The 72,089-nt window shown below is 45.3% G+C and overlaps 1 protein-coding gene across 1 annotated transcript; it reads right to left on the reverse strand.

Annotated features, from left to right (window-relative positions):
• Positions 1-32,673: 32,673 nt before the first annotated feature.
• LOC123405410 (transcription regulator FGM4-like) lies at positions 32,674-51,278 on the reverse strand. The gene is made up of 4 exons (XM_045099101.1): positions 51,261-51,278; positions 34,630-34,770; positions 34,388-34,526; positions 32,674-32,684 (listed from the first exon to the last, which is right to left on the reverse strand). Exons 1-4 carry the CDS (start codon positions 51,276-51,278, stop codon positions 32,674-32,676), a joined length of 309 nt encoding a protein of 102 aa, XP_044955036.1.
• Positions 51,279-72,089: the final 20,811 nt, after the last annotated feature.

Consider the following 72,089-nt stretch of genomic DNA (forward strand, 5'->3'; position numbering starts at 1 on the left):
CCCCTGAGGAACACACTGATGAGGAAATTTAGATTAACGACAGTCCTCAACCTCTTATTCCTCAGACAGAAACTGCTTGTGCCACAAAGCCAGCTGAGGAAAAACAGGCTGAAAATCCTCATGCTGACGAAATTGTACATTATGAGAAGACTCCTCAAGATGAGGAACAGGCTGACCCAACTCCTCCAACTGAGAAAGATGCAGAAATTCCTCAGGCTGAAGCTCAGCCAGAGCAAGCATCATCTGCTCAGCATGAAGTACAAGCTGATGAAATTCCTCACCCTGAGGAAAATGCTGAAGAAAATGTACCCGCCCAAGACAATGAATTCATTGTGCTCAACCCAGAGACTGCTATTGTTGTCTCCTCCCCTATTCCTCAGCAGAATCTTCAGCCAGTTCAACGTCAGCCATTCTCCAAGCGTCCAGAGTTTCAGAAAGAAAATTTCTTTGAAGAACGCATGTACTTCATCAGAGAGAATCCTTATGACAAGCCTCAAATGAGGCATCTGAAGTTTTGGACAAGGACTCAGATGAACTACTATTCCTTTGTGCTCTGTGGACGCAACAAGATATTCCAGCACATGCATATTCCTCATGTTGAGCTTGAAGCAATACCTTGCCTGGAGCCAGTCCTCAGTGTACTCCACGATGCAGGTTTGCTCCCCGTGTGCTCAGACATATCAGACTGGAACAGCGAGCTTATTCTTCAGTTCTATGCCACTCTTCACATATTTGGCAATCCTGAAGACATCAACACTTGGGTGTTTGACTGGATGTCCCAAAACACTCACTACAAGCCTCCTGCTTCTGAACTCCTCAGAGAACTGCCCGTACCAATTCCTTCAGATGGGGCAGTGAAGCTTTATGGTGGGCGTGAGCTCCCAAATGGAATTATGGAAGTCCTCATGAAGCCTTTGGCTGCAGGCAAACCCTCAAGAACAACCTTCCTCGTCCACGAGCTCAAGTACACACCCCGGTCTGTCTACAGAATCCTCTGAAGTGTGCTCGCGCCAATCAAAGGCCATGACGATGAAGAAGATGTTTTAGGCCTCATGAAGAATATCCTCTTCAACATCATTCACGGTATTCCTATCAATATCCATGATTTCTTCTTGAGGACTTTGGCTGACAATGCCATGTGCCCCTATGATCACAAGATATATGCCCCGTGGATTATGAGATTCATCAGGACAAGGACAGGCATCAACTTCCATGCTGATTTCCAAAACCACATGGGTTATATGCCTCCTATCCGGGTCAACAAGAAGACTTTCGAGACCATTGAAGGAAAAGGAAAATCTGTGATTGAAGAAGGCAGCAGACCCCTTGATGGCCAGTTCAAAGAGCCAGAAGCATATTCTTCATGGGACGATACTGAGACTCGTCCAGCAAGCCCAGTTCCTCCTCGCGTGCTGAACACCAGAGAGCTCCTCCTCAGTCTTCACCAGAAGGTGGATCGCAACCACAAATGGGTCAAACGCCAGTTTGGTGCCATTGTGAAAACCCTCACTGAAACATAGAACTCTGTGAAGATTAACCATCACTATCTGCATGAGGTTTTCGATCGCACCTGGGCTATACTTGCACACCTGAAGACTCAGACTGAGCTTGAAGAAATGGACTTTGAGCGAGACTTTGACTGGTCGTGGCCTCCCAAGAGGAAGTTCAGGCCCATTCCAGTGCCAGACCTTGAAGACAGCTCCTTTTCTTCATTCGCACTGCTGAATCTGATGAGGAACAACTCGACCCAGCAACCGGCCCAAGGAAGAAGACTACTCCCAAGAAGCCTCACGGGTCTTCCTCAACCGCCAAGAAATGAAGTCTTCACGGGCGTTAGTCCTCAGTTTGTCCCGTTTTGTCACTTGATGACAAAGGGGGAGAAACTCGAGAGTTAGTCTTCAAGTGGAATATTTTTGGGGCTTATGAACTATATTTAAGCTACAAACTATTGGCACTTCTGAAGTTTTTATGTAATGAGTTGTAACTTAAGCCCGATGGTACTCTCACGCTTTTGAACGTTTTCCTTGACATGCTTATTCCTCAAGTTTTAATGCACGCATGCTGGAATTCGTCAGATACCATTTGCCATCATGCTCTGAATCTTAAGTTACAAGATGGAGTCTCTCTGAATCTTGTTTTCAAATTCCTCAAATGAGTATTTACACTTCATATTTTTGATCCCTTTTGAAGACTTAACCTAATTGTCATCAACCACCAAAAAGGGGGAGATTGTAAGTGCATCTAGTGCCCCTTAGTGATTTTGGTGGTTTGAAGACTTATAGGTTAAGTATCTAATGTGTTTATTAGTGTACACGGGATCTATAAGTCATTGAGGATTTTGAGATATTTGAAGAATATCGACCCCTAAAAATGTATGTCTTCAGTTGAAGAAATTGGTCTGAAGCTGAAGAAATGAATCGCGAGGAATCTGCGATAAATTGATATTCCTCATGAAGATACTGATATTGAGAAGTCCGGTGGTTCCTGAAGAAAATCATTCTGAAGAATTTGAAGCGTGAAGATTTATACTTTCTGTTTTACTTTCTTCGCATTTGAGTAATAGGAACACCGTACTGTTAAAGGGGGTCGAAGTTACACTATGGAATGAATTTCCTCATGATGCTCAACCCAAGCCTAATCCTACCAAAAGCCTCAAGTGAGGAATATGAGTGACATGAGGACTCTCACAGTTGAGGGTCCCGACCGTTTCGATAACCATGCCAAGTCACTGGTCCTATCCACTCCAACGGTCATATTATTTAAGGGCATTAGTGTCAAATCATGTCGCGATGCTCCCAGGCTATAAATAGCCACCCCACACAACCACTAGCTGGTTGGCTACTCCGTTAGAAACTGACACTTGTCATAAGAGGAACCCAAATTCCTCAGAGTCTTCGAGAGTAATTCATCAGTGAGGAAATACACCACCCACCGAAACCACAAACCAAACCTAGTGATTGAGCATCACTGAAGAAGTTGTTCCTGTGTGGGACTGAAGCCTTTTACCTTTGAGGACTGTGCATCCTCCAGACGGTTAGGCGTCATGGTCTAGAATGTTCCAGCAGTTAATTGTGGATCCACGAGTGACCAAGTTTGTGAGGGTTTGGAAGTCTGCCCTGAAGACTTACCACGAGTGTTGGGCGAGGACTGTGTGTCCTTAGCTCAAGGAGAATACGGTAGGGACTGTGTGTCCCGGGACTGGGTGTCCTTTGGTTTCAATACCAAGCCGCTCCAAACCAGATGTACAACTGCCACAACAGTTGGAACTGGGTCATGAACGACTGTCTTCACTCAGAAACGGGTTCTAATTTCTCAACTCTTTACTTTCCCTGTATTATGTGTTGATGACTTTCACTGTGACTGTTTGAAGAATTTGCTGAAGACTTTCTCTGAATTTCCTCAACCCCAAATTCTTCACAATAGTTAATCATCATCTGTATTCTGCTTGCCTGCTTACTGTGCAATCTGTTTTCACATTCTTCACTCTGAAATACTGCTGTGTGAACGTCTGCACGTCTGATCCTTTATTGTTTCCGCTGTAAGTTGGTCATTAGTGAGGAATTTCCTCAAAAGGAATTTCCTCAGTGATGAAATTCTAAAAATCTCCTATTCACCCCCCTCTAGTCGATATAACGCACTTTCAAGAACACAGCCCGGGAGCGTCCTCAAACGGTCTCAGGAGATCAACAGTGCAGGCTGATCCCAAACACTTAAAAAGTACAAACTCTAATGAGACTCTGTTGCTACATGAGTTACTCGACCAGATCCAATCTATGGCCATGACCGGTGACCAATCTCCGATCTATGATCAAGTCGGGCTTAGGCCCGACGACACGGAAATTCATGTCCCACCCGTTACACATTTGGTCGCTACGATCAAGTGCTCAGCTAAAGGCCCCTAGCCTGAGCTAACGGAGTTAAGGATGGTCTACCTGCCGGTTACTAAACATCCGGACTCCCCGGATAATCGAGAACCCGATCTCGTTCCGAGGTAAACCAGGGGCTAGGGGCCGACCAGGCACGCAACACATAATCAGTGTGGTAGGATCTTGTCACAACCACGGACTCTGGTCCTGCCGTACCAAACCCCGCTAAAGCATGGGATGCGGTCGCCAAAGTCTCGAACTCGCACCTCATGGGAACACAAATTTTTATTCCGCCCACCACCCATCTCGAGCATACCTTGGGAAAAGGTGAAGGGTTCGGTCCACCACACCCACGCAAAGTCAAACAATGGCCACGGGAATCAATACACCAATTTTGGGCTAGATTCCTCCTCAACAATGATAGGGCAGAAGGCCCCAACGAGCAAGAGATGATCAACACCTTCTGGCATAGTTGCCATGACGAGGGCATCCTTAACGCCCTCGCCCGTTGCTGAGTTCAAACCTTCATCGAGATGTCAAACCTAGTGCTCAAATATTGCGCCATGGAAAGCACCTGGCAAATGCAGCAAATGTGCACGAATCTCGGACACATCGAGAAAACGCGAGGAACCCGAAGAAGGTGGGCTCCCCCATTCACGGGGCAGAATACATCCGGGCCCGTAGAGAAAATGAACAAAACGCGGCCCAGATCGGTCATCAACGCACTACTAGATGAGCCTTGCCACATACACTCGGCCCCGCCTAACACAAGCTCCACCCACAGCCTCCGAGCATGTTGGGTCGTGAGGCAAGTCGCGAAAAGTGGAGAGGCCATCCTAAAGGCCCCACTTATGGAGGAACAGTCAGGGATCGCCGATGGGGAACAATGCGGAGATCCCAACGATCTAAGAAACATTTTCCTCAAAAACTCAAAGAAGGAGAGCTCTTCGAGGACTCCATCAAATCCACCATGTAACAACGGCAAACCCATGGTCGGACACACCAATTACCTTTGACAAGGATGACCAACCGATCACCAGTACAGGCCGAGCACCTACCACCCTAGTCCTAAACCCCATAGTCGATGGCTTTTGACTGAATAAGGTGCTAATGGACGGTGGTAGTGGTCTAAACCTCATTTACAAGGACACACTCGAAAAAATGCAGTTCGACAGATCTCGAGTCAAACTTAGCAACACCACCTTCTGGGGTATCCTCCCCGGGAAAGAAGCACGCTGTACCGGACGAGTAACACTTGACGTGGTATTCGCACACCCGATAACTAACGACTCGAAGAACTTTTTTCCCATATCGTGCCCTTTCACAGTGGTTACCATGCTCTATTGGGACGCGAAGCCTTCACAAAGATTCCATGCCATACCACATTACGGGTACATGAAGCTCAAAATACCAGGGGCGAACGCTGTGATCACAGTCATCGGTGACTCCAACATAGCTGTAACCACTAAGACGCGACACTTTCCTTATTTGGGGGTGATGCCTAAAAAAGGGGAAAGGTCGCATCTAAGCGTATCGCAAGCAGGATAACATTGCCATTACATAAATAGAGAGATGAGTATAAGATTCGGCTTACACTCACCACATGCTAGATTACAATCCACAAAAGCATTCATTATTCATACCGTCTACGGACAAGATAAACGGCAAAATCATGCTATTCCGCCTTGCTAGTCCCACGATCACGACCAAGCATCTCTAATCCTTGGGATACGTCACATACAGTCTGCCACTGTCTTTGTCGAACTCCCACCTCAGCTGGGTATCCTCAGGGACGTCTGCATCTGGAGTACCTGTACCTGTGGGTGGTGGTAGTAAACTGTGAGGCACGAGGACTCAACAATCTCTTGACATTACTAGAATCCTAAAATTTGCCGTCTGCCATGTCTTTGCCGTCCGCTGACACATGGCAAAGATCCTCTTTGCCGTTAGCTGGCACAAAGCTGACGGCAAACAGAAGCCTGATGGCAAAGGTGATGTTTGCCGTCAGCCTTGCCTTTGCCATCTGCCAGCGGACGGCAAAGACACCAAAGGTGGACAACAAAGGAGACACGGACGACAAAGTGGGCGCCACCCTAAAGGCCGAAGCCCACCCCACCCACCCACCCTTTGCCGTCTGCCTCCCAGCCTTTGCAGACGGAAAAGGCAGCGCCACCCTAACGGTAGTCAGCCCCCACCCCCACTCCTCTAACGACACTCGCCCCTTTCTCTCTCTCAAGCCCCGCCTCTCTCCCTCGCGTGCCCCATGCCCACTCCAGCGCCGTCACCACCACCACCTGAGCCGCTCCGGCCCACCACCACCGCCCATTGCCAGAGCTCCCCGCACCCCTCCTCCCTGCGCCCTGCCCACCCCAGCGCCGCCGCCACCACCATCGGAGCCGCTTTGGCCCACCACCACCGCCCACAGTCAAAGCTCGCCCAACCCTCCTCCCCGCGCCCCTGCTCCCCGTTCCGCCGGAGCTGCCCTCCCCTAATCCCAGCGCCGCCAGAGCTCGCCCTCCACCACCACCGGCCCGGTCCCCCACCGCCCTGGCCGTCCACCGCCCCGGCTGCCCACTAACCTCCTCTCCGGTTCAAGCTAATAGGTGAGTTTGTTTTTGTTATTTGATTATATTTAGTTATTTGATTTAGTGGTAGTTTAGTTAATTGATTTAGTTAAATTGTAGATTTAGTCCTAGTTTTGGTTAATTAGTGCTAGGTTATTTCTTATTTGTTAATTTAGAGGTAGATTCTGTTTTGTTAATTAGTGGTAGATTCTTTTTTAGTTAATGATTGGTAGATTCTATTTTTGTTATTCTTTTGCTGTTTAGTGCTATCTGGGTTTAGCGATAGGTTTAGTGCTAGGTTTATTTACATATTTATAATTGAATTAAGTAGAAAAAAGATGAATAATAAAAGAAGAATAAGTAGATAAGGGAAGAAGAATAATAATAAGAAGAAGAGGAGGAGGAGGAGGAGGATAAAAAGAAGAAGAAGAAGAAAAAGAAAAAGAGGAGAGAGGAGAAGAATAAAGAAGACGAAAAAGGGAAAGAAGGAAGAAGAAGAAGAAGAAGAAGAAGAAGAAGAAGAAGAAGAGGAAAATGGAAAAGAAGGAAGAAGAAGAAGAAGAAGAAAAGGAAGGAAGTAAGGAAGAAGAAGAAGAAGAGGAAGAAGAGGAAAAAAAGAAGATGATGAAGAACAAAATGACACCGTGACACCCCGACACCCCGACACGATGCCCCGAAACTCTGACATGATGCCCCGACACGATATCCTGATGACAACCTGGAAGCAAAACTCCGCGCATCTGTTAATACGCCACCCCAAACACCACTGACCCCGAACCCCCGACCTCCCACACCTCTTCGGCCTCTTGTTGACCGAAAGTACCCCCGACGCCACTGACCCTGGACCCCCGACGACACTGACCCCAACCACCGACACCACTAACCCCCGACCCCTGATGCCACCAACACCCGACAACATCGACCCTCGACGGCACTGACTCCAGACGCCACTAACCCCCGACCCCGACACCTCTTCTACCTCCTGTTGAACAAGAAGGTGCTTTTCGGCCTTCCACAGGCCGACGGGGTCATAGTTTTGTAAATTATGAGTTAGGTCACTTATTTTCTGATTATGTTATAAAAACATCATACTTGTGTTGATCGAGTGAATTTCAATGTGCAGTTGTTTGACGACCTCCTCGTGCGTTGGACGAGCTCCGCCCTGCGTTTGTTGGTGAGAACAAATGACTTCTCCTCCTACCCCCTTAATTTTCTCTGTCCCGGTCTTCGTGCCGATGAAACTTGCTAGCTATAGGTTTCTTCAATCATCAGTATGCATGACCAATATGCGTCTCCCGTTCGAAAGGGCGGCATCTATAAATATGCATGTCTTTGCATATTTATAACTGCCATCTTTTCGAATTGTCCAATGTTATCCACGGACCACCCGAGTATGTGTTGATTGGGTTCGTTTTCCCGTATGCTTTGCTCCGGATCCGATGCGGAATTTTGTCAGTGCCTCCCTGTTGTTCTCCGAGTACACATCCTCTCTGCTTATTGCTGAGACACGTATCAGGAGAACAACAGGGAGGTGCTGCCAAAATTCTGCGTCAGATCTAGAGCAGAGCTTGGGAAAACAAACCCAATCTACACATACTCAGGTGCGAGTAGGACCTATCTTTACCTATGAGCGTGTAGGTTGCATGGACGTAATAAAACTGACAAACTTGATTAGCGGATGAATATAAGTGATGAATTATATATATATTTCTTGTGTGCCCATACGTAGCTAGGCAAGATGAGTGATCGTGCTTGGATGTGCACTAGTCACCCTAGTCAGAAAGACATGACCAATGAATGGTTAACAAAAACTAGGGGGTTTGTGAGAGCCGCATTTGCAAATGGCCAGCAAAGACATGGTGCCCGTGTCCCAACTGCGACAACTGGAAAAACCAGACCAAGTTTGACATGGGTAAACACCTGCAGAAGTGGGGTTTTACGCCTAATTATGCGGTGTGGACTTTTCATGGTGAGTCTGACCAATGTGCCAGAACTGAGGTGATTCGTCGTCGCACCGACGAGCATGGTACCGGGATCGAAGACAGGGTGCAAGACTTCGATGATGCTCGGGATTCAGACGATGGGATGGAGGAATCTGCAAAGGCCTTCTATGAAATGTTGGAGTCTTCAAAACGTCCTCTCCATGAGCACACTGAGCTTTGTTAGCTGGATGCCGTCACACAAGTAATGGATCTGAAGGCTCAATTCAACCTAGGCAGAGAATGCTACGACGCGATGATGATGATATTTGGACGCTTTCTACCCAAAGGTCATGTACTGCCTGCAAACCTGTACCAGTCAGAGAAAATCCTCCGTGTACTTAAGATGCCCTATGAGAAGATACATGCGTGTGAGAATGGATGTGCCTTATTTAGGCTTGAGTATGCGGCCTTGAACTACTGCCCCATTTGCAGTTCTTCCAGGTATATTGTGGTAGACAACGATATGGGTGAGAAGATTCAAACCAAAATCCCCATTAATGTTCTTCGGTATCTGCCAATCGTACCAAGACTTCAACGTCTTTTCATGGTCAAAGAGACGGCCAGACAGATGACATGGCACAAATTGGGCAAAAGAACCAAACTAGATGTGGACGGGAACAAGATGTTGGTACACACTTCAGATGCTTTTGCGTGTAAGCACTTCGATGCATTACATAAGGATATATCGGCAGATCCAAAGCATCCTCTATTTGCCATCAGCATGGATGGGTTCAATGTGTATGGTATGACAGCAACACAATATAGTTGTTGGTCTGTATTTGTCATTCCACTCGATCTCCCCCAGAGAGATTATGAAAAGAAAGAACATTTTCCTGACATTGATAATTCCAGGGCCCAACTATCCGAGGAAGAATATGAATGTGTACATGCAGCCGCTTAAGGATGATTTGCAATAAGCCTGGGATAATGGGATCAAGACATATGACGCTGCTACCCAAAAAAACTTCAAAATTCATGTGTGGTACATGTACTCGACGCATGACTATCCCGCGTATGCGCTATTCGTTGGCTGGTGTGTGCATGGAAGGTTCCCGTGCACCACATGCAAGGCAGCTCTTCAGTTTCGTTGCCTGCAGGAACGTCACAAGTTTTCTTGCTTCGACATGCATAGACAGTTCCTGGATCCTGAGCATAAGTTCAGGAAAGACAAGAAGAATTTCATCAAAGGTATAGTTGTCAAAAACACTGCACCAGCTGTGTTGACAGGCCAACATACACTTGATCAGTTAAACGCTCTCGAGCCTGATCCTTTGCGTCGAGGGTATTTCAAAGGGTATAATACAGAATACGCTTGGACTCACAAGTCATGCTTATGGGATCTGCCTTACTTCAAAGACCTCATTTGCCCACACAACATCGACGTGATGCACATTGAAAAGAATATTGTGGAGGCCATTTTTGGTACATTGTTCGGCATAGAGGGGAAGTCAAAGGATAATCCTAAGGATAAAATTGACCAGGAGGCTCTATGTGATAGACCATTACAAGACTTGCGACAACGGAAAGGAAAGCAAAGCCTAGCGAAGCCAAAGGCATGGTTCAATCTTGAAAGGCCAGCTATGAAGGAAATGCTATTGTGGGTGAAAATGTGATTGCTGTTCCCGGATGGGTATGCTGCAAATCTAAAGAGGGGAGCGAGTCTTGAGAAATTGAAAATATTTTGTCTCAAGACTGATGATTGACACATATGAATTGAGTGGGTAATGCCGGTGATGTTGCTTGGCTTTATCCCTGAGGATGAATGGCTAGTACTAGCTAAGCTGAGCTATTTCTACCGTTCTCTTTGTGCGAAAGAACTATCGCCTGGCGTGCTAGATGAAATGTAAGAGTTGGCGGCGGACTGGATCTGCAAATTAGAAATGATCTTTCCACCGGGCTTCTTTAATCCAATGCAACATTTGATTTTGCATCACCCGACCAAGGCAAGATTGGGGGGGCGTTCAAAATTGATGGTGCTTCTCAACTAAGAGGATGCAGAAGACGCTTCGAGCTAAATGGAAAAATAAACATAGAATTAAAGGATTGATGGCCGAGGCATTCATTACTGAGGAGGCGGCAAACTTCGTGACATCACAGTAAGTTGTCAGTAAATAATCTTCAACAACCTTACAGAAGTGCGTCCATACATTGAGTAAGTTGTCAGTAAATAATTGTTTCGCAACTTCTAATTCCTTTGAACTGCTCTTATTCCCAGATATTTGATATAGTCGATACGTCGCCGAATTCTCAGATGGAGCGGTCATCGAAAAGGATACCGTCCAAGAGTATGAGCTTCTGGCAAAGCATGGAGGCGACTATCCCGGTTTCTTCTCTTGGTTCTCTAACACCTTGTTTTCAAATCTCCTCACTAATTTGACTTTTCTCAAAAATTAGGATGAATTAAATTTTTTGTGAATGATTGTGATGCTTGAAGTGACTGTTGTTTGCTTGCTTGCTTGCATGCGTGTGGTTGATTCTCAATAGTTCTTGTTAGTCTCCAGACTCACCTCCTTAGCCCAAAAACCATGCCTAATGATCATGCCATGCGTGTAGGACCAGAAACTATTTTTACCAAATATTATTTTCACCAAAAAGCATTCCTTTTAATTAAGCTTTCAAAACCCGTGAGATGGATTTGTACTACAAGTCCGCAAATTAGGGAATCTATTTTGCACCTATTATTTTATTTAAAACCCATTATCAAAATGGCTTCCCAAAACCACAATATTACTATTTTAGAAGTTATTTTACTATTTTATTTAAATGCCTTTTCATGAGGCTAGAAATGGTCTCGTATGAAAGAAAGTTATTTTTATTGCTTTCAAAATATTTGAGAAAATTTAGGGAAACTCAGTGGACATACATATTTCATATATATATATATATGTATGTATATATCTATATCTATATATATATATTTCATATATATGAGTTTCAACACATGGTCATGTTCAAAATATTGGGAAAACCTCTTCAAAACCCTTCGTGCCTATTTCAAGCTTTTCGAATATTACTATAAGAAATATTCTCCATTAATTTCAGTAAAACCCTTCTTGCCAAGTTTCATCTCAATCCAAGTTGATTTGATTCCGCTAATTATTCTAAAACCCTATCTGTCCAGATCCAAATTTGAGCAACTCTACATTGCCAAGTGTCCCCAATTGTGCTCAAATTTGGTGGACATGTTCTGATACTCCAATAATGCATCCACACCAAGTGGTGCATCAAGGGCAATAGAATAACTTGTCCCGAGACCCTCAAAACCCTCTTTGTTGATTTCTGACTTTGGGAAACTTTACATTATAAAGTTTCTCCAATTGACCCCAAACTTTTTGGGCATGCTTTAATGCTCAAATAATGCCCCCACAATGAATGTTGGATTTGTGGGAATTGATTTGAATAGCTTTGTAAGAAGAAGGCCACTTCTACCCATTTCATGGGTTTTCCAAGTCTACATTGGAAACCTTGTCCACCAAATCCCAAATTTGGTGTCCAAGCTTATTTTCATCTATTAATTGATCATGTTAAGTTTCATATACATTGAAGTCCATCTGGTTTCCTAGACACTCATCGAACACCTTGTGTGCACTCACTTTAATGGCTACTTTGGAGAGAGGCTCCATGTAACTACTTCTCATTTTTACCATTGAATCACCATTTTTACCTCTCTTGTCCCACTTCTGCTTAATCCAAAGCCCCCACATCTTTCCAGAGGGTCCCTATCATCCCAAGGCATCATTTAAAATCAAGTTATGGCGTGCTCATGTGGGGAAAATAAGTAGCACATCTGCAAGTTCATTTCTAGCTGAAATATAGCTTTGTACATCAAGTACTAGCTACCCACCTCTGCCCGATCTCAAACTTGGCATTGTTGTAGTCCTTCCATGTTTAAGACTGGTAGACAAGGTTTCACCTCAATTCCCTTTCTGTGAAAACCACTTTTGCCAACCCCTAGTTTCCTATTGCAAATTATTCACAGTCAAAATCCCACCTAGGCAGCTCCAATTTGGTCCAAACTCCACCAGTGCATCATGGCACACATGCCTTGCATGTTTACACCTTGGCCTGGCCAAGGGGTGGCCCGGGACACCAAGTGGGGTGGTGACCACCTCCCTGCGTGCAGAAACGATGCTCTGCACCTTGTTTTCTTTCTCCAGGACGTTTCCGGCCGTTGCATCGTGTCTCAGAGCACCAGGGCATCTCCCTTGACTGGTCAAAGATCTTACCCGATGCTCTCTAGCCTCCAAGGTGCCCGCGGACATGTGTCTTCGCCCATGCCAGCAAGCTCCGAGGTGCTCTCGAGCTCTCTCTCTCTCCCTCCCCCTCTCTTATCTCCTCTCCCCGAGCTTCTCTTGCTTCTCTCTCACTTGTGCATCTCCAGGGCCTCCCCTTTCAAACCGTTTTCTCCTCCCAAGCCTCCTCTTCCTCCTACCCGCCTCCAATGACCGAAGCTCCATTGCCAGCCTGCGATCGAGCTTGTGCCCCTCCGGGCCCTTCCTCCTCCCTGGTCAGCGCGGAGCTCCCCTCAACCTCTTCCCTCTCTCCCTCAACTTCTTTCCGGAGCCCCCCATGGCGTCGTATGATCGAGGCCAAGCCAGACTTATATCCCTCCGCAGCCGCATCGCTAGAGAACTCCGGACCTCTCCCTTGCGCCCCAAGCCATGGAACTGGAGCGTTGCGACCCCCTAGGCCAGTAGGGCATCGGTCGTCACCAGGAGCAGCCGTGGCAGCCGGGGCGACGCAAGCTCCGGCCGGATCGGGCCCTGCCTCTCCCCTGCCCGAGTGGGAGGAAGGAGACGTGCATGACAAGGGTGCCCCTCCTGTAAGCCACTCCCGAGCCGGGCCCACGCGGTTAAGTGGAGGCGTAGTCCTCCACGTGCGCCTCCCCGCGCTGGAAGCGTAAAGGGCGCCATGTGCCTTCGATGTGGCCGCTTCGCTGGCCAGCTAGCGCAGCTAGGCCGGCCCACCGTCTATCTAGCGCCCGAGTGCAATATAACCCTCTCTGGTAGCCTTCTGTTTCCTTTTTCTTTTTTCTATGTAACTTCAAAAATGCCTTATAAATTCATTTGAACTCCAATTCTAATGATTCAAATTTCTACAAGTTCATAAATTCAAGCTCTATCCACATATGTGCATGACACATTTTTCCAGAGAAACTTTCTGTGGTATTATTATTCAAATGCAGATTTGAATATATTTAGCCCACCTTTCAAAAATCCTATAGGGTTCAAATCAACTCCAAATGGAGTGATTCCAATTTCCAGAACCTTCCAACATCATACCCTATTTTTAGAGCCTCAGTCAACATTTTTGTATGGCATATTTCTGTTGCAATGAATAAATAGCTCGCTTTTGCTATTTATCCCATATTAGAAAATCCATAGAATATTCATACCAACTTCAAATCTAGTGAAACAACTTCCTAAATATTTCTAAAATTATGCTCTACTAAATAGTTATCTTGATACTTTCTGTAGACTTCCTTTTAGATGACCTATTCCTCCTTTTGTCCATTCAAAATTCTCTAATGATCCAAATATCCTATGGCAAGCTTCAGGTATTTTTCTTATGACGTGAGAGGTCCAACAAAAATATAACTCCTATTTATGGAGCACTTTTATTTTTGCTTGTTGTGTGGCTTACTGTGTTGTTTCCGACGTTAGTTGACGGAGTAGAAGGAGTACTATGAGTTGGACCGGAAGACCTCGAAGACCCCGAGGCTTGTGAGCAAAGGAAAGCAACCCTTTGACCATGTTTGAGCATATGTATATTGCATGCTAAGTAGAACAAATATTTTCGTTGCATGTGATCATAGGTATCGGTAAATCATTGAAGTGATGTTACCAATGGCTCCTTCGGAGCACTTGCATTTTGAGCATGATCCTACCACCTATGAGTGTCACGCTAATATCATGTTGAAAAGTAGAGCTAGGTATAATGGTAGCATGAGCATGATGACGGTAAAAATCAAAGGTTTAGAAAAACTCCATCGGGTGCCACTAATGCCCGAGGGTGATGATGAGGTAGGTGGTCACTTTTGGAGAAGTTGTGCACCAGGTGTATTTTGGTGTGAGTGGTTTAGGAAATGGGATTAGATTTATGATGTGTCGACCGTCCCAACCTTACATGTGCGACCACGTGACCCCTTTATGGGACGGGGCTTTGTTGATTGCTCTGGTTGGTGCTATCAAAGAACCACATTACTAGTGGTGGGAGTGATGTGTGGTCACTCTCGTGACGGGTTCGTGCCAGGTACGGCGACTATGCCATTTTTATGTGTTCCGGGCACACCGTTGGTCCCCGCATGGATGATACTGTCCAGAGTCGGTGCTCGTAAGATGTACAACATGTGGGCTGGGTACCAATCGAGTGACCTCTTAGTCTAGTATCGTCAAGGGAAAGGCATTGATCAGGTACTTACCTCGGGTATGTTATATACCGCGAGTCGTGGATGACACGAAAGTTTCCCGGATCTCGTGGGTACAACATACAACCTCTGCAGAGTGTCAAACTATTTGAATAGCCATGTCCACGGTCAAGGACAGTTTGGTGGTGCTTCTTAAACTACGTCCACTCGTTTCCGCATAAACCAAGTGTGTGTGTGTGTAATGGTGTTATCTGAGTAAGAGTTGATATGACCAAGTTTGGTGATTTGGCATATCGGGTAAACCCGGAGTGTTCAGCCCTTGACAGATATGTTGATATCTGTAACCTGTTCTTCTAAATACCATTTAGCTTATGTTGCACATCCATCTATGACCATGTTTATTTGCAAACAAGTTGCTATCCTCCAATACTATATATCACTCGTTACCATACCAACTGCATTATCCATATCATGGGCTGTTTGCGAGTACATACAAAGTACTCAGTGACTTGCCACTGGTTATTTTATTGACCAGGTATGAGTGATCAGGATATGGTGAAGAGCACCATGGTGACGTTCCTGCGAACTAGGACGCTTCCCAGTCAGAATGCCTGTAGGTTAAGGCTGATGGCATGGGTTCATGCTTTCGACCAATATTTCCGCTATTGGTCAAGTTTGATGTGTTGGCCATCAAGGCCCATATATGTAAGACTTGACCGCAATGGTCATTTATTGTATCAAACGGTATGTATGGATGTAAAACTCTTAATGTGCAGTATATGTGTGATCAATGAGCATTGATCTCTGGGATCACTGAGGACGTTCATTCGGCGATCTCGACTCGTAAGTCGGGGTCCCCAGAGGTTCAAACAAAGGGTAATTAATTACTATTAATGGGCCATTTGATTTCTTGGTCTAATTTGCGGCTAATGCATCCATTCTTCCATAATAAACTTGTAGGATGATCCAGAGTATATGGACGCCGAGTTGAGACAAGTCGTTAATGGTTTTGACTATAAGGACCGTTCAATTGACAAATACAACATCAACGGGTATCACTTTTGTACCTTTGGCAAAGAGCTATCTATGCCCGACCAAAAGACTACAAATTGCTTTGTCGCTGTTATCGGTGAAGGAGGTACCGAGTATCATGGAAGAGTTGAAGCAATTTATGAACTTCTATTCTATGGTGAAAACTCACCGACCGTCGTAGTCTTCAAATGTCATTGGTTTGAGCCGAGGGAGACTAGAAGGACTCATGAACATATAGGACTAGTCAAAATCAAGAAATACACACACTTACATGTTACTGATGTCTATATTACGGTTCAACAGGCGACACAAGTTTTCTATCTACCGTGGGCTTGCCAAACTGATTCAAATCTGAAATGTTGGGATGTCGTTTATGAAGTGCTGCCACGTTTTAGACCACCTAGCCTCAATTAAGAGGATTATGAACCTCACATTAACCCAGAAACATATGAAGGAGAATTCTTCCAAGAAACACGTATGTCCAAGAAACATTTCAAGAACCGCTCTACTTCACGCTAGAAAATTGAAGTAGACAACGACAGTGAATCCGTCTTAACCCCTGAGCCCGAACAAGAAGAGCCGGAAGAAGAAGAGGTTACTGCTGCGGATGACCTGTCACTTCTTGACCGATTACATAATGGTGGCCTTCCACATGTTCTTCCTGATAGTGATGATGCTGCTGCATTTATTGATGATAGTTATGATCATGATGCATTTATTGACCCCGAAGCATATATAGACGAGCACGATTGTTATTAGTTCATGTCAGGTATTCAACTATTACTATATATACATATATAATTTTTTAGTTCATGTTAGGTATTCAATTTTTATTAGTCATGTTGGTATTTATGATGATGATACACTTAAATTAGATACATTTTATTACTCATGTTCGTATTTATGTTGTACTAATTTCATTCACTCTTTGCGATGGAAAGTGTTGAAAGATGGTGGAAAGGGTCGAAAGCACTCCGCGGCTCCTTCTTCGTCGGCGGGTGGTGGGATGGGTACTTCCATTCCTACTTGGCCTCTTCGGAGAGCGTTGCTCTCTACTCTGCATGGAGTGGTCGCTTCTTCAACTCTCGCAGCCCCCGTGAGAGGAGGTCGACCCCCTGCGAAGCCAAGAGCTACTAAAGGTACACGTGGCCGCAGGAGAGGTAGGGTGGCTGCCACACCTTCCTCGCTGCCACCCCAAGCTGATTCACCTGAGCACAGGACTGTTAGGGTGGATTCGTCTGAGGTGGAGGCTACACGGTCTCCGGTTCACGAGCCTCATGCGATGAGCCTTCGACCCACGAGACTCATGTCCCAGAGGCTTCGTTCCAGGAGACTCCGGAGCAAAGCAGGGATGAGGGTACGTCCGAAGAGACCTAGTGGGATACCTGGCCTGATCTGGGTCATCCTGAGCCAAGTGGCCATGCTGATAGCGATGAGGAGCTGGGTGTGGGGGCCACCGTCTACTAGCATCGTAGTACGGGGCTCCCGCTCGTGCTAGTGACCCGCGAGCACAGGTGGTCGATTAAGACAAATGGGGATAAGTAAGTTAATTTACTTTTATTTAACCTTTTGTCTTCACATTTTCTCAAATATCTAATGTTTTGGCTTTAATTTTTCATACTGCAGGGGTTTGATTGTTGCCAAGGGTGTCCGCAAGCCCAACAACGTCCTTGTTGTGCTTTGCCGGCAAAACTTCCTGGGGTTTGTTATGTTGCCCGGTCGGGGTTGAGAGGTAGGAATGACCTAGGAGCACTAATTGGGTGCCCCGGCCCCGTCGGAGGTGGAGATCGACGTTGTTTTGTGCCACACGAGGGCCGATATGGTGATCAGACAGTTCTGGGTAATTTCTCCTTTACTCAATTAGAAATCAACAATAGCTAGTTATTGTACTAATTAGTGTTGTCTCGTTTGCAGACCTTCTACAGGAGTGAGGAGGGATACGAGGAGTACACGACAAAGTTTATCGAAACCGAATGCCGCGGCCTACTTCAAAACTTTCTGCACGAGGCTCGGGTGCAGGCTGTTCGAGACTACTAAGCCTCGCGGCGTATTAGGAAGGAAAAGACGAAGTGCCGCGATTCTAAGATCGAGAAGGAGCATTACATGAAGGTAATTACATATTGTTAAGTCCTTGTAGTTAGTTTCCTTGATTTGATTCTTATGCGTAGCGCTCAAATTTCTCTTTATTAACTTAGGTGCCCCCGAGATGGTGTGTGGATAAGATGGATTGTTGGGAGGATTTGGTTGATCAGTGGTGCTCCGAAAAGTGGGAGGCTAGCCACAACAACACCAAAGAGAGGCGTGGCAAAATGGTTGGTGTGACACACCATCAAGGGAGCGTCAACTTAATCCAATTTGGTGAGAAGTGGGTATGTAGTTTGTTCCATGACTCATGCAATTCATTCTTAATGCTAGCTTGAGCCCTTTACTAATACATTTTTCCTCTCTCTCTCTTTTAGGTGCGTCACAATAAGACGGAGGTGCCATAGATGTACGACCTCTATGCGATGGCCCATACTGCCTCATACAAGAAGGTCAAGGCATTCTCTGAGTCTGACCTCGAGCATCCTGAAAACTTCACCAACATGGCCTCCCACCACAAGCTCGTGAAGTACAGAGATCACGGGGAGGCGAGGAAAGGGGAGGACTTTAACCCGAGCTAGGGGCTATTGATCCATAGCTGGTGATGATAGCTGGCAATGGGAGGTCCCATGGCTCGATCACCATTGGAGATGGCCTTATACGTTGTCCTAGCACTCTCTGGCAGATAAAGGTATGCCATACGAGATCCTGTCCTGGGATAACACCTCGTCCACAGCCAGTTGAGCTTGCCATCGAGGTTAGTTTAATGGACTCAACTATCTTTCCGCATTACATTGTGTGTGCAAACCAATATGATTACGGTGCTAACAATGAGTTGTATTGCAGGCTGCTCTTCTGAAAGAGAGAGAGGCAATGCAGGCGCTTTTGGTGGAGAAGGATAAGGAGATGAAGGAGCTGGAGGAGAGGACGACTGCATTGGTGGAGGCGGAGAGTGCACAGAATGAAGCGTCTAACAGGGCCATGTATGAGCTCTTCGTGGTAAGTTTCTTCTTCATATTTGTCAAACTTGCATTTTAATATTCGTTTCATTAATAACTAAAAAGTTTGACTTGTTGAAACCAAATGTACAGTCTATGTGCGAGAAGACCAACCACGTCCCTCCGGCGATGCCAATCATTAACATGGGGGGGACAGTGAGTTTCATTTCAATTCAATGATCTTTTGAGTGTCATCATGCTAACGACACATTGCAAACGATGTTTGGTGCGGAATATCTCCCGAAACGCATCGCACGACCCTTCTATAGTGGAGCCTTCTCCAGATGAAACAAGCCAGAGCCACTGTGCTTCACCGCCGTGCTGACGAGAATGGTATGTTTTTTCCAGTGTTTTGCTTAACAACCGTATAATGATGTTTACTTACCTTACCTTAGCTCCAAAATGACATATTTTACCCAAGTTAGCTCTAGAATGACCTATACTTAGCTTAGTTTCCTCCTAAATGACATAATTAGCTTAGTTAGCTCCAAAATGGCATAATAAGCAAAGTTAGCTCCTAAATGACCTATTTTAACCTAAGTAGCTCCAAAATGACATATAGTTAGCTTAGTTTCCTCCTAGATGACGTAGTAATCTAAATTAGCTCCAAAATGGCCTATTTAATAAAAAATGACGTATACTTAGCTAAGTTCTCTCCTAAATGACATAATAGGCTTACTTACCTACAAAATGACCTATTGTACCTAACTTAGCTATTAAATGCCCTATATTTAGCTTAGTTAGCTCACAAATGGCTAAATAGGCCTAGTTAATTCCTAAATGACCTATTTTTACCTAAGTAGCCCTAAAATGACATATAGTTAGCTTAGGTTCCTCCTTGATGTAGTAAGCTGAATTAGCTCCAAAATGGTCCTGTTTAATAAAAAATGACCAATACTTAGCTAAGTTGTCTCCTACATGACATAATATGCTTACGTAGCTCCAAGATGACCTGTTTTACCTAACTTAGTTATTAAATGGCCTATAGTTAGCTTAGTTAGCTCCCAAAAGGCTTAATAAGCATGGTTAGCTCCTAAATGACCTATTTTGTTTTACCTAAGTAGCTCTAATAGGACATATAGTTACCTTAGTTTCCTCCTAGATGACGTAGTAAACTAAATTAGCTCTGAAATGGCCCATTTAATAAAAAATTACCTATACTTAGCTAAGTTGTCTCCTAAATGACATAATAAGCTAACCTAGCTCTAACATGACCTATTTTACCTAACTTAGATATTAAATGGTCTATACTTAGCTTAGTGAGCTCCAAAATGGCTTAATAAGCATATTTAGCTCCTAAATGACCTTTTTTACCTAAGTATCTCCAAAATGACATATACTTAGCTTAGTTTCCTCCTAGATGACGTAGTAAGCTTAATTAGCTCTGAAATGGCCTATTTAGTAAAAAATGACCTATACCTAGCTAAGTTCTCTCCTAAATGATATAATATGCTTACGTAGCTCCATGATGACCTATTTTACCTAACTTAGCTATTAAATGGCCTGTAGTTAGCTCAGTTAGCTCCAAAATGGTTTAATAAGCATAGTTAGCTCCTAAATGACCTACTTTTATCTAAGTAGCTCCAAAATGACATATACTTAGCTTAGTTTCCTCCTATATGACGTAGTAAGCTTAATTAGCTCCGAAATGACCTATACTTCTCTTCTTCATCTAGTCTTCTTCTTCTAACTTTCTTATTTCACATTTTGGAGATTACATTCACTTCACAGAAGCTTGGATTGATGGAGTGCTTGGGTTACTTGTATTTTTTTGGATAATATGTATGGGTGAAAGTTATGTAATATATGGATATGAAACTTTGTATGTATGGATGAAACTAGTGTAATATATAGTTTGGTACGGATGAAACTTGCATAATATGTATGTATGTATGGATGAAACTTATTTTAATATGGTTATCAGTATGGCAACAACATTATTTGTGTCAAATATATATATATATATATATATATATCCCTCATTCCTATGAAAATTGTTGGATATAATAAAAAATAAAATAAAAAGGGGCATTTTGGAGCCTTTTCCGTCCGCCCACTGATGGCAAAGCTGCCCTAGCAGACGAAAAAGGTGCCCCGGCAGACAACAAAGGGCCCCCAGGCCTGGGCTGCAGCAGACTGGATGCCCCCTTTGCCGTCACCATGTGTGTGGGCGGACGGCAAAGGCTCCCAGGGAAGACGACAAAGGGGGCGAAGGGTAGACGACAAAGGGGCGGTGGGCCCAGTAGACGAAAAAGGATGCCGTTAACACTTAACGACTCTGTCTCGCGAATCCGCCATCCATGGTCTTTCCTGTCCCCCCCCATGAATTTTTTTCTTTCCTATCCGCAGGCCCAATACAGACGGCAAAGAACCCCTTTACCGGATTTTTCTTTGCTATCTAGTTTGTCGTCTGCAGACGGACGACAACGGCCTTCGCCGTGCGGGGTGCTCCCCTTTCTCGTCTGCCATGGCAGACGACAAAGTCTCTGATTCCTGTAGTGTGACCTTGGTATCGATCTAACTAAGTTAATGGGTGAGGTAGGGTTAAGTGTTTGAGTTTGTAGCATCCTAAGCATATATGGTGGCTAAGTTACGAAGAACATAAATAAGTTATGGTGGTCTACGTAAGACGTTCGAGATCTAAGAATGATCACTAAGTGATCCTGAACACCTACTTACATCATTCATAGACCTTCCGTGTTCTCGATCAGAGAAGGAGCTCTGAAAGAAACAGTCACGGTTACACACATAGTTGGCAGGTTTTATTTAAGTTACTTTAAGTTGTCTAGAACCAGATGTTAACAAAATATCCATATTTTCCACATAACCGCGGGTACGACTTTTCAAAAGATTAAACCCTACAGGTGTTCTCTAACTAGTCCATCACAAATTACCACGGGCCGCAAACTAATCCTCGACCATGAAACTCGCGATCTCGTTGAATTCCTTAGAGGAAGACCTCAACTCTGAGAAGACCCAAAGTCTCACCGTAATCCCAATGCGCAAGATATATCGCTCAGGTAAGACAAGTCCAGCAAGACCACCCGATGTGTCGACGAACCCGATAGGAGCCGCATATCTCGTTCTTAGGGCTCGACCGTCTATTCATAGTGGACGATAACCAAATGACTCGAGTTGCCCCGAGGTGGTACCGCCGACTTCTAGGTGGGTCGACCAACACTCATGAGGAGCACTGGCCCGGGGGGTTGATTAACTTCCTCGGGGTAGCTATACCCTATGATTTTTATTAAGTTATTAGCAAATTAAAACCAAAGTTGGGTCTTGCGAGACAAGCCTTAACACTAAACAATTTATCAAGGGGGTCCCCATAACAACCCCGGATGTGTTAGGAGCACTCAATTATGGAACAAAACACCGGTAGCCGAAACTAAGGCGGCAACAGCGGAACAAATCACCCGACAAAAGGCTAGGACTTCTGCTGTTTACGAAGTACATAGGTGCATTAATTAAATAGAAATTAAATAGGATGATATCAAATGCCCACGTTATCACATGGACCAACTGGCACCTACAACTAGCAATGCTAAAAAATTAGTAGTTGTGCAAGCCTAACTTAGCCAAACAATATTTGCTAGGAGGGGAGGTGTTTGAGGTTTCATGGCAATGTTTGATGGCCTATATATCATGTGGTAGGTAGCGGAGATGTAACGGTAGAAACGAATCACTAGCATAACAAAGATAAACACGGTGTCAAGTTCACGATCATCTTGCCTATGGTTTCTTAAGAGTGGAACTGTTCCTGGTCTTCCTGCACGAACTTACCGGACTCTTCGAACTCGTTTCCGGCACCAGTAGCTACCCAAAAGAAACAAACATATAATAAACACCAGCAACAAAAGATGCAACAGACAATATGATGCATGTATGCACACCTCCAAACATGCAAAGAAAACAATCCTACTCGGATAAACAAGTGCCACCTTACCACAAAGGGACTTTTCTACAGAAATGCTCAAAACTGAATTCCAGTACCACCATTGGATTCCTTGGGATTTTCTACCCCAAATCCATATCTCATACTACCATCTTTGCATGGAGAAAAACACCACAAACAGCAAAATAAATATTGCACAAAATCAAACTACACTATAGTCAAGAACATGAGCTGTTCTTGAGCCTGCCCAATTTGGCATATGCCAGAATAGGCAAATTCCATTTTAGGAATTATTCCAAAGATGGAATTTATCATCTCAACAGAAATAAATAAAGGAAAATAAAAATATCACTAAACCTAAACAGCCAGGGGCCCACTAGTCATAGATACGAGGGTCCCTAGTGCATGACATGTGGGCCCTTGGCCCACTGTCAGTGGCACACACACCACAAACCACAAAAAAAAGGGCATGGTGGGGTTCGAACCCACCACGTGTGCCTTCACGCACACACACACCACCACTGGGCTACACACGCACAACTGCACTAACAAAGGTCTAAATCCCTAACTAGTCTCTACTCTTCTAACCACAGGAGGCAGAAATGAAACAAAAAACGGGGGAGGAGCCAGGGCTCGAACCCACAACCACGTGCACTACCACGGCTCAACTGCCACTGCACTACGAAGCCACTACTGATCTAACTAAGGCAACAACCAAGGTGAATACAAGCTGAAACTAGGGAATTAAAAACGGGAGGCACGAGGATTCAAACCTAGGACCTCAAGGCACGAGCATAGCTCTGCTGCCACTATGCTCCTACGGTGCGTCAGTTCTAAGATGGGATCCACTGCACGAGAGCTAGCGAAAAGACTCACCTCCTCTGTGTGACGCCCTCGATTTGATTGTACGCTAATCATACACGCAAATGCGTACGACCAGGCTCAAGGACTCACGTGAAGATATCACAACACAACTCTAGACACAAATAAAACATACAAGCTTCATACTACAAGCCAGGGGCCTCAAGGTCTAGAACACAGAAGCTCGATAAACACACGAGTCAGCAAAAACAACAAATATCTGAGTACATACATGAACATGGGGTGCCTTAGAGAAGGCTAGCACAAAAGATACAACGATCGAACGAGGCGAGGCCTCCTGTGTGGAAGCCTCCTAACTACTCCTGGTCTTCAACGTCCGCCACATAGTAGTAGGCACTGTCGGGGTACCAGTCTTCATCGGCGGATACTCCATCTCCTGGGCTCCATCATCTGGTTGCAGCAACAGATCACGGAAAAAGGGGGAGCAAAGCAACGGTGAGTACTCATCCAAAGTACTCGCAAGACTGACATCAGAACTATGCTAAGTATGCATCGGTATCAAAGGAAGGGGTTTATATGAGGACTGACTGCAGCAATGCGAGAAGAGAAAGAGAAGGCCTAATCCTCTCGAAGACTAGCATCTTTAGGGGGGTCTTGCAGTAATAGACGAGAGTAGAACATGTAACACAAATAATAGTCATATTGTTGTAGCAATATTGATTAAAGACACGCCCAGAGATCCTTCCTCGACTCCGTGCGAGGAAGCAATCCCGGAGCAAACATTCTTGTTAAGTAAGAGTTGTAGTTGTATAAGATCGGGGCACAACTCCAAGTCGTCATGTAGCCGTGGACACGGTTATTCAAATAGATAATTTTCATCCCTGCAGGGGTGCACCAAGTTTCCCGTCACGCTCGATAAACTCTGGCCGGACACACTTTCCTGGGTCATGCCGGGCCTCAAAACATCGACACACCACAGCCCCATCTAGACTCAACACAGAGGCCAGCGCATTGGTCTAAATCCTAAGCACGCAGGGGTCATGGGCCCTTCACCCTTTGCACTCCTGCAAGACGCGAGGACGACCAAGGTCAGTCCTAGCACCCCTTATTACAAGCGCGATGCCTATCTGGACTACTCGGGCGCGCGCTGCTCCAATGGGGACGTCTGAAGAGGTCCGACTGATAGACGACGCCGAGTACCCATAACTTCTCCCGCGTTGCTGGTTAGTGCGAAAAGGTCTCCGACCAACCCAGATCAAATACCCAAATACATTATCATTTTAATTAACAAAACGACACATCCACGCGGGAATCCACCCGCCAAACATTATTCATCAATGTTCCCAGTAACATGGTCAATTAAGTGTGTGGTTATAGTATCAGGGGGATCCGATGTATCACCCTCTTTGGATTCTGAACGATGTAATCGTCAAGTAGGACTTAGAGGAATCACCCTCGAGGGTCTCACACTTGAGGGGTTGCACGACAGAGTCATCGTCGGGAGTGGTGAAGGAGGAATCACCCTCAATAGCCACGATCGACTAGCTGCACTACAGATATATCATCATGAGGTCTTCGCGAGGTGTCATCCTGAGTACCCGATAGTAGCTCTGCAGCGTCGTACAACTAAGGGGCTGTAAGTGTTGTGTCGGGTCTTGGCTCGTCGATCAGGGATCAAGACTTGATGATAAAGCGGGGCAACTGGACTAAGGGTCGGAGGGGATGACTGAGCCACCTATACTAAGCAGTTTTAAAGTGCGTAAAAATAGCAGTTCATCAAAATTAGGCTATGTATCAGATATAGGAACTAACTACAACATTAGCAAAATTCTAATGCAAACATGAGAGAGAAAGAAATGGGCGATATAGGAATGATCAAGGGGTTTGCTTGCCTTGTTGCTTTGTGGCAAAGGGCTGGTTGTCACGAGGGTAGTCGTACCCGGCAGCAACGTCAGTCTCGCGGTCTACCGGTAAATAGAGGGTGGAAGAAACAATAAATATAACACCAATGCAAACACTAAGCATGACATGGCAATATGCAGGTCTAGGCATGAGGTAACGCAGTGTTATCCGTCATAGACGGGTCGGGAAAATATAAGATGATATTTCCCAGGTTTCTGGCTACTACCGTTTAGATGAAAACGGTGGAAAAGTTTCACGTTTGTTATGCTAGGGGCGCGAGACACACGAATGGACAGTGTATGTGGGTTTGTCTCGATTTAAAGATGAACTCTCATTTTCAAAATAATTTCATTTGACTTACGGCTTATTTTATATTAATTTTTAAATTTACATTAGTTATTACGAATTAAGAGATTTAATTATATTAGATAACTAAATATGACATCATTGTGATGTCATCATGACATCTGCAGTCATTAGGGTTTGACTGGTCAACTATGGCGAGTGGGTCTCATCTGTCATAGACACATTTTAAATTTTAGATTAACTAATAATTAATTAGTTTAATTAGTGGGAAGGACCCACGTGTCATACTATCTAAAACAAATAATTAAACAAATTAATCTATTAATCTTAATCATCATATTAACTAATTAATTCACTAATTAATTAAACTATTAATTAATTATTATTATTATTTATTTACTTATTTTAATTTTCTGTTTTAGGGGCGTGGCCCTGCATGTCATTGGGACAACGAGCACCACATTCACTAAACGCACACACATCTTTACACACCATTTTATACATACCAACATACATATATAAACTCGTACATACATATCATTGCACATACATACACACATATATATCCATACACACACACATATATATACCCCTGCATACATACATACATACATCCCTTTTTCTTTTTTACATACATACGCACAAGGGGGGGGGGTTATCCCCCTGTCTAACATGGACATGGCCGGAGTGCACGCGAGCACAGGGTCGGCGGCTCGCCGGAATGCAGGTAAAGAGGAAGGGGAGGGAGGAGCTCACCAAGCCCTGTAGTTTCTCAAAGTGGGCTCGAGGGGGCTCGGTGGGGCGAATCGTCGATGGCGAACGGCGGGGTAGATCTGATGGGGAGGCACATGAGGAGGCCCGGGGCGACGGAGGCCAGAGGTGAGGGAGGAGGGCCAGCCGATGGTGGCGTTGGAGGAGGCCGGGGCGAGGAGGAGCCGACGCTGGTGGAGGAGGCGACCGGTGTGGTGGTGGTGGCCGATGAGGTGGAGGTGCGCGGGGATGAGGTGGAGGAGGCGGGGCCGGCCTGTGTGAGGGCGGTCGGAGGAGGGCCGGCCGAAGGTGGGGTCGGAGGTGGCTGGCAGGGTCGGCCTGAGGCAAGGGAGGAGGGGCTTGGCCGGCGGAGGAGGAGGAGTGCAGGTGGGCTGGCGACGGGGTGCCGTTGGGCGAGGCGGGGGAGGCGTCGGTCGATGGGGGAGGCTCGGTCGGGGGGTTGGGTTTGGTGGGGGCTTCGACCTCCCGAGCGAAGGGAGAGGGAGAGCTGGTGAGGGGAGGGGCGAACGAGGGAGAGGGTGGGGGTTCTTCCTTGGGTTGGGCTCATGGGGAAACGAGCGAGGGGCTCGTGGGGTGGGAACGGGGAGCGCTCGATGGGAGTGGGGGAACGAGGGGGGCTGCGGTGTCGGATCCCCTCGTGGGGTACAGGTGGCGGCTGGGATGGGGAGGGAGTGAGGCTGGGGTGAGCTGGTTAGGTTTAGGTGGGGGGTTTTATACCCCCCAAGGTTAGTGGGTTGGTTGGGCTACCCGGCTGGGCCGTTTTTTAAAATTTTTAGTTTCTATTTTGAATTTACTTTATTTTAGTGAACTTAAATACCTTCAAAAATAATTATTCCTAAATGGCAATTTCCTATGTAATATTTGACACACACCGGACATTTTTATTTTGACACTAAAAAACTTTTATCGTTTGATTTTATTTTAAATTAGATTTTGAACGGGGTTTGAACCAACGTTTGTTTAACAACAGTAATCACGGTGATGTGGCATCATTAGCATAGGGTTAGTATAGCTTAATTACGGAGATCACTGTAGCAAAAGCTGAGGATGTCACAACTCTCCCCTACTAACAAGAATTCTCGTCCCGAGAATTAAGAGGTAGAAGGAAAGAGCTCGGGGTATTCCTCACGAAGATCATCCTCGCGTCCCCAAGTGGCTTCATCTTTAGAATGATTTGACCACTACACTTTAAGGAATTTGGTGACTTTGCGACGAGTCTAACGTTCAGCCTGATCGAGAATGCAGACCGGATGCTCTTTATAAGAGAGGTCATGTTGCAGCTCAAGCATATCATGATCCACTGCTCGAATGGGATCCTTGAAGCTGCGTTGGAGCTAAGACACATGGAAGACATCGTGAACCTGAGAAAGGTTCATCGGCAGTTCCAATTGATAAGATACTTCTCCACGCCTTTCGAGAATAGTGAAAGGACCAATATAGCGAGGAGCGAACTTGCCCTTGATCCCAAAACGGTGTGCACCTGTGATAGGTGTGACACGTAGATAAGCCTTTTTGCCAGGTTGATAGACCATATCTTGATGATGACAGTCATACTGACTCTTCTAACGAGACTGAGCAGCCTTCAGATTGTCATGAATAATGCGGACTTTATCTTTAGCAGGTTGGATAATATCTGGACCGAAGGGTGATCGTACCATTGGATGGTGGCTCTGGAATTTCATACGAAGCCAAATGTAAAGGATAATTTGGAGTCAAGGATGTCCGGGAGAGTCAGGCTTCGATCCTGTGGAACTTTGTGTTGTGGGTGCACCATCTGATCCAAGAGTGTGGAAATTTGGGTTATGGGTCCACCATGCGGGTCAAGAGTAGGCAGAGCGGTGACATCTTATATGGTCTTGGTAGCAAGACATGTCAGAGGATAGCGTGTCAGCTATGTTGGCAACAACGTCGGTACCAAGGGAGGGGAACGAATAGAACCATTTTCCTGCTCGTTGGAACGAGGCGGACCAATAGGGAAAGTTCTCGTCCACCGGTAGCTACCGGAATGTTATCCACAATAGTAACAGGGTTTTACTGACAGAGTTGTATACCGAGGTTTTTACCTAAGCAGGAAATTAACACTGCTTAGATAAGTTCAGATTCAAGAAAAGTCAAACTGACCAATGGGAAGGAAAAGATGATTTTCATGTCAAACTGACCAATGGAAAGGAAAAATGTGTTCACACACACAAGTATTAGAGTATACCATTCCCAAGGAAAATAGAGTATGGTATACATGATAGGTCATCTAGTACATAACCATTTTGATAAAAGGGCAAGGAGAATCATGATGCTTACCCATACAACACTGTTTGGATAGTTGATCAAGAACATTTAAGCACTGCACTTCCAATGTTCCTGTTGAAATTTCAAGTACCACATTCGTGCTTCAGGGTAGCATCGACATGGTCATTAGGTAAATGTCAGAGATTGGGTATACAAAAAGGATCCATGAGGTACAACTTATGAAATAAGTCATATATTTTCAACATGGAAGAATGGCGAATCTTACATATGGAAGAATTTATAACAATAGGTCCTTCGGCCCAGTGTGCCAGACAAGCATCACCGTAGCAGGTTACATTAAGACCAAAGTTATAATTATTCGGAAATGTCCCAACCATCATATCTGCCCGAGATTCAGATCTGATTGGTGTCAGGATACCTCATGCTCGGAATGCATGAGAAGAAAAGGGGGCGATAAAATCGACAAGATGGCGGTGCAAGATCATCGGGATATGAACTACTGAAGCAAGTATTGGATCATGAGTTGGATTTTAACACACATGAACACAATGTCAAGACATCCGTGCCCACGTGGAATTCTTACAACACAATGCAACCGAGTTGTGATTTGAGAACCATCATCGAGGATATCGAGGTCCTTGTGTAAGCCTCGATTAGCTCTTATGAAGGAACTTCTTTTCCTTGATCAAATCAGTCAGTGGCTTGGGATCATAAGAAAAGTTATATGAAGTGAAGATAGCAAATCTTCAAAACATATAACACTTCGCACATGCGTGAATGATTTGGGATGATCCTAGAGGAAGCAAAACAAAACTTGCACATATTCACGGCGGCAAGAATGCACGTGAATTTTGGAAAACATTTCTTCTATCAAACATATTCTTCATGGCTAGGCACAAAGATAATGCTTTCAAGAGCTTCATCTTGAAATATACAGAGGTTGAGGGTGTGGCCGATGGGCTCAACAACAATCCCTCAAGATTTCGATGGGGATGAATTTCCAAAATTACAAGATCAAGGAGATAGCATCTGTCGGATCAAATGGTATGATGACATATGCTCGAGGAACATCAATAATTAAACATTGATCGAAGGGTGCACTCGAAAACACAAAATGAGTAGCACGACGAATGCTAGAATGGTGAGTCAACCACCAACAGACCAAGAATGAAACAATCAGTTGTTAATCTCAAGGCAATAGGGTTGCCAGGAGTATTGGGATCACACATCAGAGTTCTCTTGTTGGTATTCCAGTTTGAAACAAAACGGGACCAAGAAATGGATGGTGATGACGAGAAGTATCACTATATCAAGAATTCTTTAAGAGGTGCAACAATGCTCACAACGTTCTTGACATAAAAGATGGTAATACTCCAATGTAGAAGATAACATACGCTAGATTAGCAAGGAACTCAAAGGACAACAAAAAACACGAACACGTTTGTGTTGGAGGGAAGGCTACAAGGATGTCGATGATAATACAATTCACCGAGGGGAAGGGTTGGTATTTCTCAACATGCATTCAATTGATACCCTGCAAGAGCTCAGAATGCTGATTATGATCACATCACATTTGTCGAGAAGTTTCATGAAGATGTAATCGTTCAACGATGACATCAAGCAAAGGAAGGGTGAAGCCAAAGGTTGTCGGAGCCACAACTAAGATTGCCAACTCAGAATCGAAATTTCCTTTCAAGACAACAAACATGATGTTGAAATCTCGATGTAAGCTTATTGCACTGTTGGTTATGTGCTCCGAGGATGTGGGACAGAGATAGCATGGTCAAGCTCTAGCATGACGATGATGATGTATCCTAACAGCTTGGAATGCGACCATCGAGTACAAACTCATAAGCAAAGAAGATTACTCAGAGTTGTTGAATCGCAATGAATACTCGATTTAGATGTCGGTGTCCTTGAGTGTTCAACAACTCAAAACACAAGGAAACTCGAATTAGTGAAATGTCATAGTTGATGAGGAGCTCATAAGAAGTTATATAGCTACGTGATATTTTCGAGATACCAGGGACAATACTTAGAGGTAGATCAGAGTAGAGGTTAGACTAATGTATTGATCTGTGGAAGAAAAGCACTTAAACTTGTATACATATGAGATCAAAGGAGAACAAACATGGTCAAAACCACGGTTGCAAAGTACCAAAACACAGATACCATATCAAATCATATAATGAATGATTATTGATACGATAAGCTTCTATGGTAGGATCAATGTCGTTTCTATGGGCATGAACACAAGTTCAAGGTCGACTCCCACTTCATCAATGCATCATCTGGCAGTCCACAAAGGACCTGATGTGAGTATCGGTACTCAATCAGAGGGAGATAGGATGAAATGCGTCGGGTTATAGAACATCTGAAAAATACCGATACTTAATTACCAAAGGAATTAGGATTTCTAGGTTGGTTTATCTTAATCAGATGCTTTGATCAAATAAAAGTAAGTTGAATGGACTTAGATGGACAACCAACCAAAGTTGATTTGTCAAGAACCAGCTCTGTCTGGAAGGACGTCTATGCTGGAAAGATAATTTATGAGTAGAAACAGATGATTGTCTGCATTCACACAAAGGTAGAATCAATTAGATCAAAGGAAAACCACAAAGGATTTTAATGAATGCGGCTAATCAATAAGGTCAAGAGCGATAGGCTACTCGGGATTCTGAAAGATTGAATAGTTATTCGAGGGACTTGTGAAACCAATGACAACTAAGGACGAACAAATCCTCGACAAGACAATTTGTTGTACCTTGTATAACAAGGGCAACTGGGAAGAAAATATGAACGACATTTGTATCTAGTCATCCATAGGGCTGACGGAGGAAGGGAAGTCGCAAAAATGAAGAATATCTTCGGAGTCTTTTCACGAATCAAGCTGTCATCTAGAATGCGGGGCTCTCTGGGAGGAAGTATTTACGAGAACCTAGAGTTATCGTTAGCAAAGTTTTTAACCCGAAAGAGAAGAGAGAGTAGAACCCAGGGTATAGAAAAGGAGTAAAATATACAAATACCACCCAATTGAGATGTGCGCCCGTAAGCCACAACAACAAAGTTAGTAAGTTTTTCAAGTACTAGACTCAACTTCGACCAAGGAGTTAGAAAGGGGGCTACCTACAGGCAGTCGGCTCCGATACAAAATTGTGACGCCCTCGATTTGATCGTACGCTAATCATACACGCAAATGCGTATGACCAACTTCAAGGACTGACGTGAAGATGTCACAAAACAACTATAGACACAAAAAGACATACAAGCTTCATATTACAAGCTAGGGGTCTCGAGGGCTAGAATACAGAAGCTCGATAAACACACGAGTCAGCGGGAAGCAACAAATAACTGAGTACAAACATGAACATGGGGTGCCTTAGAGAAGGCTAGCACAAAATATCAACAATCGAACGAGGCGAGGCCTCGTGCCTGGAAGCCTATTAATTACTCCTCGTCTTCAGCGGTCTCCACGTAGTAGTAGGCATCGTCGGGGTAGCAGTCGTCGTTGGTGGGATACTCCATCTCCTCGGCTCCATCATCTGGTCGCAGAAACGGATCACGGGAAAAAAGGGGGAGCAAAGCAATGGTGAGTACTCATCCAAAGTAATCGCAAGACTCACGTCAGAACTATGCTAAGTATGCATCAGTATCAAAGGAAGGGGTTTACATGAGGACTGACTCCAAAAATGCGAGAATAGAGAGAGAAGGCCTAGTCCTATCAAAGAGTAGCATCTTCGGGGGCTCTTGCAGCAATAGACGAGTGTAGAACAGGTAACACAAATAATAGTCATATTTTTGCAGCAATATTAATTAAAGACACACCCACATATCCTTCATCGACTCCCTGCAATGAAGCAATCCCAGAGCAAACATTCCAGTTAAGTAACAGTTGTAGTTGTATAAGATCATGGCACAACTCCAAGTCGTCCTGTAACCGTGGACACAACTATTCGAATAGTTAATTTTCATCCCTGCAGGGGTGCACCAAGTTTCCCGTCAGGCTCGATAAAATTTGGCCACACACATTTTCCTGGGTCATGCCCAGCCTCGGAACATCGACATGTCGGAGCCCCACCTAGACTCAACAGAGAGGACAACCCGCCGGTCTAAATCCTAAGCACGTAGGGGTCATGGGCCCATAACCATTTGCACTCCTGCATGATGCAAGGACGACCGAGGTTAGTCCTAGCACCCCTTATTACAAGCGCGATGCCTATCCGGACCACTCGGGCACGCGCCGCTCCATTGCTCACGTCCGAAGTGGTCCGGCTGATATCACGATGTCGAGTACCCATAACTTCTCCCGCGTAGTCGGTCAGTGCGAAAAGGACTCCGACCAACCCAGATCAAATACCCAAATCCATTATCATTTTAATTAACAAAACGACACATCCACGCGGGAATCCACCCGCCAAACATTATTCATCAATGTTCCCAGTAACATGGTCAAGTAACTGTGTGGTTGTAGCATCAGGGGGATCCGAGGTATCACCCTCGTTGGATTCGGAACGATGTAACCGTCAAGGTGGACTTAGAGGAATCACCCTCGAGGGTCTCACACTTGAGGGGTTGCACGATAGAGTCATCGCCGGGAGTGGTGAAGGAGGAATCACCCTCGATAGCCACGACCGACTAGCCGCGCTACAGAGATATCATTAATGGAATAAATATGATTATAGCTAGCAAACGATTTTCCAGGAGTTTCTTGAGCACAAAAATGGCATGCAATTAATGACATCAGAAAAGCAACCTGGTCAATTTCATCTACTGCATGGACAAGCGAGGATCAATATAGATCTTAAGATGCTGATATCACAAGGAGGCTACCGTAGTCAACCATCAACATGGTTTCTCATAGCAAAACAATTTATATTTTTTACCACAAATTTTAGAACATCGTAATATGTATCTCTCTCATTAGGAGAAATAAATAACTAGCAAACACACATATCATCTACCAACAGTCTTTCAAAACATACATCACGTACAGGTACATCCATGTCTTCGTTGTTAGTGGCAACCTCAGATGCACGAGGGTGTTGTGTCGACTGTCGGTGCCTTTTTGTGTGTGAATGTTGTTGGTGCTTTTTCGTGCAAGGAGTCATTAAGTTCATCAGCAATTTGCAGGTTTAGTCTGATTGTGGATCTTGGCATAATTGCACGCTCAAGCAATTAATTAATGGGTTGCTAACCTAGCATTTAGCTGTATTTTGTAAGGTTTTCTCCTTAGTGGGCACTCCCGCGAATCACAGGCTAAAGCCTCGATGATCAGAGTTGGCATGTTTAGGTCATGGAAATAAGATCCATTGCAGATACATGTTAGCGTGCTATCCCCAAATTTCCAGTCCGAGGCTTCAACCACCCAACGTGTGAGAAGCCATTTCCAGGAGCAATACCTACTAATTATCACACTACACAGAAGTAACCCAACCCGTGCAAGCAGTGCCATTAGAAGATTCCTCCTACACCAATTTCACGAACTAATTGTAGGAGCTTGTAAGCACAAATAGCACAATTTCATGCAAGTACAAGGGCGGGGTCTCATACAGTGTTCGAGCAGGATATCGACGATCTCGGTGTTGCCGCTGCTGGCCATGGAGTGAATCGGAGCCCACCCTTCCTCGTCCTTCCCGTTCACGGCGCTCGCCACGGCGTCGCCCACCGCATCCACAAGCGCGGTGACGACCTAAAACATCAAATAGGCCCCCAAAGCCAAAAGGGTCAAAACCCTAAACCCGGAGGCCGAGCAGCTTCGGGGGCTAATCGCACGGGGAGGCGGCGGCGCTTGCCTTGGGGTGGCCGGAGGCGGCGGTGACGTGGACGGGGGATCGGACGTCCTCGTTCCGGAGGGAGAGGGCAGCGGCGAGGTCGGTGGGGGAGAGGGAGGCGAAGACGCTGGCGGCCCCGGACTCCGCGGCCAGGAAGAGCTCCTTCTCCAACGGCTAATCCTGTGGCGTCCTCGATACGATCTGGTTCTAGTGAGAGGAGAGGTGGGGAGAAACGACGGGCTGTGGGGTGAGTGAGGGGAGGGGGGAATGAATTGGTATAGTGGGGGAGGGTTAGCAATGTCGCACCATTTTGGGGTGCGCCATAAGTAAGGTGATAGCAATGGCGCACCTTCTAGTGGTGCGCCATAAGTAAGGTGATAGCAATGCCGCACCTTCTCCTGGTGCGCCATTACTAACTTTTTTTTATTTTTTTGGATTTTTAGTTGCATGTAATAATTTTGCCGCCTATCTAGTATACTTTGTATTTAGTTTATCTATTTTCTTACTAAGAACTATGTACGACAAAGAACTATGTCCTTTGGGACATATTCTTCTATATATTTATAGGTTTGGTCCACATTCGAATGTTGATCTGCGTAGTAGAATCCTTTGTATGGATTTGGTGGGATCTTTGAGGACTACAACCATGCGTGAGGACAAATAAAGGGTGGCTAATCACTATCCATGGACGTCTAAAGGGGCATATTTGGTAACCCTGATTATAGATACGGTGACAACATGGAGATAAGTGATACGTCTCCGTCGTATCTATAAATTTTGATTGTTTCATGCCAATATTCTACAACTTTCATATACTTTTGGCAACTTTTTATACTATTTTTGGGACTAACATATTTATCCAGTGCCCAGTGCCAGTTCCTGTTTGTTGCATGTTTTTTGTATCGCAGAATATCCATACCAAACGAAGTCCAAACGCAATAAAAATTTACGGGGAATTTTTTTGGAATATTTATGATTTTTGAAAATAAGAATCAACACGAGGCAATGCACGGAGTGCCCACAAGCCCTGTCGCCGCGGCCACGGGGTGGGCCCACGGCAGGTAGGCTTGTGGCCACTCCTGAAGGCAGTTGGAGCCCTTCTTTCACCGCAAAAATATAATATCCGGTAGAAAATTGTGTTAAAATTTCAGCCCAATCGGAGTTACGGATCTCCGGGAATTTAAGAAACGGTGGAACACAGAATCTGGGAGCGCAGAAACAGAAGGACACAGAGAGAGAGATCCAATCTTGGAGGGGCTCTCGCCCCTCCGCCGCCATGGAGACCATGGACGAGAGGGAAAACCCTTCTCCCATCTAGGGAGGAGGCCAAGGAAGAAGAAGAAGGAGGGGGCTCTCTCCCCCTCTCTCCCGGCGGCGGCTGAACGCGGCCCGGGACATCATCGTGTGACGGCGATCTACACCAACACCTCCGTCATCTTCACCAACATCTCCATCATCTTCCCCATCTATATTCAGCGGTTCACTCTCCCGCAACCCGCTGTACCCTCTACTTGAACATGGTGCTTTATGCTACATATTATTATCCAATGATGTGTTGGCATCCTATGATGTGTGAGTAGATTATCGTTGTCCTATCGGTGATTGATGAATTGCTATGATTGGTTTAATTTGTTTGTGGTTATGTTGCTGTCGTTTGGTGCCCATCATATGATCGCGCGCGTGGATCACACCATAGGGTTAGTTGTATGTTGATAGGACTATGTATTAGAAGGATAGAGTGACAGAAGCTTCAAACCTAGCATAGAAATTGATGCATATGGGATTGAAGGGGGACCAATATATCTTATTCCTATGGTTGGGTTTTACCTTAATGAACGTTAGTAGTTGCGGACGCTTGCTAATAGTTCTAATCAAAAGTGCATAGAATTCCAAGTAAGGGATGACATGCTAGCAGAGGCCTCTCCCACATGATACTTGCTATCGATCTAGTAACATAGTCAATTGCTTAGGGACAATTCCGCAACTCCTACCACCACTTTTCCACACTCGTTAGACACTCGTAGTTGTTTCTTTATATAACCAGCCCCTAATTATATTTACGTGTTCTTTACTTTTTCTTGCAAGCCTATCCTATCACTCCTACAAAGTACTTCTAGTTTCATTCTTTTTCTAGGTAAAGCGAACGTAAAGTGTGTGTAGAGTTGTATCGGTGGTCGATAGAACTTGAGGGAATATTTGTCCTACCTTTAGCTCCTCGTTGGGTTCGACACTCTTACTTATTGAGAAAGGCTACAATTGATCCCCTATACTTGTGGGTTATCAATAAGTACCATGTGAACTGGTTGTAGATAAGTATTCCCCTCACTCGCATGATCTCACCTTTTCATTTTCCCAAAATGAATACATTTTCAACATCTGGAATGGTTGAACCAAAAGGTCATAGCCCATGAGCTTAATGTGTGCTCGATAACTCGGCTACTTAAGCTCGCAACTGATACGTCTCCATCGTATCTACTTTTCCAAACTCTTTTGCTCTTGTTTTGGACTCTAATTTGCATGGTTTGAATGGAACTAACCTGGACTGATGTTGTTTTCAGTAGAATTGCCTTGGTGTTATTTTTGTGTAGAAATCAAAGTTCTCCAAACGTCCTAAAAATTTACGGGGAGCATTTTTGGAAAACATGAAAAATATCTGCGCCAACTTCCACTTGAGGGGGTGGGCCAGTGGGCCACAAGCCCTGGCTCCGCCACCCCCGTGATGGCGGTGGGCAGACTTGTGGGGCCCACACGGCTCTGCCGCCCCCAACTTCAGGTCTATAAGTTCACTTTCGTCCCAGAAAAAATAAAAAGAGAAGTTTTCGTCGCGTTTATGATACGGAGGCGCCGCCACAACCTGTTCTTCATCTGGAGGGCAGATCTGGAGTCCGTCTTGGGCTCCGGAGGGGAAATCGTCGCCATCGTCATCATCAACCTTCTTCCCTCTCCAATTCCATGAAGCTCTTCATCGTTCCTGAGTAATCTATACGTAGGCTCGCAGGGCGGTGATGAGTAGGATAAGATCTATCATGTAATCGAGTTAGTTTTGATGGGGATTGATCCCTAGTATCTACTATGTTCTAAGAATTATGTTGCTACTACTTTGCCATGCTTAATGCTTGCCACTAGGGCCCGAGTGCCATGATTTCAGATCTAAAATTATTATGTTGTCACCAATATATGTGTGTTTTAGATCCGATCTTGCAAGTTGTAGTTACCTACTATGTGTTATGATTCGGCAACCCCAGAGTGACAATAACCGGAATCACTCCCGGCGATGACCATAGTTTGAGGAGTTCATGTGTTCACCAAGTGCTAATGCGTTGGTCCGGTTCTTTATTAAAAGGAGAACCTTAATATCCCGTAGTTTCCTTTTGGACCCCGCTGCCACGGGAGGGATAGACAATAGATGTCATGCAAGTTCTTTTCCCTAAGCACGTATGACGAAACACGGAATGCATGCCTACATCACATTGACGAACGGGAGCTAGCCACATATCTCTCCGTGTTATAACTGTTGCATGATGAATATCATCCAAACAAATCACCGACCCATTGCCTACGAGTTTGTCCTACTGCTGCTGTTACTTCTTTTGCTCTGCTGCTGTTACTACTGTTGCTACTGCTGATACTTGTCTTGCTCTGCTGCTGTTACTACTGTTGCTGCTGCTGTTACTTGTCTGGCTCTTCTGCTGTTACTACTGTTGCTACTGCTGTTACTTGTCTTGCTCTGCTGCTTATGTTCCTACTACTATCGCTTGCTACTCTTGCTACTTGCTACTGCTATCACTGCTGCTGTTCCTTGCCACTACCGTTACTCGCTAGTTTGCTACTATTACTTTGCTTGCAGATACTAATCTTTCAGGTGTGGTTGAATCTGACATATTCAGCTGCTAATACTTGAGAGTATTCTCTCACCTCCCGTCGTGCGAACCAACAAATTTGGGTTGAATACTCTACCCTCGAAAACTGCTACGATCCCATGCGCTGGTGGGCCATCAACAACATGCTTCTAGCTTCGATTGCCGGAGAGTGCTAGCAGCATTCTTCTGGTGCCGTTGCAAGGGGAAGCATAGCTGACATCAAGCATTTTTATGACACCGTTGCCGGGAAGGTATTGCTATATTCTCTGAGTCACTTGTGATTTGTATCTGCTGATCACTATGAAGAATCTGAAGGATCCGAAGACCAAAGTCTTGCCCTCAACTATGAGGGGAGGTAAGGAATTGCCATCTAGCTCTGCACTTGATTCACCTTCAGTTATGAGTAAGTTTGCGACATCACCTCCTGCTAGAAATATTGATATGTCGCCTATGCCTGATGATGCTATGCTTGATATTGCTAGAGATGCTATGCTTGATACTATGCCTGATACTGCTTTGCCTGATACTGCTAGAGATACTATGCCTGATACTGCTTTGCCTGATATTGCTAGAGATGCTATGCTTGATACTACTAGAGATGATATTTTGTCTGATGATGCTATGCCTGATACTGCTAGAGATACTACTTTGCCTGATGTTCCACTAGGGGTGTTCCTTGATGCTCATATTGCTAGAGTTACTGCCAATGCTCGTGATGTTTCTGAAAATGCCGATACTATTGAGATAGAACCTGCTTTTGCTCCTACTAGATCTAGCTCTCCTAGATATGAATTGCCTGACATACCTGAGGGTTACGTTATGGAGAGAGAGATAGCTGAGGATTTTCTTGCGTGTAAAGATGCCTATGACGCTGAGAAATTACTTGTCAAGTGGAAGGAAAAATCTCTGAAAGCTAAGATGAAATATGACCCGAAGTTTGCCACTTCATCTATCTTTATCACCGATAAGGATTATGAATTCTTTGTCGATCCTGAGATAATCTCTCTAGTCAAATCTGATCCTTTTCACGGTTATGAATCTGACACGGCCGTAGCCCATCTTGCCAAACTACACGATATAGCCACCCTTTTCACTAATGAGGAGAAGATCCATCACTATTATATCCTTAAGCTGTTTCCTTTCTCTCAAAAGGATGACGCTAAAGCCTGGTTCACCTCTCTTGCTCCTGGATGTGTGAGTAGTCCCCAGGATATGGCCTATTACTTCTGTGAGAAATATTTCCCTGCCCATGAGAAGCAAGCTGCCTTGCAGGCAATATACAACTTTGCTCAACTCCGAGAAGAGAGTCTCCCACAAGCTTGGGGGAGGCTCGTCCAGCTACAGAATGCTTTGCCTGATCACCCTCGTAAGAAGAACGAGATACTTGATATCCTCTATAACGGACTTACCAATGCCTCTAAAGACCACCTAGATAGTTGTGCCGGTTGTGTTTTTAGGGAACGAACTGTAGAACAAGCTGAGACCGATCAACCTCCTAGACTGAATAACATCCTGATCAACGATAATGCTTGGACTATTCCCGAACCACCTCCTAAGCCAACTCCGAAGAAAAGAGGTATTCTATTCCTCGTCCCGAAGATATGCAAGAAGCCAAGAAATCTATGCAAGAGAAAGGCATTAGATCTGAAGATGTCAAAAACCTACCACCTATCGAAGAGATCCATGGTCTCGATAACCCGATACAGGTAGTAGAAGTGAATTCTCTGTGTAGGTTCGATGCGAGTGATATTCCTTTTGACAAACCTACTAGCCTATGCTTTGATGAATTTGACAACTTTTTTGCCAAACAATAGAGTTTCAATGATTATGTTAGCAGACATTTGGAACAAAGTACTCGTATGCTTAGCCATTTAAGTGCTTGTGTAGACAAAAATGTCAATGATCTGAAGCTTCTGAGTAAACATGCCTCTATGATTACTACTCAAGTAGAACAAGTACTTAAAGCTCAGAATGACTTGCTCAATGAATTAAATGACAACTCTATTAGAGTCATTACTAGAGGAGGCAAAATGGCTCAGGAACCTTTGTATCCTAAGAGAATTGATCAAGATTCTCAAGGAATCAATGCTGATACACGCAGTCATCCTAAGGAGAAGAAGAAGGATGATAGAAACCTACATGCCAGTTCACCAAATACTATCACACCTGAAGAACCTAATGATATTTCTGCGTATGATGCAGAAACACAATCTGTTGATGAACATGAACCTGGTGACAATATGGACAGTGATGTCAATAATAATGCTCAACCTAGCAATGATGAGGATGTGGAGATTGAACCTACGGTTAATCCTGATGACCCACAACCAAAGAAATACGATAAGAATGACTTCACTGCTAGGAAGCATGGTAAAGAAAGGGAGCCATGGGTTCAGAGACCTATCCCCTTCCCTCCTAAGCCATCCAAGAAAAAGGATGATGAGGATTTTGAGCGTTTCGTTGTGATGATAAGGCCCATCTTTCTGCAGATGCGGTTAACTGATATGCTCAAGATGTCTCTGTATGCCAAGTACATGAAAGATATCGTGCTAATAAACGAAAGATACCAGATCTTGAGCTCTCCACCATGCTTGCCAACTACACTTTTAAAGGTGGAACTCCTAAGAAACTTGGTGATCTCGGAGTGCCCACTATACCTTGCTCCATTAAAGGAAACTACGTAAGAACTGCCTTATGTGACCTTGGAGCCGGTGTTAGTGTTATGCCGCTCTCTCTTTATCGTAGACTTGAATTGGATAAGTTGACACCCACTGAAATTTCTCTGCAGATGGCCGACAAATCAACTGCTTTCCCTATCGGCATTTGCTAGGATGTGCCTGTTGTGGTTGCTAAGACCACTATCTTAACAGACTTTGTTATCTTGGATATTCTTGAGGACGATGTCATGGCTGCCATCCTCGGAAGACCCTTTTTAAACACGGCAGGGGCTGTTATGTTATAGATTGCAACAAAGGCAATGTCACTTTCCATGTCAACGGTAATGAGCACACAGTGCACTTTCCGAAGAAACGATATCAAGTACATTTCATCAATGCTATCGAAAAGTCTTCATCGATTCTTATTGGGAGCTTTGAATGCCCTATTCCTCGTGTCAAGATGAAGTATGATTTGCTTGTTGGGGAGATACATATCCCCATTGAGGTGACTTAGTGGCTATCAGAAAATTCTTCTTTCTCTCTTGAGATTCGAGAAGGTTTTTTCATGAGGACTTGATCAACCCCATTGACGGATTTCTTTCGATGACCATGAAACAGATGAATCAAAGAGTCACATACCTCTGTTTTAAGCTTTAATTTTCTTTTGCTTAGAAGAAAAATGAGAGAATTAGTTTAGCTTTTCGTGCTTTTTGTTTTAGTGTCCGAGAGAAAAATACCTCGAAAATAAAAGTTCTCCGATGGTCCTGAAAATCTAGTATGATTTTTTTTGGAATTTTTGAAAATTACTCGGCCTGAGAGCTGGCCTGGGGGCCAGACCAGTGGGCCACAAGCCGTGCCACCTCCACCCCCTGGTGGCGGAGTGCAAGCTTGTGGGGCCCACAGGGACCCCCCCCACTCATTCCAGCTCCCAGCCTCTTCTTCCACCTCCAGAAAAAAATTGTTTCGCAGCTCAAACCCGTGTTCTTGCTCATTTCGCTGTGATTTTCGATCTCCTTGCTCAAAGCACCATTCTCTGAACCGTTTTGGGGAAATTACTCCTTGGTAAGTGACTGCTCCATTGGTCCAATTAGTTTTTGCTCTAGTGCTTTATCGTTCGCGTATTCTTGCTACCTTGGTGACCCTGTTCTTGAGCTAGAAATGTTGATTTTAGCTGGTCCCAAGTAGTTTTAGCACGTGATATGGTCTGTAGGCACTGGTAGGAGTAGTTTCTACAAGGTATGGTTGGTCTTCATTCACTTTTTTCTTGAACTTCAAAAATTTCAGCAAAAGGAAATTATGTTCAGGAGGAAGTTTCATGGTGGTTCCTCAAGTAAGAACGGTCCCCGTCTTTCTTTTCGGGAGCTCGAACCTTTTCAACTAAGGGACGCACCAGTACAACCATGTGAATGGCCTTCCGATGAGTTCACGATCGAAGCAGGTTTCAAGGATGAGTTTGATACACTTGTCCGCAATGCCGGGTTAGAAGAATTCCTCTCAGATAAATGTGAACAGTATGCTATGCTCACTGCCTCTTTCGTGCGTAGATTTAAATTTTCAGTTGGCCGTGACTCATCCATACTGTTTGATTTGTACGATAAATCCTATACCTTGGATTTGGAGGATTTCAATAGGATTTGCAAGATACCCGATGGGGGTAATATTAATGATCCTTCTAAGTCTTCGGTCAGAGACTTTGTCTCCAGTATAACTGTTGGAGAAACCAGAGATATCACGCAAGCCACCATAGGAAGCATACATTTCCCTGCCTTGCACCACCTTGCCCTCTTCATAGGTAGGTGCATTAACGGCAAGGGTGCACATTGTCACCTATGCACTTCCGACCTTAGTATCCTTAAGAGCGCAATAACAGGTGACAAGAGCTTCAATATGGGAGCTATAATAGCAAGGAGGCTGAATAAAAAATGCCAGTGAGGGGGATTTCTTTGGTGGAGTTTATGCTACACGCTTAGCAAATTTTCTTGGAGTTTCCATCCGTCCAGAATACCCTCCTCTCCGTACAGCCTACCTTGATCGTGTCGCTCTAACAAGCTACCAGTTCCTTCAGAGAGATCATGGATCCCTCCAATACCGCTTGATATTTAACCGGCAACGTGTTTTCCATATTACCCTTCCTGCTCCTGCTTTCTTTGACTTTCAGGTAAAACGAAGATACTACATAGCCATAGGAGAGGCACAGGAGTATGAGAGGGAGGCGACTGCTGCTCGACTTCGTGAGGCAGCTATTCAGGCAGTGGCTGCAGCACTCCCGTATAACACCCATTATGACTTTGGGTTTCGCCAGGACCATCCATGGGAGTAGACCAAGCTAAGCCAAAAGCCTAAGCTTGGGGGAGTACGTGTTCTCACCGACTTTACATTCATGCTTATGCTTTCACTTTGTTAGCCGGTGTTTACACTTTGCCACTGTATTATCCATGCTAGTTTATTTTTGTTTTCTTGTTTTGTGTCCTTTTGAGAAAACCCAAAAAGATTTTTCTTTCTTCTTTTGCTTGTTGGGAGCTTTCCCGTGTAAATAGTTTTCTTTTTCTTTGGGTCAAGGTAGAAGATATTGGTTTCAATGTTTAGTGGTTCTTGCATGCTTACCTGTTTAGCTTTCAAAGAGCCATAGTACTTGTCTTATCCTTTGTGTTTGCCTGTAGAGTCAGCTTAGTCCAATGCACGAGCGCTCTTAATATTGTTCACATCGTTCGATCGTGCAAGTGAAAGGCAATAATGATGATATATGATGTAGTGACTGAGACTGAAAAGCTGGTATGAACTCTATCTATTTTCTTTTTGTAAATATGACTAGCTTGTCGACCCAGATTTAGCTTTGTTGTGAGAGAACCATGTTTGCAATGACAACTTAGAGATCATAGTTTCTGATGCCATGCTTATTTAGCTGAGAGCTTATAATGGTTTGTCTTGAATGCCAACATAGATTTTGAGATGACTATGATGTAGTATGATAGGACAGTATTCTCCTTGGAATGTTTCAAGTGGCTTGACCTGGCGAATGTTCATGCATGTAGTTGAAACAAAATTAACATAGCCTCTATGATGTTCGTGTTCATGGTGATTTATATCCTGTTCATGCTTGCATTCAATGTTAGTCAAACTCATTGCATCTTGATGACTGTTGTCGCTCTCTAGTTGGTCGCTTCCCAGTCTTTTGCTAGCCTTCATTTGTACTAAGCGGAATACTGCTTGTGCATCCACTTCCATAAACCCAAAAGTTTTTCCATGAGAGTCCACCATACCTACCTATTTGCGGTATCTACCTGCCGTTCCAACTAAATTTGCATGTGCCATTCTCTAAACCTTCAAGAAATAATCTATTTTGCCTGCCCGAACCGCTCATGTGGTATCTTCCATGCTAGGAGTGTTATCCTCGACATGTGTTTATTCACTGTCATTCACGAGAAAGGGGCCAGTAATTGGAATACCCAATTCCATGCTTAAATCGAAAACATAACTGTAAAACAAGACTCCCCCCGGATTGATGTTAGTATGGACGGTACCCGAGGATTCGGCTAGCCGTGGAGTGTGATTGATTGGTGGTGGGGGAGATAAAACTTTACTTTTCTGTTTGGGAACCGCCAATAGCATGAGTAGCATCGAAGATATTTAGAACTCTTGGTCATTGCATTGACAATGAAAGTGTGTCACCCAAAATTATTATCTCTGTTTTCAAAGCTTGAGCTCTGGCACCTCTGCAAATCAATGCTTCCCTCTACGAAGGGCCTGTCTATTTATTTTCCTGTTGAGTCATCCTCCTCTTATATAAGCACCAATTAGAGAGTACATCTGTCATTCTTATGCTTTGTTCTTGATTGATATTGAGTATGACTATGACTGGATCTTCGTTGCTATGAATTACAATGTTTAGTCAGCCCTTGATCTTTGAAAGTGCTATGCATTTATGTTTTGCGGTCTCAGGAAGAGCTAGCGAGATACCACGTATTCATATTGCTTCATGCTTGTTTTGATTGAAGTGTTGGTATTTGAAACTCATTATTATTTGCTCGTTAGCTGATTATGCCATTGATATTAGTTTACCGTGAGACAATTGTGTCATTTGCTTATGTGGTTAACTTGTGATCTTGCTGAAATTTTGGTTATGAGTTAGACATAGTTGCAACAACAAGATCAAACAGAGTTTGTCAAAGTTTTTTCTTTCTCTCTCAGTTTGTCAACTAAGTTGCTTGAGGACAAGCAAGGTTTTAAGCTTGGGGGAGTTGATACGTCTCCATCGTATCTACTTTTCCAAACTCTTTTGCCCTTGTTTTGGACTCTAATTTGCATGATTTGAATGGAACTAACCTGGACTGACGCTGTTTTCAGCAGAATTGCCTTGGTGTTATTTTTGTGCAGAAATCAAAGTTCTCCAAACGTCCTGAAAATTTACGGGGAGCATTTTTGGAAAATATGAAAAATATCTGCGCCAAATTCCACCTGAGGGGGTGGGCCAGTGGGCCAGAAGCCCTGGCTCCGCCACTCCCTGGTGGCGGTGGGCAGGCTTGTGGGGCCCACACGGCTCTGCGGCCACTAACCTCAGGTCTATAAGTTCACTTTCGTCCCAGAAAAAATAAAAAGAGAAGTTTTCGTCGCGTTTACGATACAGAGGCGCCGCCACAACCTGTTCTTCATCTGGAGAGTAGATCTGGAGTCCGTCTTGGACTCCGGAGAGGGGAAATCGTCGCCATCGTCATCATCAACCTTCTTTCCTCTCCAATTCCATGAAGCTCTTCGTCGTTCGTGAGTAATATATTCGTAGGCTCGCTGGGCGGTGATGAGTAGGATGAGATCTATCATGTAATCGAGTTCGTTTTGATGGGGATTGATCGCTAGTATCCACTATGTTCTGAGATTGATGTTGCTACTACTTTGCCATGCTTAATGCTTGTCACTAGGGCCCGAGTGCCATGATTTCAGATCTGAAATTATTATGTTGTCACCAATATATGTGTGTTTTAGATCCGATCTTATAAGTTGTAGTAACCTACTATGTGTTATGATCCAGCAACCCCGGAGTGACAATAGCCGGAACCACTCCCGGTGATGAACATAGTTTGAGGAGTTCATGTGTTCACCAAGTGCTAATGCGTTGGTCCGGTTCTTTATTAAAAGGAGAACCTTAATATCCCATAGTTTCCTTTTGGACCCCGCTGCCACGGGATGGACAATAGATGTCATGCAAGTTCTTTTCCCTAAGCACGTATGACGACACACGGAATGCATGCCTACATCACATTGACGAACCGGAGCTAGCCAAATATCTCTTCGTGTTATAACTGTTGCATGATGAATATCGCCCAAACAAATCACCAACCCATTTCCTACGAATTTGTCCTACTGCTCCTGTTACTTGTTTTGCTCTGCTGCTGTTACTACTGTTGCTGCTGCTGTTACTTGTCTTGCTCTGCTGTTGTTACTACTGTTGCTGCTGTTGTTACTTGTCTTGATCTGCTGTTGTTACTACTTCTGCTACTGCTGTTACTCTTCTTCCTCTGCTATTACTATTGCTACTACTGTCGCTTGCTACTGTTGCTACTTGCTACTACTATCACTACTGCTGTTCCTTGACACTGCCGTTACTCGCTACTTTGCTACTATTACTTTGCTTGCAGATACTAATCTTTCAAGTGTGGTTGAATCTGACATATTCAGCTGCTAATACTTGAGAGTATTCTCTCACCTCCCGTCGTGCGAACCAACAAATTTGGGTTGAATACTCTACCCTCGAAAACTGCTACGATCCCACACGTTGGTGGGCCGTCAACAACATTCTTCTAGCTTCGATTGCCGGAGAGTGCTAGCAGCATTTTTCTGGTGCCGTTGCAAGGGGAAGCACAGCTGACATCAGCAACTCGCTTCTTAATGAAAAGAGCCAATCACTCATTTCCCGTTGTTTAGCCAACGGTTTACACCTAACCCATCCATAAAGCTCACGGAGAGAGACACTTATAAAAAATCATGTTATGAGGTGATATCGCATTGTGCAAAGATTTAGAATTAGATGACATGGTTGAAATCAAGTGACATGAAATAACAGTCATCAAAGATTGAGCTTGCCACTGACACACACACGCGGCCGACACATCGTGATTCGATCTTAGCTATCTTTTCACAATGATCTTCTTGCCCTTCTTTCTCGCGGTTGAATAATTTAGCCCCGGAACCCCTTGAATTCTTCTCTTGAATGGACGTCCTTTAGGTAGGGTGGTCGTGCTTCTTCTTGTGGTGGGTGCTACTTCATTGTCGTCATCATCTTCCATCTTTGGGTCGCCGTACTTGTCAAAGTCTTGCTCATTGGCGACTCCATCCATTCCGATGATGTTCCTTTTGCCTCTCCTCATGACAACACGACTGGGCTTTGATGGGTCGACAATGGAGAAGCATTGGTCCACTTAGCAAACCAGTACCCATGGCTCATTTTTCGCAACGACGTTTGCGCCCGCGGTCTTGGATTTGGCTTCGTGTATAACCATGGTGGTGAAATACCGGTCTTGTTTTAGGACGCTCTTGGCCCATCTGACACGGAACATCAGAACCTTCTCTCTAGCGTAGCTCAGCTCCCAGATCTCCTCGATTCTTTCGTAGTATCTGTCCTTGTCATTACCGGTGTAGGATTCCATCGTTACCCCAGAGTTCTGATAATCGCTCTTCATGTCCTTTTCCTAGGTGTAGAATGTGTAGCCGTTGATATCATACGCCTCATAGTTCATCAGGTTGTGCTCGGCGCCCTGTGACAAGGCAAATATGAGTTTTTCTTCCGCGGAAAATCCTCATGTAAAGGGTACGACAGAAGCTTGTCCTTGAACCAACGCGTGAAATATGAGTTGTGCTCTTTGATTATATCTCCGTCCACCTTCTGTTGGCCTCGGTCATTATACGTCTTCTCAATAAAGGTTTTGTGCTCTGCCACCCAAGGCTCGACCATGTCTATGTGTTGTAGCGCGACTAGGTTTGCTCTTTCAAAGTCGGCGAGTCGACCCTTGAAGTCGACATGCATTTCGTGGCGACCCTCGCGGTGACCCCATCCAGCGAGCCTGCCGAGGTGCCTGTTGACGGGCAGACCAACGGGGTTCTCGATGCCTAGATAATTCATGCAGAAGGAGATGCACTCTTCGGTCAGAAAGCCCTGGGCTATGCTTCCATCTGGACGTGCCCTGTAGCGAACGTATCCTTTGATGACACCATTCATCCTTCCGAACGGCATCATGCTGTGCAGGAACGCCGGCTCAAGTTGGATGATATCCTCCATGATATGGACCAGCAGATGCACCATAACGTTGAAGAATGCGGGCGGGAAGTACATCTCAAGCTCGCATAGTATCACCACGATCTCTTCCTGTAGCCTTCTGAGTTGCCTCACGCCAACCGACTTCTGAGAGATGACGTCGAAAAAGTTGCATAGGCCAAATAGCGTTTCACGGACGTGCGCGTCCATGATCCCACGGATTGCAACTGGAAGTATCCGCGTCATCAGCACGTGACAGCCGTGAGACTTCATCCCGCTGAACTTCTGCTTCGTTGAGTCTAGGTATCTGCTTATCTTCCCCGTGTAACCGTAAGGAAGTTCTACTCCTATGAGGCAGGTGAAAAACTGCTCGATCTCCTTATGACTTAGAGTGAAACACGCGGGAGGGCACTCTTATTCAATCTTCTTGGCCTTTTTGCCTTTGCGATGACTTTCCGTGTCCTTCGCCTCATCATCATCATCATCATCATCATCATTAGGGAATTTTGCGTGAAGCTCCTCCCTGATGCCCATTGATTGCAAGTCTGCCCTTGCTTTCGGCCCATCTTTGGTCCTCTTTGGCATGTTGAGCAGGGTACCAAGCAGACTCTCGCACACGTTCTTCGTGATATGCATGACATCAAGGCTGTGAGGCACACAGAGGATCTTCCAGTACGGAAAGTCCCAGAAAAAGACCTTGTTTTCCATACCTTCAGCAGCAGCTCTGGTGCCTTTCGCTTCTTTCCCGGCGATGGGCACTCTTTCCAATTTTTCAATAGCTCGTCTATTTCCTCGTGACTCCCCGTACGTGGGGGTCTTCAGGGTTCGGTTTCACCATCAAACAGATCCTTGTGTTTTCTCCATGCGTCATCGTCGCGAAGCCACCTTCGATGTCCCATCAACACGATTTTTGAAGACGTGAGATCTCTATCTAGCTGGCGATACGTTGTGTCATCCATGCACAAAATTTGTGGACCACCTGCCCCGCGACATATCCGTAACCGAGATAGTCGTGCACCGTCGTGAGCAGTGCGGATCTCATAGGGAAATATTGTGTCGATGCGGCGTCCCACGTATTGGCTGGCGTTTTCCACAGCGTGTCTAGCTCCTCTTTCAGCAGCCCCAGATACAGATTGATGTCGTTCCTTGGTTGTTTCGGCCCTTCAATTAGCATACTCATGTGAATGTACTTCCTCTTCATGCACATCCAGGGGGAAGGTTGTACATCCACACAAACACAGGCTAGGTCCTATGTGTGCTTCTCTGGCTGCCAAACGGATTGACTCCATCGGTGCTCGCGCCCAACATGATGTTCCTTGGATCGTCCCCAAATTCTGGGTGCTCGAAGTTCAACGTTTGCCACTGGCTCACATCCTTAGGGTGACTCAGCATCTTGTCTTTTTTATTTATCTCTGGATCATTTCCGTTATCTTCTCCCTTCTTATCCTCCCTATCCGCGTGCGAACGCAGGAGCTCTGCTTGCTTAGGGTCCGCGAAATACCACTGTAGACGAGGAGTGATCGGAAAGTACCACATCACTTTTCAAGGAGCTTTCTTCCTCTTCTTGTATCGAGTGATGCCGCACACCGGACATATGGTAGACTCCGCATGCTGGTCCTGATAAATGATGCAATCGTTCATGCACACATGGTATTTCACGTGCGGTAAATCCAGAGGACACACGATTTTCTTCGCCTCCTCGAAACTGGTCGGGCACTTGTTCCCCATGGGAAGACGTTCGTGCCAGAATGACATGTTCTCGTCGAATCATGTGTCGGTCATTTTTTGTTTTACCTTCATCTCCAGAGCCATGAGCGTTACTTTCAGGCGGGTATCCTCGGGCCTGCATCCTTCATACAATGGAGTAACCGCGTCTATCTCTAGTTGATCCAGCTTGGCTTTCTCTCGGGCGACTGCTCTTGCGTTACCCGTCTACTTGAGAAGCAGCTCTTGAATATGAGGGTCCTGCACCCAGCCCATCGTTGGTCCATCGTCGTCTGCTCCGGCATCTTCATCTTCATGATCATGCCCACATGATGACTATGTCGTGCATCTACTTCGTGATCATGTCCTCGAGATTCTTCATCTTCTCGCCCGCCCTCGCCGCTATTGTCTTGCTGCCCTTCCTTATTTCTTGCCCGACCCCCATGGACAACTTCATAATCATCTTCATCACCTTGCCACTGATAGCCATCCATGAAACCACGCACGAGCAGGTGTTCCCGCACCTGTCTGGAATCCGGGTCCATAAGGCTCTTCAGCTTGCATCTTCGACAGAGACATCTTATCTGCGTCTCGTTCTTTTGAAGCATCTCGGCCTTCTTGGAGCTCAAAAAGCTATTCACGATGCCTTCGGTCATCGTGTGGACTATGGTCGCCTGCGGGGTAGAGCAAAACGATATTTTAGAACCAAAAAATTGGCATGACTTTGCCTAAAAATAGGACCAAAAAGAATGCATAGTGCCAAATTCTCGTTGAAACGGAAATGAATCAACATTCCGGCAAAATATTGGCAACTATCGCATTTCAAATACCGGTACCTGCAAACACAAATATATATGCAACGCCACAAACATACGTAGATCTAGGCCATAAAAAGTGTGTACACGTTGGAGGGAGAAAAAAGTAGATCTAGAACATAAAGAAAGCTTTCCCCTTACTTACCTATCAAAAAAGGAAATTTAACACTTAATTTGGGTGAATCTATGGTGCAAATGAGGTGAGGAGAGGGAGGTAGTTGAGACCAACAAGGTTGGTAAAGGTGGAGAGACTGAAGTGGGGGGGGGGAAGTGAGTGTGAAGTGGTTGTTAAAAATATCTAGCTGCTCTCAGGTTACCAATGGCGCACCTCCAAATAATGTGCTATTAGTAACGAGGGTTACTAATGGCTCACCTGGTAAGAATGCGCCATTACTAGTTTTGAAAAAAAACTGAAAAAAATTGTTAGTGGTGGCGCACCGTGGATGGGGTGTGCCATTACTAGTTAAAACTAGTAATGGCGCACTTTCCCCTGGTGCGCTACTGCTAAGTCTAGGAAGGGTGTGGGGCCAGGACAAAACTAGTAATAGCGCACGACACACCAGGTGCGCCATTAGTAATATGGACAATAATGGCACACCTATATCTGGTGCGCCACTGCTACATGGCAGTCGCGCACCACATACATGGTGCACCATTAATGTCCATATTAGATATAGCCGTTTTTAGTAGTGTGAGTACTTCGCGAGGTGTCACACTTAGTACCTGATAGTAGCTCTACAGCATCGTACAACTAAGGGGGTGTAAGTGTTGTGTCGGGTTTTGGCTCGTCGATTCGGGATCGAGAATTGATGATAAAGGAGGGCAACTGGACGAAGAGTCGGAGGGGATGAGTGAGCCACCTATACTAAGCAGTTTCAAAGTGCGGTAAAGTAGCAGTTCATCAAAATTAGGCTATGCACCAGATATAGGAACTAACTACAATAGTAGCAAAATTCTAAAGCAAGCATGAGGGAGAAAGAAATGGGAGATATAGGAATTATCAAGGGGGTTTGCTTGCCTTGTTGCTCTACGGCAAAGGGTTGTTCGTCACGAGGGTAGTCGTACCGGCAGAAGAGGGGGGATAAACAATAAATATAACACCGATGCAAACACTAAGCATGACATAGCAATATACAGGTCTAGGCATGAGCTAACGCAGTGCTATCCGTCATAGATGGGTCGGGCAAATATAAGATGATATATCCCAAGTCTCTCGCTACTATCGGTCAGATGAAAATGGTGGAAAAGATCCACGGGCGCGAGACAGACGAATGGACAACGTATCCGAGTTCGTCTCGATTTGCATATGAACTTTCATGTTCAAAGTAATTTCATCTCCCTTACGGTTTATTTTATATTAATATTGAAGGCTTTATTAGTTATTAGGAATTAACAAATTTAATTATCTAAGATAATTAAATATGACATCGTTGTGATGTCATCATGGCATCAGCAGCCAACACGGTTTGACTGGTCAACTATGACCAGTGGGACACATCTTAATTTTTAGATTAACTAATAATTCATCAGTTTAATTGGTGGGAGGGACCGACGTGTCATACTATCTAAAAAAATAATGAAACGAATTAATTAAAAGTTTCACTAATTAATCTATTAATCTAATCATCATATTATCTAATTAATTAAACTATGAATTATTATTATTTATTTACTTATTTTAATTTTCTGTTTTAGGGGCATGGCCCCGCATGTCATTGGGACAGCGAGCACCACATTCACTAAACGCACACACATCTTTACACACCATTATTATACATACCAACATACATATATAAACTCGTACATACATATCATTGCACATACATACACACATATATATCCATACACACACACACATAAATATATAACCCTGCATACATACATACATATATCCCTTTTTCTTTTACTTTTTTACATACATACACACAAGGGGGGGTTATCCCCCCTGTCTAACATGAACATGGCCGGAGTGCACGCAATCACGGGGCTGGCGGCTCGCCGGTATGCGGGTAAAGAGGAAGGGGAGGGAGGAGCTCACCAAGCCCTGCAGTTTTGCAAAGTGGGCTCGAGGGGGGCTCGGTGGGGCGAATCGTCGACGGCGAACTGCGGGGCAGATCCGGCGGGGAGGCGCATGAGGAGGCCCGGGGCGACGGAACCCGGAGGTGAGGGAGGAGGGCCGGCCGATGGTGGCGTTGGAGGAGGCCGGCGAGAGGAGGAGCCGACGCTGGTGGAGGAGACGACCGGTGTGGTGGTGGTCGCCCGCGAGGTGGAGGTGCGCGGGGATGAGATGGAGGAGGCGGGGCTGGCCTGTGTGAGGGCGGCCTAGCCGGAGGCGTGGTCGGAGGTGGGTGGCAGGATCGGCACGAGGCGAGGGAGGAGGGGCTCGGCCAACGATGGAGGCGGAGCGTAGGTGGGCCGGCGGCGGGGTGGCACTAGGCGAGGCGAAGGAGGACCGGAGGAGGCACCGGTCGGTGGGGGAGGCTCGGCCGGAGGGTTGTGTTCGGTGGGGGCTTCGGCCTCCCCTATGAGGGGAGAGGGAGAGCTGACAAGGGGAGGGGCGAACGAGGGAGGGGGTGGGTTCTTCGTGGGGTTGGGCTCGCGGGGAAACAAGCGAGGGGCTCGTGGGGTGGGAACGGGGAGCGCCCGATGGGAGTGGGGGAATGAGGGGGGTTGCGGGGTGGGATCCCCTCATGGGGTGCTGGTGGCGGTTGGGGTGGGGAGTGAGTGAGGCTGGGGTGAGCTGGTTAGGCTTAGGTGGGGGGTTTTTGTTGGGGAACGTCGCATGGGAAACAAAAATTTTCATACGCGCACGAAGACCTATCATGGTGATGTCCATCTACGAGAGGGGATGAGTGATCTACGTACCCTTGTAGATCGTAAAGCAGAAGCGTTAGTGAACGCGATTGATGTAGTGGAACGTCCTCACGTCCCTCGATCCGCCCCGCGAACAATCCCGCGATCAGTCCCACGATCTAGTACCGAACGGACGGCACCTCCGCGTTCAGCACACGTACAGCTCGACGATGATCTCGGCCTTCTTGATCCAGCAAGAGAGACGGAGAGGTAGAAGAGTTCTCCGGCAGCGTGACGGCGCTCCGGAGGTTGGTGATGACCTTGTCTCAGCAGGGCTCCGCCCGAGCTCCGCAGAAACGCGATCAAGAGGAAAAACGGTGGAGGTATGTGGTCGGGCTGCCGTGGGAAAGACGTCTCAAATCAGCCCCAATACCTCCGTATATATAGGTGGGAGGGAGGGGACCTTGCCTTGGGGCTCAAGGAGCCCCAAGGGGGTCGGCCGAGTCCAAGGGGGGAAGGCTCCCCCCCCAAACCGAGTTGCACTTGGTTTGGTGGGTGGGAGTCCTTCCCTTCCTCCCCACCTCCCTTTTTTTTCTTTCTCTTTGATTTCTGTTTGTATGGCGCATAGGGCCCTTTTGGGCTGTCCCACCAGCCCACTAAGGGCTGGTGCGCCACCCCTATGGCCTATGGGCTTCCCCGGGGTGGGTTGCCCCCCCCCCCGGTGAACTCCCGGAACGCATTCGTCATTCCCGGTACATTCCCGGTAACTCCGAAAACCTTCCGGTAATCAAATGAGGTCATCCTATATATCAATCTTCGTTTCCGGACTATTCCGGAAACCCTCGTGACGTCTGTGATCTCATCCGGGACCCCGAACAACATTCGGTAACCAACCATATAACTCAAATACGCAGAAAACAACGTCGAACCTTAAGTGTGCAGACCCTGCGGGTTCGAGAACTATGTAGATATGACCCGAGAGACTCCTCGGTCAATATCCAATAGCGGGACCTGGATGCCCATATTGGATCCTACATATTCTACGAAGATCTTATCGTTCCGTAATACAAGATCCCGCAACTTACACTAAGTCACATTGCTTGCAAGGCTTGTGTGTGATGTTGTATTACCGAGTGGGCCCCGAGATACCTTTCCGTCACACGGAGTGACAAATCCCAGTCTTGATCCATACTAACTCAACTAACACCTTCGGAGATACCTGTAGAGCATCTTTATAGTCACCCAGTTACGTTGCGACGTTTGATACACACAAAGCATTTCTCCGGTGTCAGTGAGTTATATGATCTCATGGTCATAGGAATAAATACTTGACACGCAGAAAACAGTAGCGACAAAATGACACGATCAACATGCTACGTCTATTAGTTTGGGTCTAGTCCATCACATGATTCTCCCAATGACGTGATCCAGTTATCAAGCAACAACACCTTGTTCATAATCAGAAGACACTGATTATCTTTGATCAACTGGCTAGCCAACTAGAGGCTTGCTAGGGACGGTGTTTTGTCTATCTATCCACACATGTAAATGAGTCTTCATTCAATACAATTATAGCATGGATAATAAACGATTATCTTGATACAGGAATTATAATAATAACTATATTTATTATTGCCTCTAGGGCATAATTCCAACAGCCTCCCACTTGCACTAGAGTCAATAATCTAGCCCTCACATCATCATGTGAATTACATTGTAATAAATCTAACACCCATACAGTTCTGTTGTTGATCATGCTTTGGCCGTGGAAGAGGTTTAGTCAGCGGGTCTGCTATGTTCAGATCCGTGTGCACTTTGCATATATTTACGTCCTCTCCCTCGACGTAGTCGCGGATGAGGTTGAAGCGTCGTTTGATGTGTCTGGTCTTCTTGTGAAACCGTGGTTCCTTTGCTAAGGCAATGGCACTTAGCACTTAGCACTTATCACAGAACAAGGTTATTGGATTCAGTGCACTTAGCACCACTCCAAGATCCGTCATGAACTGCTTCATCCAGACACCCTCCTTAGCCGCCTCCGAGGCAGCCATGTACTCCGCTTCACATGTAGAATCTGCTACGACGCTTTGCTTTGAACTGCACCAGCTTACCGCACCCCCATTAAGAATAAATACGTATCCGGTTTGCGACTTAGAGTCGTCCGGATCTGTGTCAAAGCTTGCATCGACGTAACCTTTTACGGCGAGCTCTTCGTGACCTCCATACACGAGAAACATCTCCTTAGTCCTTTTCAGGTACTTCAGGATATTCTTGACCGCTGTCCAGTGATCCACTCCTGGATTACTCTGGAATCTACCTGCCATACTTATGGCCAGGCTAACATCCGGTCTAGTGCACAGCATCGCATACATGATAGAACCTATGGCTGAAGCATAGGGGACGGAGCGCATATGCTCTCTATCTTCATCAGTTGCTGGGCACTGAGTCTTACTCAATCTCCTACCTTGTAGAACTGGCAAGAACCCTTTCTTGGACTGTTCCATTTTGAACCTCTTCAAAACTTTATCAAGGTATGTGCTTTGTGAAAGTCCTATCAGGCGTTTTGATCTATCCCTATAGATCTTAATGCCTAGAATGTAAGCAACTTCTCCTAGGTCCTTCATAGAGAAACTTTTATTCAAGTAACCTTTTATGCTCTCCAAAAACTCTACGTTGTTTCCAATCAGTATATGTCATCCACATATAATATTAGAAACGCCACAGAGCTCCCACTCACTTTCTTGTAAATACAAGATTCTCCAACTACTTGTATAAACCCAAATGCTTTGATCACCTCATCAAAGCGTTTGTTCCAACTCCGAGATGCTTGCACCAGTCCATAAATGGATCACTGGAGTTTGCACACCTTGTTAGCATTCTTAGGATCGACAAAACCTTCGGGTTGTATCATATACAACTCTTCCTTAAGGAAACCATTAAGGAACGCTGTTTTGACACCCATCTGCCAGATTTCATAATCGAAAAATGCAGCTATTGCTAACATGATTCTGACGGACTTAAGCATCGCTACGGGTGAGAATGTCTCATCGTAGTCAACTCCCTGAATTTGTGAAAAACCCTTTGCCACAAGTCGAGGTTTATAAACGGTCACATTGCCGTCAGCGTCCGTCTTCCTCTTAAAGATCCATTTGTTCTGAATAGCCTTGCGGCCCTCAGGTAGTACCTCCAAAGTCCATACTTTGTTCTCATACATGGATCCTATCTCGGATTTCATGGCCTCTAGCCATTTGTTGGAATATGGGCCCACCATTGCTTCTTCATAATTCGTAGGTTCATAGTTGTCTAACAACATGATTGATAAGACGGGATTACCATACCACTCTGGAGCAGCACGTGGTCTCGTCGACCTGCGTGGTTCGACAGAAACTTGAACTGGAGTTTCATGATCATCATCATTAACTTCCTCCTCAACCGGCGTCGCAATGACATAGGTTTCCCCTTTCCCTGCGCCACCATCCAGAGGGATGAGAGGTTCGACAACCTCGTCAAGTTCTATCTTCCTCCCACTCAATTCTCTCGAGAGAAACTCCTTCTCGAGAAAAGCTCCGTTTTTAGCAACAAACACTTTGCCCTCGGATTTGAGATAGAAGGTGTACCCAACTGTCTCTTTTGGGTAACCTATGAAGACGCACTTTTCCGCTTTGGGTTCCAGCTTTTCAGGCTGAAGCTTTTTGATATAAGCATCACATCCCCAAACTTTAAGAAACGACAACTTTGGCCTTTTGCCATACTACAGTTCGTATGGTGTCGTCTCAACGGATTTTGATGGTGCCCTATTTAAAGTGAATGCAGTTGTTTCTAATGCATAACCCCAAAATGATAACGGCAAATCAGTAAGACACATCATAGATCGCACCATCTCTAATAGAGTACGATTACGATGTTCGGACACACCATTACGCTGTGGTGTTCCAGGCGGTGTTAACTGTGAAACAATTCCACATTGTCTTAAGTGAGTACCAAACTCGAAACTCAGATATTCACCCCCACGATCAAACCGCAGGAACTTGATCTTCTTGTTACGATGATTTTCCACTTCACTCTGAAATTGCTTGAACTTTTCAAATGTTTCAGACTTGTGCTTCATCAAGTAGACATAACCATATCTACTTAAATCGTCAGTGAAGGTGAGAAAATAACGATATCCGCCGCGTGCCTCCACGCTCATCGGACCACACACATCGGTATGTATGATTTCCAACAAGTCACTTGCACGCTCCATTGTTCCGGAGAACGGAGTCTTAGTCATCTTGCCCATGAGGCATGGTTCGCATCTGTCAAGTGAATTAAAGTCAAGTGACTCAAAAAGTCCATCAACATGGAGTTTCTTCATGCGCTTTACACCAATATGACCTAAGCGGCAGTGCCACAAAAATATGGCGCTATCATTGTTAACTCTAATTCTTTTGGTCTCAATGTTATGTATATGCGTATCGCTATCAAGATTCAATATGAACAATCCTCTCACATTCGGTGCATGACCATAAAAGATGTTACTCATAGAAATAGAACAACCATTATTCTCTGACTTAAAAGAGTAACCGTCTCGCAATAAACAAGATCGAGATATAATGTTCATGCTCAACGCAGGCACTAAATAACAATGATTTATGTTCATCAGTAATCCTGACGGTAACTGAAGTGACACTGTGCCGACGGCGATTGCATCAACCTTGGAACCATTTCCTACGCGCATCGTCACTTCATCTTTCGCCAGCCTTCGTCTATTCCACAGTTCCTGTTTTGAGTTGCAAATATGAGCAACAAAACCGGTATCGAATACCCAGGCACTACTACGAGAGCCGGTTAAGTACACATCAATAACATGTATATCAAATATACCTGATTTTTCTTTGGCCGCCTTCTTATCTGCCAGATACTTGGGGCAATTGCGCTTCCAGTGACCCATACCCTTGCAATAGTAACACTCCTTTTCAGACTTAGGTCCAGCTTTGGGTTTCTTCGTCGGATTGGCAACAGGCTTGCCGCTCTTCTTCGAATTGCCCTTCTTGCCTTTGCCGTTTCTCTTGAAACTAGTGGTCTTATTCACCATCAACACTTGATGCTCTTTACGGAGTTCAGACTCTGCGACTTTCAGCATCGCAAACAACTCGCCGGGAGACTTGTTCATCCCTTGCATGTTGTAGTTCAACACAAAGCCTTTATAGCTTGGCGACAGTGATTGAAGGATTCTGTCAGTGATAGCTTCTTGCGGGAGTTCAATCCCCAGCTCAGCTAGACGGTTTGAGTACCCAGACATTTTGAGCACATGTTCACTGACAGATAAGTTTTCCTCCATATTGCAAGCATAGAATTTATCGGAGGTCTCATACCTCTCGATCCGGGCGTTCTTCTGAAATATAAACTTCAAATCCTGGAACATCTCAAATGCTCCATGACGCTCAAAGCGACGTTGAAGTCCCGGTTCTAAGCCATACAAGACTGCACATTGAACTATTGAGTAGTCCTCCTTATGTGCTAACCAAGCGTTCTTAACATCCTGATCAGCCATAGCGGGTGGTTCATCTCCTAACGCAGCATTAAGGACATAATCCTTCTTCCCAGCTTGTAAGATTAGCTTAAGATTACGAGCCCAGTCTACAAAGTTGCTTCCATCATCTTTCAACTTAGCTTTCTCTAGGAACGTATTAAAATTCAGGATGACTGTCGCGTGAGCCATGATCTACAACACAAATATATTCAAAGTGGACTTAGACTATGTTCAAGATAATCAGGGTTTAACTTAATCAAATTATTCGCTAAACTCCCACTCAAAAAGTACATCTCTCTAGTCATTTGAGTGGTTCATGATCCACTTACACTAGCTCAAGTCCGATCATCACGTGAATTGAGTATAGTTTCAGTGGTAAGCATCCCTATGCTAATCATATCATCTATATGATTCATGATCGACCTTTCGGTCTCATGTGTTCCGAGGCCATGTCTGCACATGCTAGGCTCGTCAAGCTTAACCCGAGTGTTCCGCGTGCGCAACTGTTTTGCACCCGTTGTATGTGAACGTTGAGTCTATCACACCCGATCATCACGTGGTGTCTCGAAACGACGAACTGTTGCAATGGTGCACAGTCGGGGAGAACACAATTTCATCTTGAAATTTTAGTGAGAGATCACCTCATAATGCTACCGTCGTTCTAAGCAAAATAAGGTGCATAAAAGGATTAACATCACATGCAATTCATAAGTGACATGATATGGCCATCATCACGTGCTTCTTGATCTTCATCACCAAAGCACCGGCACGATCTTCTTGTCACCGGCGTCACGCCATGATCTCCATCAACGTGTTTCCATCGGGGTTGTCGTGCTACTCATGCTATTACTACTAAAGCTACATCCTAGCAAAATAGTAAACGCATCTGCAAGCACAAACGTTAGTATAAAGACAACCCTATGGCTCCTGCCGGTTGCCGTACCATCGACGTGCAAGTCGATATTTCTATTACAACATGATCATCTCATACATCCAATATATCACATCACATCGTTGGCCATATCACATCACAAGCATACCCTGCAAAAACAAGTTAGACACCCTCTAATTTTGTTGTTGCATGTTTTACGTGGTGACCAAGGGTATCTAGTAGGATCGCATCTTACTTACGCAAACACCACAACAGAGATATATGAGTTGCTATTTAACCTCATCCAAGGACCTCCTCGGTCAAATCCGATTCAACTAAAGTTGGAGAAACCGACACTTGCCAGTCATCTTTGAGCAACGGAGTTACTCGTAACGATGAAACCAGTCTCTCGTAAGCGTACGAGTAATGTCAGTCCAAGCCGCTTCAATCCAACAATACCGCGGAATCAAGAAAAGACGAAGGAGGGCAGCAAAACGCACATCACCGCCCACAAAAACTTTTGTGTTCTACTCGAGAAGACATCTACGCATGAACCTAGCTCATGATGCCACTGTTGGGGAACGTCGCATGGGAAACAAAAATTTTCCTATGCGCACGAAGACCTATCATGGTGATGTCCATCTACGAGAGGGGATGAGTGATCTACGTACCCTTGTAGATCGTACAGCAGAAGCGTTAGTGAACGCGGTTGATGTAGTGGAACGTCCTCACGACCCTCGATCTGCCCCGCGAACAATCCCGCGATCAGTCCCACGATCTAGTACCGAACGGACGGCACCTCCGCGTTCAACACACGTACAGCTCGACGATGATCTCGGCCTTCTTGATCCAGCAAGAGAGACGGAGAGGTAGAAGAGTTCTCCGGCAGCGTGACAGCGCTCCAGAGGTTGGTGATGACCTTGTCTCAGCAGGGCTCCGCCCGAGCTCCGCAGAAACGCGATCTAGAGGAAAAACCGTGGAGGTATGTGGTTGGGCTGCCGTGGGAAAGTCGTCTCAAGTCAGCCCCAATACCTCCGTATATATAGGTGGGAGGGAGGGGACCTTGCCTTGGGGCTCAAGGAGCCCCAAGGGGGTCGGCCGAGTCCAAGGGGGGAAGGCTCCCCCCCAAACCGAGTTGGACTTGGTTTGGTGGGTGGGAGTCCTTCCCTTCCTTCCCACCTCCCTTTTTTTCTTTCTCTTTGATTTTTGTTTGTATGGCGCATAGGGCCCTTTTGGGCTGTCCCACCAGCCCACTAAGGGCTGGTGCTCCACCCTTATGGCCTATGGGCTTCCCCGGGGTGGGTTGCCCCCCCCGGTGAACTCCCGGAACCCATTCGTCATTCCCGGTACATTCCCGGTAACTCCGAAAACCTTCCGGTAATCAAATGAGGTCATCCTATATATCAATCTTCGTTTCCGGACTATTCTGGAAACCCTCGTGATGTCCGTGATCTCATCCGGGACTCCGAACAACATTCGGTAACCAACCATATAACTCAAATACGCATAAAACAACGTCGAACCTCAAGTGTGCAGACCCTGCGGGTTCGAGAACTATGTAGACATGACCCGAGAGACTCCTCGGTCAATATCCAATAGCGGGACGTGGATGCCCATATTGGATCCTACATATTCTACGAAGATCTTATCGTTTGAACCTCAGTGCAAAGGATTCATATAATCCCGTATGTCATTCCCTTTGTCCTTCGGTATGTTACTTGCCCGAGATTCGATCGTCAGTATCCGTATACCAATTTCAATCTCGTTTACCGGCAAGTATCTTTACTCGTTCCGTAATACAAGATCCCGCAACTTACACTAAGTCACATTGCTTGCAAGGCTTGTGTGTGATGTTGTATTGCCGAGTGGGCCCCGAGATACCTTTCCGTCACACGGAGTGACAAATCCCAGTCTTGATCCATACTAACTCAACTAACACCTTCGGAGATACCTGTAGAGCATCTTTATAGTCACCCAGTTACGTTGCGACGTTTCATACACACAAAGCATTCCTCTAGTGTCATTGAGTTATATGATCTCATGGTCATAGGAATAAATACTTGACACGCAGAAAACAGTAGCAACAAAATGACACGATCAACATGCTACGTCTATTAGTTTGGGTCTAGTCCATCACGTGATTCTCCCAATGACGTGATGTAGTTACCAAGCAACAACACCTTGTTCATAATCAGAAGACACTTACTATCTTTGATCAATTGGCTAGCCAACTAGAGGCTTGCTAGGGACGGTGTTTTGTCTATGTATCCACACATGTAAATGAGTCTTCATTCAATACAATTATAGCATGGATAATAAACGATTATCTTGATACAGGAATTATAATAATAACTATATTTATTATTGCCTCTAGGGCATAATTCCAACAGTTTTATACCCCCAAGGTTAGTGGGCTGGTTGGGCTGGCCGGCTGGGCTGTTTGGCCCAGTTGGGCCGGGGCTTTTTTTTTAATTTTCAATTTCTATTTTCATTTTACTTTATTTTAGTAACTTAAATACCTTCAAAAATAATTACTCCTAAAGGGAAATTTCCTATGTATTATTTGACACACACCGGACATTTTTATTTTGACATTGAAAAACTTTTATCGTTTGATTTTATTTTAAATTTGAATTTGAACGGGGTTTGAACCAACGTTAGTTTAACAACCGTAATCACAGTGACGTGGCATCATTAGCACAGGGTTACTGTAGCTTTATTACAGAGATCACTGTAGCAAAAGTTGAGGATGTCACACTCTCCAACGCAGAGAGGCGCCGACGAGGACCTCATCGGTGCATCACATGCACTCTAAGCGGCGACTAACCGTGCTCTATGCTACGACCGACTGCTGCTGCTGGGAATACGCTGGCCTGTAGACGCTGCTGCTACTGCCGCTGCAGCGCTTCTACTACTACCGCTCGAAACTGATACTATTGCTGCTCTGCTTGCGACAGATCCACGGCGGTGACGGCTGGGCGCACGACGAGGCTCGCATGCGATGCTGGCACTACACACAGGAAAAAAACGGAGCGCAGCTCACCTAGGTTCAGAGACGAAATACACGCGGGAGAGGAAGGGCTCGACATCGAGGTGCTTCGGAATAAGGTTCGCCGGAGAGGAACAAGAGGCGCTCGTCGTCGCGCGTCGTGGAAGCATCTCCTGGCACTGATCCCTTCGGGAATTGAACGCCCCTGGCGTCGGTTTTCTCCTGGTGCTGCCGGGGAAGACGGGGCTGAAGGATCACGCCGGCATCAAGCTCGTGCACGGGCCGTTCATGGCGTGGCGATGGACCTGGTGGCCCTCCTGACGGCACGAGAGGGGACGAGAGGGGGAGGAATGGGTTGCGAAAGAAACCTAGGCGCTCGCATGACCAAATAGGCCGCATGTCACATCCCTAGTTACAGTTTGATTAATATCAAGGTTATGCTCATATCTTAATTATTGCATTAGAAGTGAAATGGAAAAACAAGAGAAAAATCCTAGCAACTCTATATGCAAAACCATTCAAAGTGGTGACAAATCAATGAACCCAAAATGGCCTCCATAAAAGTCCATCATTTTTGATAAATCTTGGAAAACACAATTTAGGATTGGTTTTCTTTTTAAAAATACCTTTGGTATTTTATTTTAAACCCAAAATCCACTAAAATCAATTAATTAATTGATTTCCAATACTTCCTAGTTTTACAAAATGTTGAAACTATTATGTGGCATTACTTATTATTATCTCTATCACATAATAACATTTTAGGGTTTTATCTTTTGGTCAAACAATTTATTTTAAAAACCTAAATCTAAAGGCCAGAAGGAAATAAAAAAAAGAAAATAGAAAAGAGAGAGAGAGAGCTACCTGTCGCCCTACAGGCCCAGTCCACCAGGGGCGAGGAGGTCATCTTCCTCCTCTGCCAGGAGGACGGGCAGAGCCGTGGCGAGCTCGCCGTCTTGCCTCGCCACCTCCTGCTTCCACCTCCTCCCTGCGTGCCTCCTCGCCTCTTCTTCCTTATCTTCGCGCCGCTGAGCCGCCCCCGCCCCCTCTGCCTCATCTTCTCTCTCCCTTATCTCTTCCCCCCCCCTCTGTTTTTCTCCTTCCGCCATGGCCGAGCTCGGCTCGAACTCACTGGCACCTCCCTGACCCCTGCTAGGCCTCCCCGAGCAGCCCATTCCCTTCGCCATGACGTGCCGCCCCTCCCCGTCGAACGATCCGAGCCGAAGCCCCCTGTATCGCCGTTGCCATCGTCATCCTCACCGCCGGCCACCGGATCCGCCACCATCGATTCGGCCTGCTCCGAGCCTCCCCTTCATCGCCGATGCCAGAAATGGGTTCGCCGTGAGCTCCTGCGCCTCCTCCTATGCTCTCCCCCCTCCGTTGCTGCCCTCTAGCGCCAACCCCCACCATGGCCAAGTCCGGCCGCCGCCCGAGGTCGTCGTCGGCCTCGTTCCGGCCATCTCCTGGCCCGTGGCTGGGTCGGGATGGATGCGGCCCAACCTGGGCTTCGAGTAGACGGCTTCAGCCGTCCAAATGGTCGCCGGATGGCGAAGTCCGATGAGCCCCGCCGTGTCTGGAGTCGCCGGCGTTGAGCCGCCGGTGGTTCTGGCCCCTTGACCAGGGGTTTGACTCCCCTGAGTCACACACAGGTGGGGCCGAGCCCTGTTTAGATTAAGTCAATGACAAAATTAACTAATCAGATTAGTTAAACCTAAAGACTCACTGACTAGTGGGCCCAGACCCTAATTAGGAATAAAAGATTAAAAATAAACTGTTATTAACATGTGTGTCACTTACTAGTGGGCCCTGGCTGTCAGGTTTGACCTGACCCAGGCCAGTTGACTGCTGACGCAGTGCTGACGCAGTGCTGACGCAGTAAATACTAATTCTATTTTAATTAATTCCAGAAAATGCCTCAAACTTGTAAAAATCATAGAAATTAAAATATAACTCGGATGAAAATAATTTATATATGGAAAAGTATCAGAAAAATCCAAGGAATCTGATTATGGCACTTTCATGCATGTTTGAAAAGGTTAACAACACCAAATAGGCAAAATGATGAATGGGGTAAATTTAATAAATAGTTTGGAGTTGGAAATTGATACTTATTTGATTTCCATTTCAATTACTATGCTCAAACATTGGTCAATGCAAATCAGTACATCAAAATTCTAACTTCGTACATGTTGGAACAATTTGATTTGAGCATCAGGTCGAATCAATTATAAGGGTACTTGGAAAGATACCCGTCTTGAAGTGATGTTTGAATCCTAATTCAAACCAACTTCAACTTAAGAAATGATAGCCACATTAGCCCTGCCACCTTTCATTTCATGTCTTGAGCATGCATCATAGTGTTGCATTTCCGTGAAGTAATTGTTGTTCTTTGTTTTTTGTCGGTGTTGTTCCCCCTCGGTAAACGATGTCTCCGACGATGTGATCGTTGACATTGATGAAGACTCATTGCTATCTTCAGACGTGTCAGGCAAGCAAACCCCCCTTGAGCATATTGAAATAAACCCAATCCCTTGCTCCTACTCTCTCATTTACTGCGTTAGGACAAACACGATTCAACTGTACATGTTATCGGTAGTTGAACCCATTCCTCTGCATGACCTGATTTTGTCACAGTAAATAGTTGAAACCACTTAGTATGAGTAGCAACTGCTTGAGCCTTGTTGTGCTTACTCATCCATGCTTGTTTACAATGCCTGCTATGCTTAGAGTCGTGTCGGGTCTGATCCATCTGAATGATGTATCGGAATGGTTGTGTTCATGTCCTACAGTGTGAGAGTAAAGGTGTGAATCTGATTTGGTAAACGTAGCGATGAGAGGCCATGTAGGAGTACATGGCGGGTTGTCTCATTGGGACCGTCCTTAAGAACTGAGTTCTGTGTGTGTTATCCAAGACAAGATACTACCATGCATTGGGCCCTGAAATATGACCCTGCTCGGCTTATTAATTGCCTAGATCTCTGTCCAGGAGTTGCGATTAGTTTCTGGTGTTTGTAGGAAAAGTGTTGGCGGCCGTGTTTAGCTCTGCCCGACGGGGTAGGATTCACTACGGTAGATACACAGTGGCACGATGTACCAAGTGGCACCCGAATGGTGGGCTTGGGAACCCTGCGCGCATCGTTTGGGGCCGTAGAAGAAACCTCGGCCGGACTTCCTTGCGGGTTCAGTCTCAAATAGGCGTTAAACCTGGACTAGGGTCTTGTGTGGTTAACGGTCGTGGCCGACACCCACGCCAGTGCTTCCGCTTGAAGGTTGCCGAGATGCATGTCGTGCATATGGTGCTAAGTGGTGGGAGCATGTGTGAAGAAGTATACCCCTGTAGGGTGATTCAAACTGTTCGAATAGCCGCGTCCTCGGTTATGGACTACATGGAAACATTACGTGGTACATAGACAATTTAAATGGATACTTAAAACATGCAAGATAAGTGTGAGTGCTATGGAAGGCCTTCTCGTAGGGAGACGAGAGTGGATCCATAGTGGTGTATTGAATTGGTGAATATGTGGACTCGTGTGCGCTATCCCACCTCAAAGAAAGAACTTTTAGTCGTAGTACAGGTTAGCCAAGAGTCAAAGCTGGCTTGCTGCAATCAAACCCCACAATCCTTTCACTGAAACATGATGCATATGTAGATAGTTCTGATGTAAGACTTGCTGAGTACCTTTGTACTCACGGTTGCTTTATTTTTGTTTTGCAGAGAAGATTTAGTCTCATTAAAGGTTTCTACGCGATGTGTTCGATGTTGACCGGAATAGCTTGGGAATCCGAGACAGAGGTCTGGCTCCTTTGGTAGGGTCGTAGTAGCTTTGCAGGCTCTTCGAGCCATTTTTAGTAGATGTCTGTACCCAGACATGAATTGCTTCCGCTTGTTGCTTGTATAACTTGAGTGTTGGGTCACGAGACCCCTGTTTGTAATATCATACCATGTTGACTCTTAAGAGTCTTTAATAAATGCTTGAGTCATAGTGATGTTGTGATGCCATGTTGTATCTACACATATCGTGCATAATGTGTGTATGTTTGAAATGCATTATACGTGTGGATTCGACACCTAGTTGTTGCCTTTAGTAGTACTCTTTATAGGGAAATGCCTCTTTGTGATTCCATCGGGCCCTGGTAGCTTGCTACTGCTCGGAACACATTGATCGACCGGCGTGTATCCTTCTTTGCTGCTGTGTCTGTCCTCTCGGCGAAATGTCACGCGGTGTAATGGAGTCCTTGTAGCTTGCTACGACTCGTCTACACACGCTGATGACCGACACCTGCCTTGCTGGGTTATGTATGCCTGTCCCTGTACGGATGTACCGCTTGGGTTTATAACTAGTCATGTCGACCCGGGTTCTTTGTCGTTTGAACGCTAGCAACATATTCACATACGTGAGACAAAAGACGCAAACGGTCCCGGCCAAGGTAAGGTGGCAGCCGTGGGGTTTACCGTGCGTGAGGCCGCAAAGTGATGTGATCTGTTACAGGCTGGGTTCTTATGATTTAGGATCGGGGTCCCAACACCGCAACCCAAGGCATAGGGCCATCAATCGAGGAGGATCACGATCTGGCGGCTGTCCCCAGCGCCGTACGAAGGTGACGTTGTGAGGAGGTAGACGAGGGACGTGCTACCGGGTTTGGGCCGCCACTAGCAGAGTTGGTCCACTAAACTACTCACTTGGGTTGTTCTCCCTCTCTGGAAATAGGGCTTAGCAAAAAAATTACCCAACATGCAGCTTAAAAAATCACTGGTTAAAAGGAAAAAATAAAAATATAATATTTGTGGTCTTCTAAAATCCTGCCACAATTTATAAAATAAATTGGGCAATTTTTGGAAGAATTCAAATAAACCCTTTTATTTAAAATGGGCTCTGTTTTTAAAAATAAAATAAAAAGGAAAATAAAAGAAAAACAAAGGGGTTGCCTCCACATTTAATGAGAATATTTTTAGGAAAAGATGAACATTTATATTGGGGAAAAACAGAAACTTAGAAATTTGCCTCAAATAAAATATGAGGAGGGTTTTTTATCCTATGGTGCAACTTGTGTTCTTGGAATGCACTTGTTGCATCCCACCTCAACAAACACACAAGCACACTCACATCACACTTGCACATCACATCAAGTTCACCCACATCAACACAACAATAACAAAAGAACAAAATGCAATGCATGAAAGCATGACGCACATGAAATGATGACACAAGATGGGCTCACACCACATATCATTAACATGCAAGGTTGCCATACAAGGAAAGATTACAAAGGGGGGGGATTGTATTCGGGCTGTCACAAGACCCCTCCGAGCTACAAAAAAGAACAACATCCCTAGCCCTTGAGGTGCTGGCAGAAATCCTCGCCGCGGATGAACTCACCACTCCGCTCCATAGTAGATAAGGACGACGTGATCCTCAGTAAGCGACCCAAGTTCACATCCTTTAATCTAGCGAACGAGATCATCAAATTTCAGGTGCATCCAACAGACCCCAACAAAATGACGTCCATCGGAGCTCAGCTCGGCCCCACAATCAACGAGGCTTTGTGTAGTTTTTTTGCATGAAAATTGGGACATATTCGCCTCGCACCCATCAAATATGCTAGGAATCCCTCGAGGGCTAGCCGAACACAACCTGAATATAATAGGAGGCTTCAAACCTATCAAACAGGCCTTGCGCCTATTCTCGGAACCAAAGAGTCAAGCTATGGGCGAGGAACTTGCTAAACTACTAAAATCTGGGTTCATCAGAGAAATTAAACATCCCGACAGGTTGGAAAATTTGGTCATGGTACCAAAGAAGGACAAATCTTGGCGGCTATGTGTCGATTTCAAAGACCTCAATAAGGCCTTCCCTAAGGATCCTGTCCGCTTACCATGAATAGACCAAATTATCGACACGACAGCTGGACACAATACTTTGTGTTTCCTCGATGCTTATTCCGTATACCATCAAATTAAAATGAAGGAATCTGATCAGGCTCCAACCGCCTTCATAACCCCCTACGGGCCATTCTTCTTTAACACAATGCCTTTTGGGTTAAAGAACGCGGGCAACACTTACCAGCGCATGATCCAAACATGTTTGGAGAAACAAATCGACAAAACAATAGAGGAATACATGGACGACGTGGTCGTCAAGGCCAAGCACGTGGACCAACTAGTGGATGACCTCATGCATATCTTTGCCAGCCAACGAGAATACGACATACGACTTAACCTCGACAAGTGTGTCTTCGGAGTCCCAGTTGGTAAACTTCTCAAATTCATTGTGTTGCCAAGAGGAATAGAGGCCAATCCGGCCAAGATCCGAGCTCTTTCACAACTTGAAGTTCCTACAAAGCTGAAGCTTGTCCAAAAATTGGCACGATGTGTGGTCACCTTGAGCCGATTTATCTCTTGCCTCGGCGAGAAAGCACTCCCACTTTACAGGTTGTTTTAAAAGACTGATAACTTCGAGTGGACCGACGAAGCTGCGACTGCTTTGGAGGAAATCAAAACGCTTCTCCCCAGCAACCCCGTTCTAACAACACCTTGCACAGGAGAACCGATGTTTCTATACATCCCGGCCACCAATCAAGTGGTTAGCACGGTCCTCGTCGTAGAACGGGAGGCCGAGGGTCACCAACTATGGATACAAAGGCCGGTCTACTACATGTCTGTAGTGCTTACCCCATGCAAAACCAGATACCCACATTATCAAAAGATCGCCTACACAGTGTTTATGGCATCACGCAAGCTCAGGTACTATTTCCAAGAATGTGCGGTCACGGTAACATTTGAGGTTCCCCTGAACGTCATCATTAACAACAAGGATGCCACCGGCTGAATAGCTAAATGGTCCATCGAACTCCTGTCATTTGAAATCACCTACGAGCCATCAAATCTCAACTATTGGCCGACTTCATTGTCGAATGGACAGAGGCAGAGCTCCCGAGGGAGTATAGCACTTATGCTCATTGGACCATGTCCTTCGACGGGTGCAAAACTCTCGCCGGACTAGGGGCTAGTGTAATCCTCACATCCCCTACCGGGGATAATGTTGAATATGTGCTACAGATCATGTATGCTGATTCGAATAATCTGGCAGAATATGAAGCACTACTACACGGTCTTCGGATGGCAACGTCAATGGGGATACTAAGGCTCAAGGTACGGGGGACTCCAAACCTCTCCATCTCACAAATAAACGGCGAATTCGATGCAAAAAATCCCAAAATGGCAGCATACAGAAACGTTGTCCTCAAGATATCAGCATGATTCGAGGGGTTGGAGTTCCATCATGTCTTGAGGCATAACAACCAAGCCACATGCATCCTCGCCTTCTTAGGGTGCCTGGAAGAGGTCTCCTCACGCTCCCGATCTCAGAAGCGCTACGGCCGCGGAACGATGGAGAAATTCGCGATTCTAGATATGATGGAAGGGTTTCCCATCAGAGGGGTAAATATAGGCGAAAGGAGGGCGTCACAGGAGGTGGCCCCCACCCAGTTGATCTGTGGGCGTGGCCAGGGGCCCGGCCGCGCAGGGAGGCCGCCTTCGCAGCCCCTGGCTCCCCTCTGGCCCATCTTTGGTGCTCCGAAAGCTTCCGTCACAATAAATTTTATATATTTTTCTCGGGATTTTTGGGACTGTGGAAATTTCGGTAACAGTCCGTGCAAAAAGACATCAGCAGACACAAACTGGCAATGGGTGCACTGAGTTAGTAGGTTAGTCCAAATATGTGTAAAAGGATATAAAAGTGTAGAAAAACATATAACTATGTCACCCAAAAGATCATGGAACAGTAGAAATTATAGATACGTTTGGGACGTATCAATATCCCCAAGCTTAATTCCTGCTCGTCCTCGAGTAGGTAAATGATAACACAAATAATTTCTGTGGTGACATGCTAACACACATATAAGAACTTCAAATTAAAGCAAGTAAGATATGCAATTCAAGTCAAGACAATAACAAGCAAGAGTCTATATTTAGTATTGAAATTAGCAAAGAAAGAACATAAATGTGCAAGAGCCCTCGCTGTCCGTGACACGAATATCTCCAAATGGTGTTTGCGTGCAAGAAATGGGAGATGGATTTAGAGAATAAAATATATTTTTAATTGAGAACTAAATCTACTAAATGTTACACTTAGTCTCCTTCGGAATCTTATTTTGACTCATCCCCAGACCACTAGTCAGGCACAAGTCAAAATGATCCTCTCATATTCGATTCTGAGCACTCATGCAATGGATGAGCGCAAGCAAGATATGTTGGCACTTAGGAAAGAAAATAGAATAATGATTGGGAAGGAAGACAAAAAGTGTGAAAGACTCACATCAATGAGGACAACCATAGGCGAGAGAAAGCCAAATGATAGATATGATGTGAGGAGTAGGGATTACCATGCAACAGATGCACATATGAGCTAAGATAAGCTCTCCAATGGAACTAGTGGGGTGCATCCAACTTGCTTGCTCATGAAGACCTAGAGCTCTTTTGAGGAGGCTCATCATTGGAATATACAAGCCAAGTTCTATATTGTAAAGGTCCCCACATAGTTATGCATGAATGATAATCTCTATGTAGTACACATATAACAATGGAGTACGAGTGTGGATCTTTCAAAAGGAATAGTAGTGTTGCCCCCTTCTCTCTTTTTTGTGTGTGGCCTCTTTGTCCCTTTCTATTTATCTCTCATATGTCCTCTTTGGGATCTTTTCCTCACTTAAGGGTAACACTCTATATTTTAGAAGAATAAAAAGAAGATCTTCACATAAAGACAAATGAAAACTATCATGATGTATGCAAATGTATGCCTGTGCCAGTGTAGCATGATATGCAATGAAACTAGCGCATCATGTAGCAATAATAAGGGCAAGGCCCAACTAGCACGCGGCTCCTCGATCAAGCAAAAACATGTATGCCATGAAGATCAAGTCGTGAGATGGTGGATGTTGCATGGCAATGTATCTCGGAAAGGCTATGGAAATGCCTTAATAGGTAGGTATGGGGGCTGTTTTGAGGAAATATATAATGAGGCTTATGATGATAGAGCATATC

This window comes from Hordeum vulgare, chromosome 6H, assembly GCF_904849725.1.
Source record: "Hordeum vulgare subsp. vulgare chromosome 6H, MorexV3_pseudomolecules_assembly, whole genome shotgun sequence".
NCBI classification, from domain to species: domain Eukaryota; kingdom Viridiplantae; phylum Streptophyta; class Magnoliopsida; order Poales; family Poaceae; genus Hordeum; species Hordeum vulgare.

Bases quoted from the DNA above. Each gene is read 5' to 3' on its own strand.
- LOC123405410 (XM_045099101.1), bottom strand. The intron at 34,527-34,629 runs GCAAGCGCCGCC...TTGATGTTTTAG, and splicing joins CCGCCTCCGGCCACCCCAAG to GTCGTCACCGCGCTTGTGGA.